At 39.8% G+C, this 71,030-nt stretch overlaps 4 protein-coding genes across 10 annotated transcripts; 2 read left to right on the top strand and 2 right to left on the bottom strand.

The window, feature by feature from the left end:
- Positions 1-25,008: 25,008 nt before the first annotated feature.
- Positions 25,009-49,279, bottom strand: ERMARD (ER membrane associated RNA degradation). Of its 3 annotated transcripts, none has more exons than XM_088053788.1 (18): positions 48,912-49,279; positions 40,331-40,499; positions 39,110-39,249; positions 38,511-38,612; positions 37,266-37,355; positions 36,741-36,838; positions 36,075-36,211; positions 34,671-34,785; positions 33,703-33,805; positions 33,223-33,252; positions 32,641-32,708; positions 31,893-32,064; positions 30,899-30,982; positions 29,996-30,075; positions 29,383-29,511; positions 27,680-27,889; positions 26,658-26,771; positions 25,009-26,072 (listed from the first exon to the last, which is right to left on the bottom strand). In XM_088053788.1, the coding sequence occupies exons 2-18, from the start codon at positions 40,497-40,499 to the stop codon at positions 25,913-25,915; spliced, it is 2,001 nt and encodes a 666-aa protein (XP_087909914.1). In that variant the 5' UTR covers positions 48,912-49,279; the 3' UTR covers positions 25,009-25,912. The 3 variants fall into 3 exon arrangements, with proteins under 3 accessions (XP_087909914.1, XP_087909912.1, XP_087909913.1); XM_088053786.1 differs by lacking the exon at positions 48,912-49,279 and adding an exon at positions 42,866-43,735; XM_088053787.1 differs by lacking the exon at positions 48,912-49,279 and adding an exon at positions 41,349-41,676.
- On the top strand, positions 41,683-47,351 carry DYNLT2 (dynein light chain Tctex-type 2). Its single transcript, XM_005518570.3, has 4 exons — positions 41,683-41,811; positions 44,279-44,428; positions 45,249-45,407; positions 46,758-47,351. Exons 1-4 carry the CDS (start codon positions 41,776-41,778, stop codon positions 46,866-46,868), a joined length of 456 nt encoding a protein of 151 aa, XP_005518627.2. The 5' UTR covers positions 41,683-41,775; the 3' UTR covers positions 46,869-47,351.
- PHF10 (PHD finger protein 10) lies at positions 48,307-67,004 on the top strand. Of its 5 annotated transcripts, none has more exons than XM_005518671.3 (12): positions 48,322-48,783; positions 51,354-51,460; positions 52,054-52,184; positions 52,993-53,076; positions 54,461-54,594; positions 54,707-54,856; positions 55,993-56,102; positions 57,506-57,659; positions 60,093-60,248; positions 64,987-65,095; positions 65,374-65,562; positions 66,773-67,004. In XM_005518671.3, exons 1-12 carry the CDS (start codon positions 48,322-48,324, stop codon positions 66,856-66,858), a joined length of 1,872 nt encoding a protein of 623 aa, XP_005518728.2. In that variant the 3' UTR covers positions 66,859-67,004. The 5 variants fall into 5 exon arrangements, with proteins under 5 accessions (XP_014118931.2, XP_005518728.2, XP_087909915.1 ...); XM_014263459.2 differs by having other exon boundaries at positions 48,665-48,783; positions 52,999-53,076; XM_014263456.2 differs by lacking the exon at positions 60,093-60,248 and having other exon boundaries at positions 48,307-48,783.
- Positions 67,005-67,794: 790 nt separating this feature from the next.
- C3H6orf120 (chromosome 3 C6orf120 homolog) lies at positions 67,795-70,591 on the bottom strand. The gene is made up of 2 exons (XM_014263460.2): positions 70,467-70,591; positions 67,795-68,766 (listed from the first exon to the last, which is right to left on the bottom strand). Exon 2 carries the CDS (start codon positions 68,720-68,722, stop codon positions 68,165-68,167), a length of 558 nt encoding a protein of 185 aa, XP_014118935.1. The 5' UTR covers positions 68,723-68,766; positions 70,467-70,591; the 3' UTR covers positions 67,795-68,164.
- Positions 70,592-71,030: the final 439 nt, after the last annotated feature.

Raw genomic sequence — 71,030 nt, 5'->3', positions numbered from 1 at the left:
ATGGGCTCAGCCTCTGCAACTTGCGCCTCTGGCCTCACCTGCAAGTTTAAAGACCGAGAATTTATCTTAATTTGCTTTAAGCCTGCAGTTTGAGCTGGAAAAGCATCATGCCAATGAGTGAGGCCCTCAAGGCACCCCCGATACGTGGGCAGTCCAGGCGGGGTGACATGGGGAGAGGGGCTCCTCAGCAGCAGCCCCTCACCAGGCTGCTGTGTCCCACACCCCATGTGGTTGCGGTGCCTGTGTGGGACAGGGCCCGTGGGGTGACACGTGTTTCTCCTAAAACACTGCAAAATGTGAAACAGCTGAGCGCCGCCTTTGTGGGGCGGCCACGCTGCCAGCAGCTGCCTGCACCCCACACAACTCCACGGCTGCCAGGGAAGGGGCAGCGTGCCACAGGCATTCCTGGGGGGACACAGTGTGCCTGCACAGGCTGGGGGACCTGCTCAGTGAGCATCATTCCTCTCACTGCTCTTGGTTGTCTCTGTGGGTCACACCTTTCACCTCTTTACCTCCTCCTCGGCCACACGCAGCCTCCTGTTTCCCCACTCCTGTTTCCACACACCCTGCAAGAAACGAGACCACAGCAGGTGTGTTTGAGGCAGACCCCACAACCCTGCTTCTGTCATTTGTGGATGGGATATATGGTAGCCCACAAGCCAGCAAAGAAATCATATGTATTGGCAAAGGGCAGGCTTCCTCCACCTCCTGCTTATTAGCTCCACAACTACCATTAAAACAGACACCTCATTAATGGCTTGTAATGAGCACCAATAAAACATGTGCTGGTAAATAATAAATATATGTGGTTATTTGAGATGGCAATTACAAGTGTAGCTGATGTTGTTGGATGACTCAGTTGTGAAATATTATGGTTGGGCAGGATTGCACCAGCTAGTCACAGCTTGGTAAGAAGGAGCTGGCAGATTGACCAGGCCTTCCTCCCCCTTGGAGGGTGCTGTCTGCTTTCCTTCCAGGCTCACAGGCAGCTCAGTGGGTGTGATAAAGACCACATTCACTGATGGATATCTGAGCAGAAAATATCTTGCTGTTTGTAACAGTGCCAACATATACCCATAGAAATAATTTCTGCAGAGTCAAGCTATATGGTCAGGATCTGGGAAAGCTCTTAGAAGCATGATGAATTGTAAGCATCACTTGCTCCACTGGAATGGATATAGAAATAAGTGGAGTGTAGGTGTTTGTGGAATAGTCTGAGAGTCCTCTTTGCAAAGCACAAATTATGGTTCTGAACCCTTACATAGGTATGTAAAAATGATGCTGCTTATTCAGAGAAGGAACCTAGGGAACTTGAGGAAGGGAGGATCTAAAAAACCAAAAAACATAATCACAAGGTACCTCAGCAGGGATGTGCATGGCAACTGGTGACAGGGAGGAGGCAGACAGCAGGATGGCTGCTCCCTGTGTCCGGGAACCAGCCTGCTGATGTTGTCTACTCCCTGTTCATTTTTTGCCCTTATGGTCTAGATCCTGGGGGTTTTTAAAAAATTCAGCCTAAACTCCCACAGTGGGAAGTGCAAAGGATTATTATTCTGACGGTGGCTACATGGGAACGGAAAAACCAAAAGACAAGTCTGTTTTTCTGGTAAGGGCACTCTCATGAGCCCTTTGCATAGCAGTCACCAGCTGAGTCTGCCCTGATGTCACAAGTTTCAGGTCTGCTGGCTTCACTGGGGACCAGAGCATCCTGTCAAGCCTGCACAGCTGGAGAGGTGCAGAGCTCACCCAGGGCAGGGCAGGCGCAGAGGTAGCTTTATACATGTGTTTTTCCCCAGGTTTTGGGTAGCAGCATGGGAAGACTTCTACAAACTCACCTCAGGAGCCATCAGGACAGGCAACAGGACAGGCACGTTCATGAATGAGTATCTTACGCAGACCCCACTGCCTCCAAGCATCCATGTGCTGCAAAGGCTGCCCATGGAGAATGGATGTGGAAGAGACACCCCATACACGGCCTTCGAGTTACCAAGATTTTGCCTCCACCTGATTAAATTGCACCTGTTCTGTCACCCATGAGCTTACTGGCTTAGAAAGGAGGGATGAATTTGTCCCAGATGGCAAAAATACTATTAAAAAGGATATTTCAGTAATTTGCCTGACAAACAAGCACTAAAAAACCATTAGAAGAGTCTAAACAACTGCAGTTTTGTGAGGCTGGCTCATCAAAGCAAAGTTTTTAAAAATTAATCATGGGCAAAGTAACCTGCCTTATTGCCTCACCAGAAGGGGCAAGAGACAAAGAACACCGGTTATTCCTGCAGCTATCCCCTCAGACTGACCCCCAAAGTTGGATGACACCCTGGAAGAGTGGGAGAACATGGGGCAGGGACATTTCAGGTTGGCATACATGGCACAGCAGTGATTTTACTCTGCAATCATAATAAGCATTAGGGGAGAGAGGAGAGGGAAGATCAACCAGCTTCCAATAGTGCAAACATACATCCCGGTCTGGCAGCAATGCATCACAGGCATCCTCTCTCAGGCTCTTTGGGTGGGCATGTTTACAGCACAGAGCACAGAGCACTAGCAGGGGCATGAGGAAAGCATCACAGCTGCAACAAAGAAAAGTTTGGTTAGACCTTCTGTTCCTGATTTTGGGAGCCACATGACACCTATCCACAGCAGGCAACCTCTTGCACACAGAGGGTGTAGCAGTGTGGTCCTCCCTGTGTCCTGTGCACACTAGCACCACCAAGCATGCAGCCCTGATCTGCTGGCTCTTCTTCTGTCTTGATACATGGTCTAATGCATGTCTCAAAAAACCTTTTCAAATGAGATGCCTCATGTACCCCCAACTTCTGATGCAGTAATGAACGAAGGGTGCAAAGTGGCATGTTCGCCCTTGATTTTTCAGGTTCTGTAGTATCTCATGGTTTACATTTTGGAGGCATCTTTGGCATGTTTCTCACCCCTTTCACCTACACAGCCTTTAATCTGTAATAAACTTCTATAGCCTCAAGTCAGTCTAGCCCAGGTAGGACCCCAGGGCAGATGGACACTCTCCTGTCTGGAGAGTGCTGGCAGGCTGCAGGTTCAGGCACACGATGCTATGTGTCATTTTGCACAACCAAAATGTAGCTGCTGAGAGTGAGCATGGATTCTTATGGTGGCTGGCTTGAATAATTCCAGGCTGATTCCTTGCAAGCATTTTTTTTACCTCCAAAGCACCGTATCTAGAAAGCAAGACCAAAGAAACCTGGGGCTTGAAAAATCCTGGGACACTATCATTTTCACTGCCAGTGCCGCAAACGCCTCCTTTGATACGTTCCAGACAGAAGCATTATTTGTGCTGTAATTTGGCATGGATTTTGCTCCTCTATTTGTATAGTGTGCCAGGTGCCTTGCTGTTCATGGACCCAACCCCACTGCTACTAAGGTGCCAGGAAAGCAAACAAGCAGTGGTGACATGCCAGTGGTACAAAACGCTCTCGTCTCTGAAGGCCAGCAGTGAGGGCAGGGGTGTAAGGCATGAGCTAATACCCGAACGGCAGCCAACAGGTTGAATGTGCCTTCTCATTTCCTCTGCTTCGGGAGGTTAAAGGTGGGCCTTTCATGTTCCTTAAGTGTAGCTTTGGTTTTGATGACTCAAACTAATCACACATGGTTGGACACCTATATTTATAGTAGATTGTGCCTCCTGGTAGCTCTCGCCCCACCATGGAGCTTTCTACCCTTTTAAGGAGGAGCTGGGAGTTATCATCTAGTTGAAATTAATACTGAATTGTATACTGATTTCAAACACTTCATCCTTTTTCCTCCATGTCTGGCTTGCCACGAGCCCATGATTGCTTGTTTCCTTATCTAGCGTGCCCCCACTCACTCACATACTGTCCCCAGCTTGTTTGGCAGCAAACTCGGCAGACACTGGACTTGTCCAAGTCCTCCTCCCAGCTCTCCCAGTAACCTTTGCAGGAAGAAGTTTCCCATTAAATGTGAGGTGTTAACTGTTCTCCTGCCTACATATTCCAATATGTTTCCTGCTCATATTTCAGGAGCAGTCTGCAATGTTGCAACCCCCACTGGGGCCGTTCTGTCAGTCCAAGCATTTAATTAGCTAATTACAACCTGCTGACATGAATACACAGAATATGGTGTTCGAAGAGCAATTTTTTTTTCAATTCATTTATTATTAACCCCCAGTAAACATCTGATATGCTCTTCCCCGAGGGGACAGAGTGGTAATTGGTCCCTTGAACACTGAGTTCCCTTTCTAATCTGCCTGAGCTGGAGCCGAGTGTCACCATCTGTCAGTGTTTGCATATACAGCCCACTGCGCGTTTCACGTGGTGAAAGGGGAGAAAGAGAAAAAGGAAGCAGGGAAATCTCAGGGAAGGATTTTGAATGTAGTCAGCTCCTCTGCCCGTCACTCATGGCTCGCACATCTGCACCCGTCCCGGCAGGCGGTGCGGTGGGCCCAGATGAAATGCCCTGCCCAGGGTGCTGCGCTAATTGGGCTGGCTGTTGTTAGCCCTGCTTTCTTCCCTGCTTCATCAGGCATCTGTATCATGTCTGAGGTAGTGGTGGAAATTACTCTCCCCTCCAGCATTCTGACCAAAGTGCCACAAAGCGACGATAGCTGGGTGATTTTCTTGGAGGGGACAAGGATGTCTTACAAATACAAATGCTATGGGCACCTGATCCTGGGTGAAGCACCATACCTGGAGACTCTCTGGTGAGCACAAATCTACCAGGTGAGGCTTGGCTGATCGACTCAGTGCTACCTAAAGGAAATAAATTGTTGTATTAAAACAGCTCCTAGAGGTCCCCTTGGTGCTGTTCTGTTTGGAGCTGTGGCAGTGTGAGTCAGGACGGAGACAATCCCCGCTCCAAAGAGCCAGGAAGGGCACGGGCAGAAGCAGGGGAGTGGAAAGTGGGAGCAAGGAGCAGGGGGTCACAGCAGGGCAGGGTATAGTGTGCCCAACCTGCACAGCTCAGCTTTCCCCTCCAGCTCAGATGCCTTATTCCCACCAAACAAAGCTTCCTCCCCAGCAGTATCAGAAAAGCTTAAACCAAACTCCTAAGTATTGATATAAAAAAAAACCAGCAATACAGGAAACTTCCAGAAAACTTCTTTATGGTATTTTAAAGCATCTAGACATCAATGGTATTCATGATGCTCCAGTGCCTGCTTTCTGTGAATGCAGCACTGATTGCCAAAATGTAGCAAATGCTAGGAACTATCTAGAAAACACAAGATTTTAGACTTTGTGCCCACAGAGACATTTCAGCTTAATATGATGAGGAGTCTCCCCAATGGTCTGCAATATTTTCACAGTGGTACCTGTGACGGTCCACAGTTAGACAGAAAAGGCAAAGTGGAAACATGGAAAGAAGCAGGTGAATCTGGGAAAACAAAGGGGTAAAGGAACTTCAGTTATAAGTAACAGAAACTAGCTTATAGTCTCATCAAGTGTTTTCAAGATATCAACAACAAAGATACACATCTGTCTTTGAATTTATGAAAAGGTAACTGGCCCACATCTGTCTTGGAGGAAAATGCAGCAGAATCTAGAGGTAACAGAAAAAATAAATAAAAAATAAATAAATGAGAAAAAGAAATAAAATTTATGTCAAGGGGGAATGGGGGAACACCAAGTACATTGAGCTAGTTGGTTTAAAGGCAGATGACTGTAGACAGTTTGTCTCTATGCCACTCTGCACAAATGGGAAAAGCTGGTGGTTGTCCAGAACTTGCCCTGTAAGAGTGAATCAAGCATGGGCAGGTAACATCACTGAACCTAAGAGCCACATGTTCAACCCTTGAAGGAGAAAAAAAGCTTATAGTCCTGGGTGGTTTAAACAGAGACTAACTTCTGGCTAGACTTCTTTGGCTCCAGAAACTGATGTTATCAGTGGTCTGGCTCTGACCCCGGCATGGCTTCTTGTATGTGCTCATAGCAATGAACCCATCACAAAGCCAGTTAACAGCAATGTATCAATTTCTAATTATTTTTCATATAAAGCATATGAAAAAATTCTGCTTTAAGAAACCTTGAGGAGGTGTTGTTCTTTATAAAGCCTTGTCTTGCAGTTCAGGTACAAACTATTGATATTTTGTTATCCTGGAAGATCATTTGCAGGTGCTAAGGGAAAAACCTCTGCTATGCACAGATGTGAATCAGAAATGTTGGGTTTACAGAGTTCACCTCAGCCTTTAGATCTGGGAACCAAGCATGAAATTCATCTTACTTCAGAGACATTTGGTTGTTGGATCTGGTCCCTCTCCTCCTGCAAAAGAAAGGTTCCATTCTGATACAATTTTTGTGTGTGTGGTCCAGTACACCAAAGGTGTCTTCTCCTGGGAAATGTTTTCTCTCCAGAACCCTGTGGATGGGTGGAATGAGCCTCAACAAGCAAGCTGGCAGCAGCATCTCCTGAGAGGAACCCTGTAAAACAACATTTTTGTGTGTCAGGGCATCCCCATGCACATATCTGCAGGTGCCCATTTTGCTCTCCAGCAGGGCCTGATAGGATACCATTCTGTGGGAAGGGAGAAAGCTGTGTGTTTCTGCCTTGATGGGGGTGGCACGGCTGGAACGGTGGGTGAGGGCAGAAAGCTGCTGATGGTAATGCTTCAGAAAACAGCTGCTTTTCGTAATTCACCTAAAGCTGCTCAGGGTGTGGAGGCATCTCCAGCACAGCTCCAAGGCCCTGCTGCTGCTCTTCCCTGTGTACAGCTCCCTTGGTACCTCCACCATCCTCAGAGCAAGGATCAGGCAGGCACCAGACACTCCCAGATCACAGTTTTAAGCCTTCCTTCCATGGATAGCAGATTTCCCTGCACAGCCCTGGCTGTTCAGGATGAGCAGAGGACAGGGCCCTTGTCATGGGCTTTGGTGCCTTTATGTTAAGCAGGTTTTGGGTAGGTGCCATGTGCAGATGGATATAGAGCATTTCAGCTGTTCCCTTGTTGTTTGCCACAACAAATGGACATAATAATTTCACTGAACCCTGCTGATAGTGCAGAAAATGTTTCTCTTGTCTTTTAGCTACCCTGGCTTTTTTTTTTGGGCTTTTTTTTTTCTTTTTTTTTTTTTTTTTTTTGTTCTTTAATGTGGCATTATTCAAACAGGTTGGCTACTGACAACTGAGATCATGATGGCAAAGCCAGTTAAAAAAAATATCATGAATTAATTATTTTCTCCCATGCCTGGCTGTATCACTTGTCAGGCCTTCAATGGGAGCACTGGCCCAGCTCCCTTACCACGTGCACACTAATGGCTTGCTCCTCTATTATCCCTTTTGATCAGACACAGGTGGACAACAAGGCCTCCTCCTTGTCTGTTGAAAAAGGTGCACACTGTTGTCAGGGTGATTATATCTAATTACATCCCAGTTAATTATCAGACCTGAATAATTATGGCAGAGGTACTCTCCTCCAGAGATAGGTGCATCTTCCAGATGTCACACTGCGGTCTCCCCAGGGCAATTTCCCAAGACCTTTTGTTGGGATGTGCTGGCTGCAGGAAGGGGTTGCGGGGGAGCTGCTGAGACCCATCAGGGACCAAACAGTCCAGTGGTCTTCACTTGCCCTCCCTAAACTCACAGCTAACTGGGCTGAGATGCTTTCTGTTACGCTGGTAACAGAGCCCCCATTCCCCTCCTGCTGCACCAGTGGGGTGAAGGAGGTAGAGAAAAATCCAGAGTGAAGCTGAGACTGGGATGAAGTGAGGGATGGAGAGGAAGAGGTTTCAAGATTTTGTTTTATTTCTCTTTATCTTACTCTGATTTGTTTGGTAATAAATTAATTTCCCCAGGTGGAGTCTGTTTTGCTCATGACAGTAATCAGTGAGTGATCTCTCCCCACCCTTATCTTGGCCCACAAGCCTTTTGTTATATTTTCTGTCCCCTGCCCAGCTTAGTAGGGAGGAGTGGCTTTGGTGGATACCTGGCACTGAGCCAGGATCAACTCACATCTCCTGACTGATGCTTGTGTGTGTGTCCTGATGGACTAGATCAGGTGACAGCAGTCATCTCAAACCCCATGTGTTCATATTGCCTGCAGCTCCTGTACAGTCTCCTCAGCCTGGATCTAGCTGTTCTCTGAAAGCTGTGAATATCTCTGACAACCTGAAAACAGCAAATATTTTTTTTTAAAATAATCTATTGCATTTGGTATAATATATGACTGCTTTCACTTCAAAGGCTACTCCGGAGTCTGCATTGTGGGCAAGAGCAAGAAAGAAACAGTGGCACAAAAAACACCCTAGACATTTATCTAAAGCCATGCCTTTCAAGCATGCACACGTTTATAGTAGTTTGTATTAAACCCACTTGAATACTTAATTTCATGCCATAATTCCCTCGCTAGACACAACAGAGACTTCTGTCATACGTGTTTTCCTAGATCCTTAACCTAAAATGTTGCATCCTCATTGTCACTCAGTGAAAAGAAAAATAAAAGCACAAAAATGAAATGAAATTAAATTAAATTAAATACTACTAGCTTCCAAGTTTATTTAGCATAATTCTGACATTCTCTTTATAGTATAAATGTCAAGCCTTACTTTGAGTCTCAGTATGATCTTGGGCTCAGAAAATGCATCTGCATTAACATTTGAATTTGAATCATTGATTTTGAATTGTTTCTCCCTGTGGTCCTCATGTATCACACTTTTCTTCACAGGGTGGAGTGATCATTTCCACCTAGTGCCTTCCCACTGGATGGAGATAAACCACAGTGCACAAGGCAGGAGTGCAGTGGATGGGCTGCTGCCACTGAATGTCTGTTCTGTGGGATCAGAGCAGATGCAGACCCATGTAAAAGTCCCAAGGGCACATAGCATGGGTGGTGGGTCCCCAGCACCTGCCATTCTCTCCACAAGCTCACTCCTACCATGACAAATCACTGGCTGAGACAGGTTTAGCAACTGATGTCTGGTGGCATTGAGGGCAATGATATGTGTGCTAAAAAATTATTGGTTTTAGTTAGCTCTGAATTTTCCCAATTTGCTTACTCCTCTCTTGTTTCTGAATTGTAACATAGGTCAAATAGGTTTTCTGTTTGCTAGCAGTATATCACAACCTACTTTTATGGTATTTATACAACATCAGCACTTTTTCAGCTTTTTAAATATGTAAACTGTCCAGTCTTTTCAGTCTTTTCTCAGATGGGAAATTTCACACGCCCTTTTCCATTCCTGTAACCTTTCTCTGAACTCTGTTTTGCTCTGGTGCAGGCTTCTTGTGAAACTTGGGAGTATTGGGTGTCCAGTCCTGCATATGTTATTCCAAATGTGAATGCATCATTGACTTACATAATTAATTGCTTGCATTTTACACATTATTCTCTATCCTGTTCCTTTTTGCAGTCTAACATCTTGCCTGACCAATAAATTAGAGCTGTGCTCTGCATCCAAATGATCACTGAGACGTCCACCGTGACACTCAGCTGCCTTTCCCAAGCCACTGCAGGTAATTGAGAGCCCTGTAAGGCATATGAGCAGGTCCATTTTTATCTCCCCTTCAATGTGCAACACTTTGTCTGAACAGAGCTGAACCTTGTATGACACCATGTCACCCATTCATCCAGTCAGATAAGGCGCCTCTGAAGTTGTTCAGACTTTTCAGAATTTGACTCATTCTGTATGCTTTGCAGATTTGGTGGATTCACAACCACCTGTTTTCCAGATCTTTCCTGAGTATCCAGGGCAACCCAGGAAGCCATATGGATCCTTAAATAACCTGAAAGGCAAATTTTTGCTATGATGAAACATATATTTAAGCCTACTTTCTTTTTTTCCTGCCTCAGAATTAAATAAAACTCTCACATGGGCAAACATTTTATGGGAATTTTTTTTTATCTCCTTTTTTTCTCTCCTCTCTCAGTATCCAGGGCTGTCCCACCCATATAGGTGCAAGCAGAAAAAACAAAAATTCCATTAAGAGTCAGTAAGAGGAAAAATCTTACTCCAAGACCACTGTAAAACACTGGGAATGGCTATGGTACACACTGGTATCCACTAACAGCTTTGTGCCTATTAAGAGTAAAGTTCCTCTATTATATTGTAATTAAAACACCACCATTTTTCTTTATTTCTGTGTCAACCTGTCTTTGTCTGAGGTTTCAGGAGCACTGCATGTCTGCCCCTATTTTTATTTCAGTTTTATTTTGAGGGTAGTGCAGTGCACGATATGGCATTGCCCAAGATTGGCAGACTCCACAGTGGCACGGAAGAGAGGGACAGGAAAGGTGCCAAGCAGGAATTAAGTCTGCATTCTGCCAGAACAATGCTGCACCATACAGACGTGTCCTGGAGCACACAGCACCCTAGTGATAATTTCACAGAATTAATTTCCCCAAAATGAAAAAAAAAAAAAAAAAAAAAAAGGCAACAGTATAGAAAGGATGAGGCAAATTACCAACACTAATCAGTCTCTCTCTCTCTTCCTTTTCCCCTTGTATGATAATTATGATAATTAACAAGCTAACAAGCTTCTAGTAAAAACAGTTCCAGAATTTCAATGTATAATTAATATTTACATCCATAACAAGTTGTCACTTATGGTGCATGTTGATTTTCTTTATACTCAGAAAAGAAAAATCCTCCAAGAACATGTACTAAAAAGGCATCCTAAATTCAGAAATCTTGCCCTTATTTGCTATTTATTTTTGCAGGGATATGCAAGTGTTTTAACATCTGGGTTTATACAAATTATGAGTGCACATATGTAAATAGATGCACTTTAATCTTTTATCTTCACAGAAGGCCATAAATCCACCACCATGCTCAAAATCACTTGTGTTTCAGGTGGGTCCTTGCACATAAACCTTGTATCATCTTTTAGTGACCTGTAAAACCAAGTTCAGGTGATCAGCCATTTGCAGAAGTGATGGGTCTTTATTATGCAAAACAGCTGCTTGTTCCTGCATGTTTTCCTCAAGAAAGCTGCATCTGTAGTTTTCCACCTGCTGGGAAATACAGAGCAGGAGGGAAATACTTCACTAAACTAGGCTCAGATTTCTCAGTGCTTATTCAGGGTGGTAGTCATGCTTGGATAACACAGTGATGATGAGCAAGAGTTGCCTAGAGAAGTAACAGCCACTTCTCTTTGAGTATAAAACATCACCCATGGGCAGCTGGGTAAACTGGCTCCAACAAACACCTTAAAACTGCATCTTCTGCATTACAGCTGAAAGATGTTATGAACTGAGAAGACTGATACTACCTCAAGGGTAGATTTTGATTGGAGTTCCTCTTAACTCACCCATATGTGAGTGATGGCTCTTGTTACACCTTATGGCAAATGGCTGTCCTCAGACTCTCCCAAGAAGATGGCATTCCAAAGGAGTAACAGAAGATGATGGGACAAATTATTTACTTGGCATCAAAAAATAGGTTAAAGGATTAAGAAAATATATAGAGATATACAGAGAAGAGAAGCATTTAAAGATACAGATAAGAAAAATTCTGGCAAGTTCACTGCTTCTGTTCATTATTATTTGATCCAACAATGTGTGGTTTTTGGCCATTTGTTTTTCAGGTTTTATCTCCCCCACAAGTTCAATAACCAAAGGAAGCATGGGTGGCAGGGTGAAGGGCTTGTTCCACCAGTCCAGGGGAAGGACGATGGTGCTGTAGGGTGAGAGCCAACTCATCCTCCAGCTCCCTCCGGTGGAGACCACAGCCCATGCTCCCGGGGTACCTGCTTCACAGGAGGGTTGGGAATAGGGAACAAGGGGAAGAAAAAGGGAAGGAATACACACCGGGGAAACTAGGATGGCTTTGGGTCTCTTTAACACACAAGTATTCCAGAAAAGGAGAGGGACTATAAATACCCACAGCCTAGAGAGAAACTCAGGAATAGCCAACTTCAGAAGGGAGTCAATTGGAACCAAAGGTAGATTAATCCATAAGTGAAGCTGGACCTGAATTCTGGCATTACTTCTTCACTAGATGAGATTAAATATGTGGTCTAGATATACAGTCAAGTCCACAGAACCTGAACTAATTAAAACTCTTCATTAAATCAGTCACATCCCAGCTGTGGAGCATAAGCATTCATCTACACCAAGTCATCATTCTGTACAATATTTCATGGCAAAAAAAAAAAAAAAAAAAGGAAGAGTCCTGACCTTGTGCTTCTTCCAAACTACTACACAGACAGATCCCTGTAAACTTTGATAGCAAAGTCATCTTGTCACTGTTTCCTAAGTGACTGGCAAACTTTGAATGAATTCCTTACAAATGTATTACACTCACCTTGCTTGGATACTTGCAGAAAAGTGATTAAATATGCACAAAAAGTCAGAAGAGAAATACACCTACTGTGCAAACCTAGAAAATGCCTTCTAAGCTCTGACTTCTGTAGTTGTTTCAAGCCTGGAGGTGGGTACTTTGCCATGATGAAATATAGAAGTATTGCACACAGGATGCTCAACAGCTGTTCAGCTGTACATTTGATTAATAAGGGCAAAATAATGACACAGGAGACTTAGATTTCTTCCACAAAGCATTTCACCTGGTACCATATGGCATTTAATTAAGAAACTAGGACACTACAAGAAACAAGTTCTTAGATTAAATTTATTAAAAATTAACTGATATTTTTCAAAGTGCAATTTGAAGTGGGAAATCTTTACTGTGGGCTTCAATCTCCACTAAGTGACTGTGACTTTTATATATATAACATATGTTTATATCTATTTTTATCAGTGGAGAAGAAAAAGATTTAGCATTGCAGGTGGCACAAGATAGCACTTCTATTTATCTATGTTCAATTCAAGAATTATGGTAGGAGTTAGGCAGTTCAGATGGCCCTCTTAAGCCATAAAATACTGTGATGGAATGAAATCTCTCTTTTACTGTAGAAACTCAAGTACTTCTCTGCTGTCATCAGTCAGTAACTGTGCACTGATCCAAAAGTGTGACTATCTAGAGATTGCTTAGGCAAGGAAACAGTCCAACAGCTATATGGAGGCAAATTAACAGCGGTAGTGCTACTGTCAGTAAGAAGGAGGATGCAAAATTACTTTAAGAGGGACTAAATAATAAACTTCAGATGAAAAAGAGGAAATAGGAGGGACACATTCTTGCAGGGCTTTCAGTTGAATCAGGGAATCCTCTAGGCAAAGAAAGAACAAATCTACCTAGCCATGATCCTGAATGAAGACTACAGATGGGAAAGAATCTGAGAAACTTAGAGAGTTTCACTCAATTCTTCTGAAGAATAAGAAATAAAATGAAGACATGTCTGTGTGTGTGTATGTGTATGTGTGTGTGTGTACGTGTATGTGTGTGTGTGTGTGTGTGTGTCTGTGTGTGTGTGTACGTGTGTGTATGCATGCTTATTATTTCTTCAGATCTTTTTCTCATGTTCTTCTAAGCAGTTTATAACACTATGTTAGAGTCTGGCACAAAGCCTGTCTGTGCTTTTGTATGCTTGTACTAAGTCTGCAGCCCCAGAGAACCCCTAAGGACGCAGCTTTGGAAGCGGCTGAATGTGCAGCAGAGGGAGTCCACAGCTCACAGCTCAAAGGCAAGACCCTTTCCTGAGGCCCCACATTGGGCTGTGAGAGATCCCATTCTGAAATTCTGAAAATTCTGGTTAAAGACAACTTTGGCTCACTTTGGACTAAAAGTGAACAAGTACAAAAACATTTCTCACAGGTGAGAAACATTGCTTCTTACTCAGTGGTGAAATAAAAATTTGACATGGACTTTATCACATTCTTGGAGGATGCCCCAACAAAGCTTCACTTAGTGAACATGCAAGCTTTATTATTAGCACAGGGAACTCAAATTTCTTGGGAAAAAAAAGACCACTGGCTGCTTTATTCAGGCTCTTTCTGATAGTCTGGGTTCAGACTATGGGGACAATGACTCACATCTTAAAATTAAAAGTCATCACTATGCTGAGCATCCAGATTTTCAAAGGGCCCCTGTTTGATTAAATGTGTTTTAAATTGGAGTAGAGAAGGAAACAAATCTTTTCACATAATAAATAAAATCCTCCACTTGTGATGCACTACGCAAGACTTGGAGTATCAAGAAACTGTTCTCATCTCAGAATATGGCTACAACAGGGACACAATCCAGAGCGGCTACTCTGCTCACTTCCAGCTTGGACATACTCATTTTCTACAGCGTGCTGCCTACATTTACCTGGTTCTGGAGGTGAGTTAAGTGGAGCAACAAACAGATGTTCTTTTGTGACAAAAAAAGGCATCTGTTTAAGAAGATTGTTTTAAATTCACCCCCTCTCACACACTCACTTATTTTGCCTCCCCATGAGGACAAGTGCTGAGCCTACAGAAATGCAGGTGCTATTTGAGGTGTGTTCACTGGGGACAAACATGTATCTTTTCATCACGGCAGATACACTGATGCCCTCTATTTTGCTCTTTTATTGAGGACATTTTATCAGAAATGCCCTCAGACAGGACTCCTTGCTATGTTATTTTACAGAACACTTGAGCAAGAGGCAGTGCAGGCTTGCTGTGACAGTCAGGGCAGGATGGCTTTGCAGACTGGAAGGAGGTGGGCGCCCTCCAGCATGCCATCCTTCAGCTCCCAGAGAGGCTACAGCAAGTAACTCAGAACTCCCAGCTTATGCCTGTGCAATCCACTGCCTCACAGCCTTGGTGGCTGGAAGCTGAAGGTGGCTGGAGCACTGAAAGATGCGGTAAGGTTTGCCCAGCCATGCCTAAAGGTGAGTTGGGAAGACATTCTTAAAAGTGAGGATGAGTGGATGGGCTTGATCTGCAGGTAATCTCAAATGCTTCTGAATCAATTGGACAGGTTTTTGTGCCTGTTCATGGATGGCAGCACCTGTGATGGGCATGGGATGTGAATGCATCATTGCTCAGCTCTCCCTCTAGAAAAGATAATACAGTCTTCTTTGTGGAGACTGTGGACAATTGTGAACAATTGTGGACAATTCCCAGCATGTAGAGAGAGCTAGGAAAAGCTAGTAGCTCTTGCCAATCTTGCTCTGCATGGGACTTTAGGGCAATAACTCCCTGGAAACTTCCTTTTGTTCCCAGGAGAAGAAGCCATCTACCACTCCCTTGACTCAGCCCAGGACCATCCTTTATTCTCCACCAGTGCTAACCCAAATAGAGCTTTTAAGTCAAAGTCCCTCATTGCTAACACATGTAAATCCAAAAAGATTCCTTAGCAATCACCTAAGTTTTTCATGTAAACATAGGATTTGTATACAGCAAAAGAGGGAGAGATGAAGAAAAGAAGAAGGGAAGGAAAGCAAGCAAATCCATGCCAAACACCAGGAGCCTTGACTATACTGATAATAAAACATAAGGATTTATTTTGCATTGTATTCATGAGAAAGTGAAGCTCTCTCTCCCTCACGTTTTTTTTTTTTGTTTGTTTGTTTGGTTGGTTGGTTTTTGTCTTCTAAATCTACTTTCTTTCAGCTGGTAGCCATTCCTTCTTGTCCTGTCACTACATGCTCTTGTAATGCTTGTACATTCTCTGTATTTTACCTTATGTTGAATATGACTCTGAATTTATGAATACCATGACTTGTCCATGTGTCTCATTGGGAATTTGGACCTTAGGCTACATGCTTGCTACCCTCAACCTTAGAGATTCCAAATGCGTAGGTACCATTAGAACTAATTTCCTCAAATCTGTTCCATTTTCGCACTCTGCACACATGGCTCTTAGTCACGCTTTTCATGCAAGAAAGCTCCATACAAAACAAGTGATCTCTCACATGAAAGAGAGAACAGAGAGGTGCTGGGGACATGGCCACAGTGCCCAGTCCCCTGGCCTCATTCCTCTGAGTGGGAGCATGGGCTCACTGCCTGCCTTTTTTCCTGGAGCAGGTTGTGCCTGTTCTCTGCACTTGCATGGAAAGAAAATGCCCACCGCCTTGTCTTCTTACAGGCCATTCACATAAGGGAAAATAAAGAGCTTTGCCTTAGTCAGAACATGTCAGCATTTGAGTCAATGGCAAACCTGATTTATTTTTTCTCCCAGTAGGTAAGAATGTGCTTCTATGCAGAATAACAGAAGACATCCTCCACCACCCCCTCCTCGCTGCCTATTTGTTTTCTCCCAGTTAAGTCTGTGAGGAAATCCTCTTGGTAAAGCCAGTTAATAAGATTAGATAAATGTCTTTGAAACCAGAATGCTGATATAAAAATCAGAACAACAGAGCACCAGCTGGCTTTTCTTTTGCTCATTCAAATGCAGCTGGAACACCACAGCCAGTAACGTGCAAACTGGGAGTGATAATCAATAAGCAGTGAAACAAGAGCAAGATGCCTCTGGAGGAATTTTCCCTTGGTGAGAAAGATGGATTAACTCTAATTCTCAAGGCACATGAACAAAAAACCATTTGCCTAAATTCAGACATAGTTTAAATACTGCTCCAGAGAACTGTGACAGCCTGAAATAGCAGTGAAACAAGATCCTCAGGACACAGCCAATGATGATATTTAATGTGGGCACTAGCCTTTTTTAATGCAAGGTAGCTGCTGCATTGTATAATAAGGAACATATAATAATGATGTATAATGATTAAAGACTGTTTAGTTAAGGACACGGGGTGAGAGAATGATATTGCTGACTATTATAGCTCTGTGCATACAGAGGCATGCAGTTCTGGGCAGCTTATCCAGCAGGGTGCTGTGTACACAGCAGGCTAAAGACAGAAACATTAACTAAATCACAAGTTCGGATCATTTATCTTATCGTCGCATGGGGGAAGAGTTTATCTTTCAAGCAGGCACACCTGCTCTCCTTGTAAAACTTTACTCATTCCATTACCAACCGTGTTCTTTCTTCTTGTTCAAACCTGCCGCTGCAGGAGTGGGATGGAGCCAAGGGTGGGTGTCCATGTCTCCTGGAGTGAGTTCTGGTCTCTGCACCTGCACATCCTGTCTCAGGTGGGAACACCTGCCCATCTCGGGACACTGGCCCATGGCAGCTGCACACTGGCTCCATTGCACATTCAAGACAAGGGTGCCGGGCTGAGATCAAAAACACTCTACAGGCATTTACAGAAACAACACCAGCTCCTAATTTTGTGCTTCTGCTTATGGAATTAAATTTGGGAGTCTGATGCAATTTGAAAGTGTCATTGGGTTGTGGTAGTCTAGTGAACTCGGTTCAAAAATCTCATCAACTGTGATTTCAGATGAAGCCTGTAATGTCTTCCAAGATAAAATGCACGTAAAATGTCAAACCTCTGGCCAAAGGGAGAACTCCGTGAGGGTGGCATCAAACCCATGTGGATGAATGATCACCTCAAAAAGTGTATCGAGTTAAGCAAAGATCACATAAATACTAGAAATTCGGATTAGGATCTGAAAAAGTCATGTTAGAATTGAGAGCGTGTGCCACCAAAGTGGGAATTATTTCAGTTAATCTGACCTCAGTCTTAGGCAAGACTGGTCCTATAGATGAGGAACTAAAACAAGAACAGGTGCAGGGAAATGTTACTGGGCATATCCATGAAATAACAAACCTATTTTATGAGTGTGCACTAAAAAAGCTGTGCTTGTTTAACATAAAAAAATTAAGTCTGAGAAAGGATATGGTTCCTTATTATAAATACATTGAAGTGATATGCAAACATAAGATAGAGAGCAGAGCCACCCAACTAAGGGACAATATTGGCACAAGAACAAATTAGTATGAATGGGCTGTGAAAAGAAACTTGGACACTAGAGGAGGGTTTCTAAGCAACATGGACAAGGTTCTGGTACAGCAGTACAGCAAACAGATGAGCAGGAGAGACACATTATTTCTGGTATTTGATAGAGCTGAAAATGATTGTGTGCAATCTGGTTGATTGAACCATCAGCAGGCAGCACCTAGGAGGTCCCTTCTAGTCCCATCCTTGACATTTCTAAATGGTTTTCACTAATTGAAGGGAAAATTTCACACACAAAGGTCAAACTCGGTATCTTTGGAAAATTTGTATAAAAACACCTGAATAAATAGAACTTATATTAGGCCAGTTTGTAAAAGTCAAAAGGAAATGAAAGCTTCCTCTTGATTGCTAACAGCTGCAATCCCTGCCATCCAGCCAGGCTGTTGGCAAGAGAGTCCCCACTGTCCCCGACCCACCGACATACGAGGCCGGTGCACTCACACTCACACCCTTTCTGCTCTGAGCCTGCAGAAGCCACACTACCTCCTTCACACATCCTGTCTTTCCCACGGACAGGACAGCACCTTGCTTGAATGTTAATGAAAACAAACTCTCAAAATATGCACAGCATAGGCTTGACACAGCTCATGTTAAATTAAACTCCATGAATCAAGTACACGCATTTGCATATGTGGTTGCTCTTTCCTGAGATCAGTGTCTTTCTTGCTTCAGTACATTCACCTGCTTAAGAGATACCAAGAAACTCTGTTGGGCACTATCTCATATTAGCTGGTATAGATAATGAGCAAAAAAAAAAAAAAAAAATCCAGTCCCACAGTAACATCCTTCCTCCTCCCCACCCTGCTTCATTATACACATGCAAATTACCTATGAAACTAAAGCCAAAAAAAAAAAGTTACAAATCAGTTTAAATGTTTCAGTATTTCTAGAATGAATAATAGACTGTAAATTAATAAACAACAGGGGTGTGTGATAAAGCTTTGAAACTCACAATGTGATTCCTCATGTCAAGTACATACTGATTAATTTGAATAGAAATTAACAGCAAACTGGAAGACAATTGTGTAGAAGCTCTGTATCCTGGATCCAGAGTGCAGGTGCTGGGACACATCTGCCCCCAAGGGTAGCACAGAGACCATTATTCTTAACCAGAAAACACCCTGTCCAACTTTTACAGCAGAAGACTCAGGAGGACAGAGAAATGCTATCAATTTGATGGCCATCAGCTCTGTAATCATCCCACAGCCATGTCCCCAGAGGTGTATTTAGTATCAGATGCATTTTCAACCAAATAAATATTCCAGACTTCAGTGCTAATACACCATTAAAATGACACCATCATGCTACATGGAATACTATAAATTAGACCTTGAATATTAGATGCCAGACAGAAACAGCCATTACTCTCTCCCCTGCCCCTTTCTCCATCACTGCCTACCCTCCCAGAGAAAAATATTTGTTAAGGAAGCAGCTTGTTACAGTGCCTGTGACTTTGAGGCAGACACACTTTCTCTGCTGATGCAGGTTCCTAAATATCATGCAATGAGCGCTGGGAGGGTCAGCTGTAGGACATTTTCAGTTCAGAGCATGGTGTTGAAGACGTGGCCTGGGTCTGCTTTATCTTCCCTCTGGTCTCTTTTTCTCCTCCCTCTTCCTTCACATCATCTCTCTCTACCCCTTCCCTTTGGCGCTATATAAACCAGAGGGCAGGGCATCCAGCTGCTTCCACAGCAGAACAATGTTTGGGCAGAGTCCATGTTGACACAAGTGCATTATATCCTGAAGGGTCAATTGCAGCTTTTTTCTTTTTTCTTTTTTTTTTTTTTTTCTCACTTCTTTTTTATCAGCTCTGTAGAATTAACCTTCTGCTTTTGCACAGATGCCATTAGTTCAAAATTTATGAGCTCATCTAATTGTCATCTCCTATCACTGTACTATCCTGTCAGTTTAAGGGCAGTATTATTTTCCCATTAAAACTACTAGAAATCCTCCCCTTCCTTAACATTTATTAAAAGGTGCACATAGGACTGCTTAGACAACCGGGACTCCATTCTTCTATCTTGGGCTTTTCTGAGTAAGGATTGTTAGGAGGGACCTTATTACTCTCTGCAGCTCCCTTTAAGGAGATTGTAGCCACACGGGACTTGGTCTTCTCTCCCAAGTAACAAGTGATTGGACAAGAAATTTGCTTCAAGATGCACCAGGGTAGGTTTAGGCTGGATATTAGGAAAAATTTGTTCACCAAAATGGTGGTCAGGCATTGTAACAGGCTGTCAAGGAAAGTGATAGAATCACCATCCCTGGAATTGTTAAAAAAAAAAAAAAGCAAGCTTGGATGTGGCACTTGAGGATATGGTTTAGTGTTCAACAAGATAGTGCTAGACTAGTGGTTGGACTCAATGATCATAGAGGTCCTTTCCAGCTTCAGCAAGTCTGTGATTCTCACACCTAAAGGTCAAACACAAACCCACAGTATAGAATCCCACGGTCCAAATACTGGCTAACTTGGTATCTCAACATCTGCCCTGTGTGCAGGGGAGAGCTGTCCAAGGGCTTGGCTGCTGTACACAATCCCTCTCCTCAGCTTCTATGCTTCTCGGCCCTAGAGTCCTTTAGGAACGGTAACCTTGACATGGGACAGCTGATGTGTACAGTCCATGCTTACAAAGTACAGTTTGAGGAGTACCTTGGTAAATGCACCATCCTGCAGGTCTGAAGTGGCAAACAGCTTCAGTAAACTGGAGGCAACAGCACAGCCAGAACGCTCTGACTGCTGTTTCTGGGAAACAAAATCATTCCTCACCATTTCAGAAAACGTCCCAATTCCATAAAATGCTCTTAAAGTGAAGTTCATTCAGTGGAGTTGCTTGCAGAGAGTGGTTTACCTGGCACAATTCCATCTATTACCCAAGGATGTAGCTTTACTAGGAAAGTTCCTCTCAGATTTGAGACTGACATTCTCAGAATAAGCAGCCTGTGATTTTTCTAGATATTCTAGGCATATTTTCTGCATGCTATAAGTTTGTTTTTTTCTGGTGGCAATATACAGTCTATGAAAAATGGACTATCTGATGGTGCTTGATTATTCTTTCTTTAATGGGATCTTTACTAAAATCAGCACAAAGAAACACATTCCCCACTTCTAAAAATTGTACAATAATAGCTCAGCGTGCAGATACATTTTAGATACAAAACAATCAAGCAAATCAAAGATTTTTGTTTTTTTAAAGAAACTTCCAACAAGTCTTTGTGTGCTCACTCTTCCAAAACACAATGCTGTGGTATCTCAGAATTTCTGAAGTGGCAGTGTAGGCACTGTACTCTTATGTTTGAGTGCTCGTTCAAAACAGCTGTATGTTCTATATAAAACATGTTTACATAGTAAATGTACTTCCTGTAGACACAAAGAAATGTTAATGAATAACCATTATTGCATTTCAAATTTTGCAGGGCTGTGGGAAGGATCAGTGCATGACAAAATAGTTAATGTTCACCCACTTTCTGGCACATGAAATCTGTTACTACAACTAATCCCTTACAGAGAAAAGAAAACATGGAAAACAAACTGGCACTGGCTGGTTCTACTATGTGCTTTTTTTTTCTTTTTTTTTTTTTTTTTTTTTTTGAGGAACTGTGAGATGCATATACATGGGAGAGGAACAGAGGAGGTATTCAGTGGAGAATGCCAGAAGGCATGGACTCCTTTTGGTAGGCAAGGCTGTTGGCTTTAATTGTATATATTGTCTTGGATTCTCACCTTCAGAAAAAACACCAGTTTGATCTCACACAGTATTCACTACCTATATTTACATCCGATTGCCTGAGGCCCAGGGAAGACAAACAAGAGGCATTTTCCTTTCAATTTCTATCTGAAAATCTATATGGCTTAAAAGGCTTCTTAAACAAGAGGTCTCCATTGATCCTTGAAAATTTTTAAAAAGCAAATACCAGGTTTACTAACTTATAGTGCTGCCCTGAAAAAGCCTCAAAAAGAAAACTCATTTCTACTCTAGGCACAGTTCTTCCAGAATACAAAGATAATAAAGAATCTAGTATTTGGTTTGTAGCTGTGAAGTCACACACATGATCCTCACTTCCCTGCAATAAGCCACTAAAGTAATGAGGTTTTGCTATACAGCAATTTTATCTGAACTTTGTGGCTCCTTCTTCCTGTCCCCTGAAAATACACAAGCCTGAAAGTGATGTACAGCTAGAAACCAACCCTCTTCAAGGGAAACTGGAACGTAGGGAGGATCCTTACCAGAGTAAAGGATCTGCCCCAAAGAAGATGGATCAGGAATAGTTTACACCAGCCAGGAATCTGCTCTGCATCTGAAGACCAGTTTATGAAAGAAAGCTGATACACCACACATGGACCAGATGCACTCATGTACTGTAAGGCAAAAACAAGCTCTGCTGGGGATGTTCCAGCATTTCTACACAAGATTTCTCAGTGTACAAAAATCACTTCAAGTGAATGAAAATATTTTCTAACTGCAAAGTCTCTGCATGGTTTGAAATTGCTACCGTGGACGAGGTTTTCGAAGGCCACCCAACAAGCAATGTTCAACTAACATAACTAACTAACTGCCCTTCTTCACAGGCAGCATATGAATAGCACATTTTGGTTTCAACAGACTGAAAAATCATTACCCCAGCAATAACGCTGGGACCTTAGTGAAATTTTCTCAATAAACGTATTTCTTGACAATTATGATTTTTGTTTAAAAGATAATATATGATTTTGAGAAAAAAACTTGTTTTGGTGCTCTCATAGGAATTAATAAATGACAATCTGAATTTTTTCTTTTAGGAATATCAATACTTCTGTTTTGTAAAAAAAAGTATTTTGTTAACTTATTAAATTTGAAGAACTCACTCTTTTAAACTACAAAAGGAGAGGAGCAGCTGATGGACTTCTGACAAATTCCGAAAGTCCTCAGCAAGCAGTGTGGAAAATATGAAGGACTTCTACTTAACTATTAAAATGTTTGCAAAAAAAATTTTTTTGCATGTGTTCAATTTCTCCAAAAGTGATCTGAAACAAATGAAAAAACAAGTTTTTACAGAAGACACAATTAGAGACACATATAAACAAAACTGATGAAATCGAAGAAAACTTGATTTTTTTTATACACACCCTAAGAAAAGAGATAAAGTGAATGTCAGCATGGAGTGCTATTTTGAATTACCAAACACTGCCACCATGTGTTCACTTCAAACTGCTTGAAATCTGCTAGATGGGATGTTTTAAAAGATAAAGTAAATCAAATTTGTTGCTCTATCTCTTACGTAAACTTTTCTGTATAATGTAGTAGTGATGACAACGCCAAAAAGGTTTTAATTACTTTTAGTTGCTGGTGCTATGTTTGAATAAGAACACATGGTTGTTTCTAACCCTTCCTATCACCATTGAGGAGAGCACAAACTAGCGGATGACTCAAAGAACATAAAGAACAAGCTTTGTTTTCACACACAGATGCCTAAGCATAAAAGATATTTCTTTGTACTTGTGCAAAGCACACCTCAGTGAACTTGTAGCTGATCCCGATGCTCCCTAGAAGGTACCAAAAATCACAAATGTTGAAATGGCTTGAACTTTTGTCAGGAGAGGTTTAGGCTGGGTATTAGAAAAATGTTCTACATTTTCATTAAATCCAGAAGGTTTTTCAGCACCAGAATGGGCTCCCCAGGGAAGTGATCACAGCACCAGCCTGACAAAGTTCAAGAATTATTTGGACAATGCTCTCAGGCACATGGTGCGACTCTTGAGGATAGTTCTGTTGCAGGAGCTGGACTTGACTATCCTTGTGGATCCCTTCCAACCTGGCATATTCTGTGATTCTGTGATAAATTGACTAATTAAACTTGGACTAACTGACTTAAGAATCATCACTCCTACATTAGCATTACCCAGGTAAACAAAATAATTCAACACTTTTCCTCATGGAGTGCTGCAAATCTGTGTCTATACAGAGTGAATACCTCAAGGGAAATACAGACCCTGGGGAGCAAGACCAACAATTAGTTCCAAATAATACTTGGATGAAATACCACACTGGGAAGAAAACATTTTTTGGTACAATTCTAGATATATCTAGATACATAGTTATTCCAAGCTTCTTTTGCTCTCAGGAATGCTTAATGCTCAGAGTTTAGACTCCTTCTCATATCTTAAAAGTGATTCTAAAGAGATGGCAAACATGAGTAACTGAAGTAGAAAAGTAAGTAACTGATAAAAGGACAAACCAAATGACCTCTACCACATCTCTTTCTGTTTGCTCTTCACTGTGCATTGCAGGATACACACTTATTCTACAGCTCTATTCCACAAGTCTTTTACCAGCAGGAAAAAATCTGTAAGCCCTGCCTGCAAATGACATGCAGGGCTGTCATAAGCCATAAGCCCTGCATGCATAAGCCCTTCTGGTAAATGACAGCATTAAGTCAGAATAAATAACTGGATTGTCCCAGCCTGTTACAGATTTGTTTAACAATAGATAGTAGCAGTGTTCCCATCAGAGAGCTTCAGAGGCAGGCAAACAAACTGAAAAAGCATCTTTGACAGAATTGCTAGAAATCCTTCATGCTTCTTACCATAAACTTAAAGCAGCAAATCACATCTGTGGCACTAATTAGGAAAGAAGAAACTGTCAATGTGCTCCATCTTAGGTAAAAGCAAATGAAGCGAAGAGAATGCAAGATCATTTTACCAAAGTTTAAATACAGCAACAAAAGGAGAACTTATGTTGTTGAAGATACACTTCTGCAGTTTATAAGGTGCTTTTTAGTATATGAATGCACTTTCAAAAGGAGAAAGTGTGCCAGCCATTTATGTACTTTTAAAATATGACTGTGTGGTAATTTCTTGATCTGTTTCCTACAATGAATACATAAAACTTAAATGTTTTTTGTCTTAGAATATTTATCACCATCAAAGCAAATGTCATTATAAATGTCACTGCCAAGACACACTTACCAGAAGTTAACATATCTGAGCAAAGTCAGTGGGTACAAAATAAGCTTCCAAAAACATAATTAGTATCTGCTGACTCAAGTTTTTAAAAAAGCTGAACTTTTAGACAGTGGCTTATTCACTACACTAGACTAATTATTCTCTGTTTCTAGATTTCATCTATTTTATCTAGTTCAAACTTCTTCAAATAATTTAGTTTCATGGCAACAAAAGAATCTTTAGGAAGCAACAAAGCTAAATTTCAAACACACACAATTTATTTCAAGAGTAGCACAAAGGAAGCAATATGATCCTAGTTTATATCCATCCCCTACACTGAATAAACCAAACTAGTAATTCTCTAGCTGTGATTTCCAGTCAAGAAACATTGCAAAGAAGCTTATTAAAATGAAACTTGAATCTTTAATCCTTTGCAGAGCCAAACATTCTCCAGACATTACCCTCTGGTTTTACTCTCCATAGGAGAAAGCAAATGGAGAGACACTGGTGGTCTTCTGTGAATCTGTTCTTCAACCTTGCATTCCTTTGAAGTTCTACTCTTTGGTGATGAAAAAGGGAAGAATTTATTTTGAAAAACTAAAATACTCAAATTAATATTGTGTGCAATAAGAGGATAACTTTCTAAACCACAGTGAATACGTGTCTGTGAGCATGTGCATGTGTGTGTTCATATTCATTCTGTATGAAATTAACTAAATATGTATTGGAATGAGCAGATGAAATTAAACTAAACAAACACATACTGTGCAGAAGTATCCATCCCGTTTCCTTTAAATCCTCATCTATAAACAACTGGTTACTGTGTCACCATCTCTGCCTCAGAGTTCAGAACAAGATCAGACTGTTTACAACAAATAACAACCACAGATGCCAACAAGCACTATTTTATGCTTAAAGTTCATAATTTCTTAAGCTGTTGATCAGTTTCTGCCATATCTGATGTATTCCATAGTAAAAAAATATTTTTCACATTAAAAGATTTCCAGAGCTTTTATTCACACTTTTTTCTTATTTTTCAGTATAGTAAGAAATAAAAAAAAAAATATAAAAAAATCAAACAAAACACAAGATTTATTTACAGTAGAACTTCTATCACCCTGACTTATTTCGGTAAATCTTTTCCAGTGGATTTGACAAACAACCCATTCTCTGGAAGCTTGATCATTTATCTCCAGTATCAGCAGATACCTTCTGATAAAAAGAGTAAATTTTGCATCTGAAATTTGATAATGACTTATGAAGGTTGTCTTTGAATTAGATTTAACAAATATGAGGTCTCTGTAACCGTTTGGATGTAACAATGTCCAGACAATCGTAAACCCATTTAGTTCATGTAGCTAAATGCATTAACATTAGCCTTCTGTCACTGATTTTCCTTATTTTTATCAAAGTCTTCTTTGTAAGTTCCACGGTTTCATCCCACTTGTTTTTCTCAGGACTTGTGTATGTCACCAAGTTCTCAGTGTACTGCAAGACTGACTTCAAAAATCTACAAGAAATAACATTAGAGAAAAACTCTTTTAAGGATTTAAAAAGATAAATAAAAATATATTAAAAAAAAGGAAAAAAAAAAAAAAGAGAAGAGAAGAATATTGCAATGCCTGACTTAAAGCTGCAAACATCTTCAAATTTTCAAATCTCCTTCAGGAGGACTGGATGACCAATACATTAAGGTTTGCTCTACATTTGGAGAACCACTCCTTCCCTCTCACAGTAAGATGGGCAGATCTTCAGAACTGCAATTAACACCACCATAGAAAGAACACAGTGACCAAATGTGTGACAGAGTTTCCCCCAAATGGCTTCCTTTGCTTTCTTGGTCAAATGTTTCACAACGTATGTGATATCCAACCAGCTGTTAATTAACACACAAGAAGTAAAGTCAGCAACATATTAAATGCAACTTTTATGTATTAATATTCCCTATCTACTCTTCCATGAAGTTATTTTAGCTCCTGAGTGAACATTGTCCAAGGTAAAATTATGACTATAATGATTAAAAATCTCTACAGTACAGATCAGAAAGGAATTCTGGGGAAATTCCTATTTTCATAAAGTAAATTTATATACTCACTTTAGATACTGCTGATAATCAAAAGGATTCTTCTTACAAACTGAATGAACACTGACTAGTTCCAGAGTAATCAACAGTAAGATGAGCCGCAACACTGGAGATAAAAATTTAATGCTAGAAAGAAAATAAAAATACTTAAATGAACAAACTAAAACCAAGTTAAAAAGAAATCATTAATATTAAAAACAATTATTAAGACTTCTGCACACATGCTAAATTGCAGGATATTGCAAAATCGGGGGAAAAAAAAGACTACGAAATGTTCTTCAGCAAAAAGCAGTGCAAATCCCAGGACAGTAAACAGAGACTTTAAACTGAAAATGAGGAGGGGAAAGAAGACAAATATCTGAGATTTCAAACAAAAACTTGCAAGGTCCCCATTAATCCATAGATAATAAACTACAGTTCAACTGAATCACAAATGTGTATCATCAGTCGTCAGTTTAAGCTATGTTTCTTAAATAATATGGTTAACATTTTTAGAACATAACCTTGCCAGTAACACAATACTTATAAAACTCTGGAAAGCCCTTATGATTAGGAAAAAAAATTAATGGAATATTTAAATCTCTTCTATCTGTTAAGAGACTGATTCAGGTGTAATGACAAAAAGCAGTAAATTAAAGTAGATAAAATCTTCAAATCAGTTAAACCTATTGCAGTCAGATAAAACTTCAATGGCATTTATATACCTAAACAGGAAAAGCCAGAAACTAAAAAAAAAACCAAAAAAAACAACAAACTAATGTTCAAGTAATAATTAATTTGAAATCTTGTAATTTACAGTGACATAATCTAGCAGTGCCCCTTAAATTATTCTCCAATTTGAGATTTTCTTGTTATTTCAATATTGCTACTTAATAGAAATCTGGTTGAACACTTGACTCTGAAATGGTTAACAAGAACACGTAAACACTCTTGACTTTAAACTTCCAAGTGAACCCACTGAAAGGCAGCAACAGCAGCGTGCAGCCATTCTCCCATAAACTTAACCACAGAGTAAAGCAAAACCAGCAGCCAACCTGTTTAGCATCCGTCGATAGTTGTGCCTCTGACGAGAACGCAGAGTCTTGTTAACCCACTGCGAATATCTCAGCCCAGCGCCGGCAATAACCTGTTGGGACACTTGATGGCACTGCGCGCTTATTTGGCGGAGTACCACCACTACTTCCAGGACAGGTCGTGGGGAATACAGCGTACAAACCCGTGTACCACAAAGTTCCACCAGCAGCCTCCAAAACAGGAAGGGATTTTTAACGTCAATCTTTTGTTAGCTGGATTTAACATAGGATACATTTCTTATTAAGTGCGGTTTAACTCATAATGTTTTAATTCAGAAAACCTGGAAACAAACTGCCCTTACCTCATGACTGAAAAAAAGCAAGGATATGTGTAGTAGGAATACTGATTGTGTTTTCTATCACTTTATTGAATATAAATGCAAAACTGATTATGATGAATATGTTTCCCATTTCAGATCAAAGAAACACAACCACAATAAACAAAACTGCCTGGCTGAAATGATACACTGAACACATCAAATCACAGCAGGCCTGTGGTTGAAGCCTCCCACCGTAGCTCGACTCACAATGAATTAACATGCACCATAATAAAACTCACTGAAACAAATGCTATTAATTAGTACTCCCATTAGTGTGTGGTCTTTCTTCTAAGCAGAACAAGAAGCAGACTTAACATTGCGTAAAATGCAGGTGGTGAAGCCATTTTTTTTAATCAACACCACACCAGACCATGCTTTGTTAAAGCACACAAATATCTTCCTGCTGTCACATCTGCTACACTAATGTGTCACACATCACTTTAAACACTCTGCTCTTATAAATAAATATATAAATATAAGTGTTTCTTAATCTCCCTCATGGCTCAATTTATCCCTGAGATAGCAAAACATTAATGATTTGAAGTGATAAAGGCAGAAAAGTTTAAGAACAAAGTTTAACACATCAATAATTAGGCTTCTTTCTTCCAAAGGATAAATTTTCAGATTAGTGGGTAGGAAGCAGAAGACCCACATGTTACATAACCAAAGCAACAGACTCCTCTTTGCTCTATACCGCCCATGTCTAATGGGTTTGATTTAGGAGCATTTTGTTCCAACATATTCATTCACGGGACTCTTAAGGCTGCTCTAAGAGTGGCAATTAAAAGTCAAATTATTTTGATAATTCCAAGTCAGATATAATTGGAACTAACATACCTCCAAGTCTGACACAAAGTGTAACAACATATTTTCTCTTTCTGAATCTTGATATTAAAGCATGAAGAACAGAATTGCATAGCAGTGATTGCCATTTTGAATGTAACACACAGCTGTGACATCAAGCACATCAAAATGAATTTATGACACAGTTTTAGCACAAACCAGACTAAAACCATCCTAATCTAGTAAGTACACAAATAGTTAAAATATTTTGCCTTCATGGTCCAGAAAAAAAAAAAAAAAAAGGTTATTTTTTCAGGCTAGTTTCCAAGTAAAATCTCTACTGTAATACCAAAACGTACAATGTCTCATCCTTATTTTGAAGATGACATTCAGCTGAAATTCTAAAATTTTCAGATTAAATCAGCAGCAACACTAGAAGAGTGCATACAACATTTCAAGCATTTCTCTGCAAACAGGGACAGGATAACTTAAGTTTAAGAGTTCTTATGTTGGGCTTGAAGTAGATGCTGACAGTGAGAACCAGAAGGGCATCAAACTCACCTCTCTGTTAGGACACTATTGATAGGATCATCTGAACTGCAGCAATTCTGCAGCATATAATGCTGCAACTGAGATACAATTTCAGATATCATCGAAATTAAAGAATCAGCTTCAGCATTTCCTTCCAACCTTGAAAACAAATGAGAAAAAAAATTAGATTTGAGAATATAAAATTGTTCAGTACTCATTATTTCTTAAAGGGCATAGATCTAGATGCAGATTTTTTTGGACAGCAGTGTATTCAGTGTCCACTCTTACACTCTAATATAATTTATTTTCCCTCTACCTTACAAGTATGATTTTATTTCTCCAACTAAAGCCACCTTTTCTCAGTGTCAGCAATCTTCAGAACGCCTCCTAATCCTCCATTCATAAAAAGCCTACAGTATACTGAATATATGATAGATGCATTTTCTTCTCTCAGCTCTAAACAAGTACAATATCCTCCAATGGTATTATTAATGACTTCCTCCTTTTCAAATAACAATAGAATGCTACATTCTTTTTCTAACTAATATCTCATATAAAGTTTCCCATCGATTACCAAGTCCTTCTCAGAATAAGGAATTATTTGCTGTTTTATATCTGCTGATCTTACACAGCACATACATACCCTTTAATCTTTTGCCCTTGTTCCTCAGGCACTGTTGGCAATTCAGGCCATAAGTGGATGCTCTTCATACATTCCAGCACCTTGAAAACGTATGAAAAATGTTTTGTAAAGTATAGACTTTGACATACTTTTCTTAGTAGCCTGTTTAGAATAAAACTGCAGCAGGCAGTAAGTTACGTGTTCACTAGTCATAATCGTGTAAGCCAACTTCATTAGTTAAGGTTTATGTTAAGGGTAAAAAGTCTGGATGTACACTTCCATGCTAAAACATTAGCTGAATGAACTAATTTAGTATTTTATGGGCTTTTTTAATATAAAAAATTAACTAACATGACTTTTGTAACACACTGTTTGAAAGCTGTTGAAAAGTAGAAGAACTAAATATGTATACCGTTATCTCAAATCAATAGAGAAACATCCTTAAGCAGTTCATTAAACTGATATGCAGAGGACTACCACAACATTGGAAAGCAGATTTTGCTACCAGAAACTTAATCAACTGGACTTCAGTAAAAAGCAAAGTAATAAAAAAAAAAACAGTAAAAAGCTTAATGATAGCCTAATCCAAGATTACTGGAGACAGGACCTAGCAGTGTTCCTGACATAAAAAGCATAAGGAGATTAAGAAAATGACAGAAAAGCAAACACTCAGGTAAGAATAAAGCTATTTAACTATTTATCACAAATATGGTATCAATTGCATTAGCAGGAATGTGCATAATTATATCTCATTTTAGCAACTGTGATTTCCTTTATGTTTTGAAAAATAGACCAAAAAATAATAAAAAATATGTAAGGTTTGAACTTTTTTTAGGACAATCAAAGCATGAAGAAAATAATTAGATGATTTTGAGGATTCACAATTTTAAGGATCACAATGCATTCACAGATGGAAGTACCTACCTGTTTCTTGAGTCGGGAAATTGGATGAAATCGAGATTGGTAGCAACTTGCACAGTTCATCAGTGGTTTTATGACCATGTGTTCCTGATGTACAAGATCATAGACAATACACAACAGTTTCTCTAAGCTGTCCTAATCATATACAGACCTAGACTTAAACTTCATTTTATGCATGCCACCTATAGCACTGATGTCAATAAACACTTCCAAATGTCTAAGGGCTGAAAGAAGTATTCAGCACAGTGAGTGATTAAAGCTTTATTTCACATATTTTAACTATGAAACCTGACAGCAGCTGACAGAAAAGCAACCAAATATTCTCTTCATGCAGAAGCACACAACAGATCTTGAGATACAAAAAAAGAGCTGCAACTAATAAATGGAAGATTTATCTCACAGGTTGCTGTGTGATATTGAAAGAAGTAATTCCAAATATAAACAGGAAACTGGGGAGAGCAAACACAGTAATTGCTTATGTTGAGAAATATAGTACTAGGCAAAAAATGTTTACAAATTCATAGTGTAAGTACAGATACAAATAACACTTCCATTAGCAAGGCACTATTATTTACAGTGTCTCAGGAAAAAAAATCTTGATAACTACATACCACATACTTCAGTGGGTGAGCTACAGATGTTCTACATACCTTTCAGATAATTCTGCAGATGAACAGGCTAGTTCATCAATGCAATTTGACAAAATTAAGTGGAATTGTTATAATTTACAAATCAACCTTGTGAATAAAGGCCTTATTAATCCCCCAAATTAAGGTACAGCAAGAAAGGGTAACAGTTTGTAAAACTTTCTATATTCATTTCACTGAAAAACTAGGTAAAACCATACTTTCACAATTTTTTACTTGGAGGAATATTTAGTTTGCACAAAAAGCAGTTTTCAAGAAAGATTCAGTCATAAAACTCTATCTAAAATCATATTTGGTATCCAAAATAACTGAAGAAAAAAACCTTCTGAGAACAAAATACTGCTCCCTACCTTCAGAGAAAACATATCCCCATCTGAGAATCTGCAGAGAATAGTAATAGCAAATCCAACTATCTGGTTAGCTACTTCTCTGGGAAATGTTTCTAGATTGATCTCTCCATGGCTTAAATGATCTCTTATGCGTGGACCTTCCTGGTGGTTCAAGAAATCCCAAAGGAAGTCCTGTGGAAACACACACCAACTATACAGAATTCTATTCTATGTGTATTCACACAGAATTGAATATAGTCAGTGTATAGAATATTTCTGAAAGACAAGTATGTGACCATGTCTATATTATTGGGGCATTCAGGTATTCAGAAAAACAAAACAGTGCAAACTATACTTGCAATATACATTCCATACTGTGACAGCTAACTATAGATTTCCTTCAGCTTTGTGTCCCAGGCCCTTCACAGCCCCACTACCTCTGGCAACAGGACCGTAACCTCAGAACTGCCCCACACTGTCACAAAACCCACTAAACTCAGCACCCCTAGTTTTCCTGTTCACAATCTGTTTGGGTAGTAAGATGCAGAATGTGCTCCGGTAGGTTTGAGCCACATTTTTGTTCTATCTGCCCAGATAGTACAAGATGTGTCCCAGAAGCACTCAGAAAGAAGCTTGAAATTACTCTGTGTGAGGCATGCTCATATGAAATAAGTAAGCATTAGGCATATCATAAAGATTATTACTAAGTGAAAAAAACAAACAAAAGACAACGATGACAAAACCCTAGAACACTTTCAAAACACTTTCCATGGCAGGCTCCTCAAGAACTACAGGTAGCTGGTTGACTTCTTCATTATCCAAATGCTTTCTTAGCATCTAGAAAAAAAAGCAATTTGAATAGAAACCTATTAAACTACTGAAGACCATATAATCAAAGAAGAAACACCAACTAAAGTAGCTTTCCTGATCTTATGTGATTACTTCTGCCATTCTAGAATCAAGATGCCTAATTATTACTGGCAAACAACTTGAAATAATCCAACCAACTCGTAAAACTGAGGATTTATGCTGCCAATATTTATTTGGAATAAGTGAATTTAAGAAAAATAGCACAATGTTTGTTTCTGTGGAGTGATGAATTTTGAGGTAAAAACATTCAGAAAAAAATAGTTGGTTCATTACAATTTGTTTTAATTTTCATATTTTCTGGAGCATTCCAAATTTAAAGTGTTTACTGTCCATCCATTTTTATTTGGAAAAAAAAGTTAGAAAAGTTAGAAATAATGCCATATCAAATAAAAGAAAGTGCATTTTAAACTCTAGTAATGGGAAACATGCATGGTTTAAATTATGACACTGGTATATATTTAAAAAAAAAAAATCACAGTACCTCATCAAAAGTGGTGTAGAGAGCAGAAGACTAGAACAAAACACAAACAATATTATTTGGTTTTCAAACAAAACCGATTAACTAGGCATGTATATAAAACTTTAGTTTATTCATTTGCATGAGATACCAGAGTTGCATGAATAGCAAAAAAGTCCCATTATGAATGAAAAAAAGGGACTGTGGGATTTTGTGCTGAGTTTTTTAAAACAAATATATCATATCCTGCTTTTCACCCTGAACTACAGCTTCTGAACACTAATCTTCCACTGCTTTTTCAGTGCTTTTTAGAGACAGACATTAAAAAAAAAATAAAGGCATTCATGAATCTCAACTGGATATTTGTAAATAACGTTCCAAAATGGATTGAAATTTTGGGGGTAAATCTGTAAATACAGTGGTTATAGACACTACACTTCTAGAATAACGATTTTGCAAATATTGTAAGCATTAAATCATGATTTACTTTAGACAAAGGTTTACCTCTGCTGTTAGCAACCGATTTGGACATTTATTAGTTCTAGTGAAGAGCAATCTAAGTCCAACTTCCAGCTGAGGAAGTAAGAGAATCACACTGTCAGCATACCTGAAAAAGTAACAGATCACAGAATCAGAGAATCACAGAATCACAAGGTTGGAAGAGATCTTCAATATCATCGAGTCCAACCCAGCCCTAACACCACAACTAGACCATGGCACCAAGCACCACATCCAGTCTTTTTATAAACACATCCAGGGATGGTGACGCCACCACCTCCCTGGGCAGACCATTCCAGTACTTTATCACCCTTTCTGTAAAAAACTTTTTCCAAATATCCAACCTATATTTCCCTTGGCACAGCTTGAGACTGTGTCCTCTCATTCTGCCTGGAGAAAGAGACCAACCCCACCTGACTACAACCACCTTTCAGGAAGCTGTAGAGAGATATCCAAAGGATATTTTTCTTCCTTATAAATTAAACCATTTCAGAGTTACAGTCTTGGGCCAAACAACCCTGACAAAATTCCTTTCTAATGCACTTTGTAAACAAACAATAAATAACTACCCATGCCAAAGAGAAACTGACCACTGAATTCAAGCTCAGAGACCACAGTAACTCACAAAAAGATGGAGCATGGGAGAGGAAAACAAAACAATACACTTTTTTTAAAAAATTCAAAATATATGTGATTTAACATATGAAGATTTATTTCCACATGCTTTGTAAACCTCCCCTTTTTTGCTACATCTCAAACAGCTCTTTTTGGGCTTCAAAATATAGTTTATAATCTTAGGTGGCACAAAACAAAGCCATAACTCAACAAGCTTTCCAAGAGAACACCATAACAAAGCATAACAATGCTGTGAAGTAATTTAGTACAAAGACTTGAAATACCTGCAAATGCGGATGTAAAAATACAGAATATATTCTTTTTAGACTCTATTAAAAAAAAAAATTAAAAAATCTTACCTGCTTTGCTTGAAAGCTCGTAAAGCAGCGATCCAAAATGGTAACATAATTTTTAATACAAAACTGGACAGTTTTACAAGTTCTTCAGCTATGGAAAGTATTTCATTATTAAGATCTGCAAGTTAAAAAATCAACATTGAAAAATTACATATAATCTACACTTTACTAATGAACTTTAAATATTTCACTGAAAATATGATATTATTTCAGCATTTGTAAAGGGAGATTTAAAGGTTATCCAATTTATTTTAATTATGTAAGTACAACAGTAGCTATATTTTAGATCAGAATTTAAATATGTAAGATTGCATTTCTGGTAATAATATAAAATTACTGAGTAAAACCCATTAAAAAAGTAATGTTTGCTTTTTGTTGAAAGACAACATAACAACTGGACCCAGCTTCTGTTGAGTTGTTCTCTACCTATTTCATATACTTTAAAAAAGTATCATAACAGAGTAATTTCTATTCAGCCAGAATCAGTACAGTAGTATGAACATGAGCACATTGTTCCTATTTCATCAATTTTCTGTGTTGAAAACACAGCATAATAAATCAACTCTTCATAGTTCAATGTTACCATGTAATGAAACCCACACTTAACAATTCACGTTATAGATGTTGTATCCAAGAGAAGGCTTAAAATGGTAAGTCTAACTTGATTGCAGTAGGTGTTTTTTCAAAGCAAATCAACAGCTATAGGATTTATACTACATAATTATTGGAATGTTATCAGCTTGATTTGGTTCCCAAAAGCCCTGCCTCAATTTCTTGGACAGATGTTCTGATTATGTAGCACAAATTGACCATGATCACCACTGACACCAAGATTTCCTATATGCTGTTGTTTCCTTAAAATAGTAGGAATAAACCAAACAAGGTCTGTGGACAAGGAGACTTTAATCTGAGACTTTAAATCCTTCCCTGAGAAAAGCATTATAAAGTGGAAATGTGTCACCATCTTTTACTCTGTTTCAACACTACCTTCCCTGTAAGACTCAAGGCACTCCTGCTGGGACCCTTGCAGCTGGAACCCATTGATTCTGAAAAAAGTTAGATTTCATAAAGGCAAACTAGATGACTGTTACATGAAATTAAGTCTCATAATGAAAAAAATGTAACATATAGTTGAAATCTTTTAGAAGCAGACATATTTCATGTTTCAATGTGTTATAATTATTTTAGAATGCAGTAGTTTTTTACTCAATAGTCAGTGAACTGTCTACATAGTAAGAAGTTGCCCTAAAGCATGACTGATTCATCTAATGATGATGTATACAGGTATCTTAGTTAAGATTTAATCTTGGAACTCTGGAAAATGCATTATTTTCAACAGCACTTTTGGAAAAGGAAATAATAGCTAATACAGGATAATAAAAAATTTGCTAGTGGTTAAATACTTGCCTGGAAATGCATCAAGCTCTTCTAAGCTCATGAAGATCACATAAGGTCGATGTACTAAAACACCTCTGGTTTGCAGAAGATAAGTTTGCAACAACTGACCCAATCCTGCAGTTAAAAAAAGCAGCATAGCACAGTATCTAGGGAGAATACCACAGTATATTAGAAAAGCTTATACAAAGACATGTTTTGCAAAGAACCAACATTTGTGATTTAGGAACAAAGAGGTTTATTTGCTTTTTTAAAAAACACCCAGAACATACACTCCCTATCTAAGTAGAGGTACGTAATAATTAATTGCATTCACAAACATGAAGAATAAAGGAGTAGAATTAGAAAAAAAGCATCACTGTATTCTACACTAGCTGCTGCTGCTCCTCTTTCTACTCTATTCATCTGTCTTTTGTTACAAGTTACTACTCACTGCTCTGACTTAAAAAAAGTTAACTTTCTTGTTTTCCCTAATAGCACAAAACCTGCTGGACCTAACACTGGCCATGTTTGTAATGGCTGAAGTATTCTATGGACATCCATTTCCAAAAAAAGCAGAAGCAGAAAAGGAAATTTAGTTTTTTTTTCCCATAAGAGAAGTAAATTTTACTAACCACTTTCCAAGAACTCACAAGTCTGACTGGTAAGAAAAAGAGTGCTTTTTTCCTGGTAACTTACTTGGCAGGAATTTCTTGTGGTGATGCAAACCCATGCCACAAAACATTACGAAGGTTCAGACCATGTGGAGATCCAATGAATACCCTCAGTACATTCATCTAATTAATAAACAAAGCAGTTACTGCATGAAGAAATCTATTTATTTTTCCCTTTCTTACCCTTACTTTTATTACCTTTCTCTGGCAGAAAAGTTCAGAAATTATTTAGAAGCTACAATGCCTACTGTCAAGATGACAGGCCACCACTTGTTACAGTAACAGAAACTCATTATTTGCAATTCCCAGTATTCTCTGAATGAGAATATTTCAGCTAATTTGTACAGGATATAGAATATAATATGGGAAGAATCAAATTAGTTATTAGACATCCCAAACAGTTATGACAGGCAAACAAATTAAATCAAGTTTAGCTCTTACTTCTCGTAGTATAAATCCAGGGTAATTTAATGCAAATTAACACAAGGTACATTTGGTAGAAAGAAAACCAGCTCAGTAGTTATTCCTTACTTCAAAACTAAGCACTTACTACAGCTTGTCCAAACACATCTGCAAGCTGCTCAGATGCAAGCAAGTCCCTTAGAAGGAAAGGACAATCGTTACCCTTAAGGAAATACACCTATTAAGACAAAAGAGCAGAACAGATAATAAACAATTTAGTATACTTCTTTGTATTTCAAACATATACCTTGACTACTTTACCCAAGAGCCATTTTCATTATTGTAAAAACACTAATCAAACAAAACCCACCAAATCCTTAAAAAGGCTTTAAATTCTGTAATTGCATGACAAATTAAAATTTAGACAACATATCAGCAAAGAGTGGATATTTTACTTTATGTGACCATAGTTAGACTTTTCACAGGGTCTCTACATATACTGCTTTTCTCTTCCAAAAAATCCCACAAAAACCAATAAGGCACAACAAGAACATGTAACTAAGGGAATAAGCTCTACCAAGGACAGTGTATTTTGTTCTTAAAATAGAACAAAAGGGTTCTGTCATTGTGAAAGGGAGGAGACTTGTGGTTCATCTTCTGATTTAGACTGTTCTTGAAACTAGATTTTATCTTTGCTGGACAATCTTAGCATCTCAAGATTCACCTGCTATCACACCTTCCATTCTTTGTACTGTCCCTGACATTTTTTTTCCACTCTTTGGTGATTTACTGCAAAACTTACTACACCCCACACTTGGGAAAATTGGTTTGCAAGTTAGCCCATTGCTCCTTCTCTGTCATTTCCTTCTCCAGAGCTTCTCATAGATACTGAACAACCAGCCGTTTTAACTTACCTGGCTGTAAAACAACCCAGCAACAGAAGTTGCTTAAGTAGCTGCTTCTCCTTTCTCCCTAGAAAACAAGTTACCCAGCAGCCCATTTTCCCAGCTGCATGCCATCCCTCACAATTCATACACCATCAGATCTTCTGTGGAAGCTATGCTGGCCCACTTCAGTTAAATAAATCAAACTAATAAAGACCTACTATATGTACACTGATTAATCAAACTCTTCTCTTTCCTAATTAAATCAGCTAGTAACAGCACTCACACAAGCAACTCTACAAGCACTGGTGAAAGAGCCCAACATATGTCTCCACTAGCACAACTGGATCCAGGAAAGAACCTCTGTCCAACTCAAAATGGATGTGGGCTATTAGTGTATTACTAGAGTACAGGGTAATATCACTTTTTTCAATGCACAATTAAATCCAAGAGCTCATTCCCATTTTATAAAGCCAAACCTGTGGTAGACTCCTCATGCTGGCACTTACATCACCCAAGGCTCTCTCCAAGCATGATGTTAGTTTCATTAAGCCAAGAGCAACTTCTGTAGCTTGTATATCTTGTAAAACATCAAACACTTCAAGAAATACCTGCATGATGGGGGAGAGGAAGAATGTTGTGTTCAATATTCAAAACGAAAGATCACATTGCCAAAAGCACAAAGAAACCTAAATATTCCTCCGTGATAGCTGCTATGCAAATGTAGAAAGAAAACCATGCCAAAGAAATGAAAGTGTAGATGCCTGGATAGAAATTTCCTTAGAGTACCTCTTGATATCTAGTGCCTTACATCTTTAAAATTATCTATAATAACTTTACAAGGTAAAACTTCATAGTAGGTACAGATTATTAGAAAAACAAAATCCTACAAACTAATATTACATCAGGACCAAAGCTTCTCCTGTTGTCTAATACAAAATCTAATTACAAAGTCAGAAAAATTACAAGCAACCGTCTATCAGAGGAAGACAATTAATTACAAATTCTAAGCATTTTGGTTCATGGATATCTCTTCTGTGTTCTCACACCAAACTTCCACAAAGGGTTCAGGTGCCAAAATACGAACTGTTAACAGAAATTTCCGTACCTCTGTACAGTTTGTCCAGTGGAACCATGACGCATACTGAATTACAAATTGTTCCTTGGTCAGAGATTTGAAATACAAATTAACAGATTCACATACAGGTCCTAATGATCGTATGCTGTTGATATAATCCATGCTTTGATCTTAAATTGAAAAACAGAAGGTGATTAGGCTACTAATCTTCCTGAAGGTCTAATATTTTAAAACTCACTAGGGGTAAAACCTACTACAGTTTGTTTACATATTTAGCACAGACAATTTCATCCTGACTATTTTAGCACAAGCAATACAATACAATTTACTGTCCAAAACACCACACAGAAAAGGTATTGAAAAGTAAAACTGCAATAAAAAAACAGGTAAGATCAAGCACCTTCTCCAAACAGAACGAAAAACAAATCAAAAATTCTACCCCTTGACTTGTAACTTGACACAAGAAAATATGGAAGTAAATAGGATCATTATGTTCTGCTTTTGTTGAAATGTGAAGAACACACTAGAATTTCTGTAGAAATTCCATATATCAAGCTGGAAGCCAGTGGAAGCTCAGCAGGAGTCAAATGGCACCATTTAATGCCTTTAAAGGAGGCAGATGGATGTGGTACCTTACAGAGTGGTATCACTGCTTCTTTTTTGTGGGACACTTTTAACAGGAAAATAAATTCTTCTGGTTTTCTGAAAGATATTTTTACCACCTCTGGAAATTAATAACAGAGCCTGCATAATGCAATTTGGTAAACTAAAATTCAATGAATTCACCAGGTCATAAATACTGTTTTGGTTAAAAAACAGCTACAAACTATTATACTTAGAAGGGAAACAAGACTGTTCTTCAGCTGGGAAACACAAAGAGAAGCAACAGCAGCAATATTGATGGCAAAAGGAATATAATAACACAGAACAAGGCAGTTGTAGGGTTGGAGAGAAGCAGAACTGAACCCCTTACGTTACAGGCACGTTAAGCTGGGAACCAAGATGAAGGCAAAGTAGGAGCTACTTAGGTGGCACAAATTACACAAATCTTAGGAGCCAGCAAAAGCCAAATACCAAATGCAGATGAAAAATTTAAAGTTCTTTGTAGATATGAACTCTAATCTGTAATCCACAGCAGAGCTAATGCAGTACTGTAACAAGCTGTCGCAACTCAGCTAGGACTGCTATCAACTGTACTGAAATTCTGCATCACTCTTAAATGCAATACTACTGCAGCAGGTAAACACCAACCTGATTCAAGGTAACACACATGCTCTGTAACAGCTTGCCAACATACTTTCCCATCTCCAGACAAAATATTATTAATATCATAGGCGTCTTTCTTCTCAAATCCAAGTTTGCAAATTGCATAATGCACAGGTTGAGAAAGGCAAGTAGTGACCGAGTCTGGCAAGGCCATCTAGAACAAACACACAGACACACTCACAGAAAGAATCCTTGTATCACAAATGCACACAAGAACAAAAACAAATTAGTAAAACATACTGTCCTGGGGTGACACATACCCAAAAGCACAGCTACACAGACAGTAATACAGCGTCTGTAAACAAGCTGTTTGGGTTTGCAATGCAAGTTTCACCCCTGCACGTGAAGAACTCTCAAGCAGAACCACCTTTGTAAAACTGAAAGAAAGCTTTGCTCTGTTTTCACAGGGTCAGGAGGGTGAATTTCAGAATGATTATATCTACTGAAACCATGACAAGATAGACTGAAGCAAAATATCCCGGTTTATATATGTTCTGCCTAACCTTTGAGCTTGCAGAGAAACTGATGCTACTTCAAGTAAACCAAGAGCATCAGTCCTTATAATCAGCAAGATCCTTGGAGGGAGGCAGAGGAGGAACAGGTGAATTCTGTAGCAATATAAGCATTCATGCGATTTCCACATTAGTCTAAGAAGAAAAATTGACCAATTCAGAAGAACACATCTAAATTTTAAAAATTGCACAGATAAAACTGCCCGTGTTAATAAGGATGAAAATGCTTCTGATTCAGTTAAAAAAAAAAAACAGGCAGACAAGACTTCGATAAGGAAGTACCACAACTAATAATAATGAAAAATACGTCATTAAAGTTAAATTAAAAACATTTTTTCCTCTCTAATTAGGTGGCAGAATTGACCCTCACATATGTAATTTCTGAATTCACAGCTTCAAGAAAAGAGAAAATATTTATATAGGTATCAGCACTGAGCAAGGGTAACAGTTCCCATCGGGAACCGCTATTAGCTGCCATCTGGAATACCTACCTGCTATTTAAAGAAAAAGTAATTTAAAAATCTACAATGTTCCTAAGACCTATTCAGTCCATCTTAATTTGTGTCTCTTCCCGTTCGCCGTTTCACTGTCAGGAACAGAAGGCCAGAGCAAAACCGGCACGACTGCCGCCACCCGTTATTACTATTACTTATGTAAAGCGGGCCAGGCACGGGGCAGGGCGGTGACCTTTGCAGGGAAAGCAGGTCACCGAGCCCCGGGCTGGCACTGGCAGAAGCAGGGCAGCGCTGTCCCCTCCTCTGCCCAGGCCGCGGCACCGGCCGTTCCCCGGGCCCGGCGCGGAGCCCTCCGCCCCGCCATGGCCGCCGCCGCCTCCGTTACCGCCGCCCGCGCGCCGCCTCACGGCCGGCTCGCGAGCAGGGCCCGGGCCGCCGCACTCCGCCCAGCGGGACCGCGGCCATGGAGGGAGGGAAAAAGCGCCAGGATAAAGACACAGTGAGCGGCCGCCAGGGCGAGGAGCGGCTCCGGGGGTTGGGGCACCCCCGGGAGCGGGCAGCGGCCCCGGCCCCGGCGCGGGAGGGGTGTGATGCCCGACTGAGGCGGGGTGCCGGACCGGGCCTGCAGCGCTCCAGTTGGGAGGGAAGGATGGGGCGTGGAGAACGTGGGTTAAAAGGTGCCTGTGATCTTAAGAAACTTGGGATCCTTCTTGTTTAGTGCCTGGTATGGGATAGCTCGGATCTTTCTGCTCGGCCAGATGCCTCGTTCGCTCGTACCCTGGCGGCTGGCGTGCTGGCTCAGGCACTGGGAGGCTGAGCTGCTGTGGTGGTAAAGAAAAGGGCGCTCCTCCCTTTGGTGGGGCAGTCCCTCCAACTCGGGGTGCTGCTCTAAACTAGAAGCTGTGCTGTCTTCTGAAGGAATAAACAAAAATTCTTTCCTGTTTGTGTTAACAACTAAAAGCCATTGGTTGTTAAAAATGGACTTACTAACAAACAGAATTTCATTTAAATAGCAAAAGCCTTTTTTTTCCCCTCTTAGCATACTTCCTTCCATATGTCCAAAGTTAAGCCAATGTACTCGAGCTGAGTAACCTAAGTACAAGCGTTTTTTGGTCAAGTGCTCAAATGCAGTCAGTTCTTGAACTTTTGAGAATTTTTTTTCACAATATTTCAAACAAACAGTATTTCTTCAAATATTTTAGAGAAATGTAATTGCAACATTGTGCTAAAACTTGGGGCTTTACTGTGTATTTTATACAGTGATACACAGAAGTAGGTTTATTTACTAGCCACATCTATAGAGAAATCAAGGTTTTTGGTTGCCTCATTAGTAAATACAATGACTTCTTGCAAGTGATCATGAAAACTCCCATCACTCATCATAGCAGGTAAACTTTTAAGTATCAGCATTGTTAGAAGTTGTGTGCTATAGACATGAATTTTCTTCCATCATTAATGAAAGAGGTTAAAGGTAGTGTGGCTCCAGCTGAACCATGTCAGCAAAGAATCACTGTTTGGAGTGTGCCCTTTTTCACAAGTTCATTGCTACTCACGTGGATGAGGATGCTCATTTGAAGACCTCAGCTGCAAGACTTGAGGTGGTTTTTCTTCTGTTAGGTGACATGTGATGAGCATGTAGTCTTTTGAGATCTGAATTTGCAGTTAGTAGATAATGAGTGTTCACAAGCTAAGTGCAATTGTGTTTGGTCCTTGTGTTTTTAGAGTAAGTGCTATTCAGATTCAACAAACACTAGCAGGCAATTTGCACTAAGGCTGCCAGCATCATTCTTTTTAGGAACTAGAGGACACTTTTAAGTAATGTCCATAGTTGTTGGCAGAACTAATGTGCAAGTGATTTCATAGAAAATAAACTGAATTTCTTCCCTGATTCTTAAAACTCCTCAGATGGAAAGATTTGTGAGCCCCTCAGTAGCCCATCTTCTAAAATAATTCTCATTAGACTTTTATATTATCTATAGTGACTTTTTTTCTGTACTTCTTAGCATAAGCCTGCATTGTGATGTTATTTCACTTCTGAGTTCTTTTCTGTTCTTCTGGAAAGGAACTGATGATTTTCTCTCATGTTAAGTTCCAGAAGTAGTCAGGAAGTGCAGCCAAGACTGAAGAGTCACTGAAGCTTGGAAGTGGTTTATTAGGAAGTAGCTGGTATTGAAGACCATTGCCTGTGGCATTTGTTTTGAACCCATTGGTTCCTTTTGCTTTTCTGTCTCTGTTACTATTTCACAGTTCTATTTTAAGCCACTGTGGTGACCTTTTTTTCACAACATCAGACTTGCTTCTTGCATTCATAGAGGGACAAGTTTTGCTATGCGTCTTGAAGAGATAGAGTACACAGCTGGATGGGGAGAAAACACAATCTTCAGAGATCTGGTTTTAAGTTCCAAGCAAAATTACAAAGCTTTGCACACTGGAGCTTACTTTTTCCTTATTTTTTTTTTTTAATGAGCAAATTAAATCATCAATACACAAGCTACTATTTAAGTAATAAGGAATAAGGACAAGTAAAATGAAGTAATAAATGAACTAACTCTGTATTTTGGGTTGGCTGTTTGAATGAAAAGCTTGTGGCTAACATTCTTCGATAGGTATGTTAATATCTGTGTATTTTTACTTGGAAAAGGGAGTGGATTCAGGATACTAATATGATCTACATGATTAATGAGTTTAAATGCAAAATTCAGTTGGATTTTGCTGGAAAATAATTTAAAATTGAGTGGAAGTCAACCACTTCTCCATTTTCAGGCAAACCAGTAGTGTTAAAACAGCCAGAAGATGATAACCAGCTTCTAGCTTTCTGTGGTTTTTGTTAACATATTCCAAGACTAATTGTTGGGTTTTTTTCTCTTAATTGTACACCATAAAGTGTTATTTAGAGTCCTTAAATTCTAAAATATTGACATGTGATGTGTTTTTATTATTATTATTATTATTATTATTTTGTACAGTCAAAAGGAAAAAAGACATATCAGGATGCTTCAGGCACGGCTCCAACAGAAGAAAAGGCAAAGCCAAAAGGCCGTAACACATACAGACTGGAGCCACGTACTAAAGTTCAGGACAGTTTAATAAGAGACAAAGCTCAAGCAATACTAACGGTATAGTATTTAAATTAATTGTCTCATTGCAAAAGCAGCTTGTCTTGCAGAAGTATTTGTGAAACATTGAATATTGCACAAACTTAAACATGCATAAATCTCTGCAGTCTTTTGAGTTTTGGCACATGAGTGTAATGTGAAAGGACTCTGTTTTGCAAAGTGCAGAAAGGCCCCTACAAGGTCACTGCTGTGCATGTGCTGTTTAGGTGAAGCTGAAGCATCATAAACTTTTGCATTTTTTTAAATCAAATTGAGCTACAACACAGTTCAAAGTACCATAATCTGCAAAATATCCAGTTAGCAAAAGGTCATGACATCCAATTTGTGGATTTCTATTAATTCTGCTAATATCACAGGACTTGCATAAAATTACTTGGTATTCTTAACAGTCAGACTGCTATGTACACAAATTAAGCAAAAATGAAAGAGAACAATCTGTTCTGATAATCCAAAGCCGTTAGTGGTATTTTGAACAGTTATAACCAGATCTTTTTAATTCAGCTGTCTGGAAGACATATCTTCGATATTTGGAACAGATATTTATAGCACTGTTTTCCAGTGAACTGAGCCCAAATAATGGAGAATAACAATCACTCCTGATTGTTAAATGGAGATTGGCTGGGCATGTGTGTCACCTTCAAAAAAACAGATAAAACATCTCAGAGCAGTGCATCCTTTGCTGTTTGAGACCATCGTCTGTACTGATTTTTCAACTCACTAGTTCTTCTCATGTTCTTGTAATGAAAATGACTGTAAAGGGTATTTTTTGCAAAAGACTAGTAGGATGAAAACTAAGATCTTTCAAAATTGTTTTTGATAGAATAAACTACAAGAAGCCACATACGACGGAGCTTCTAGTCCCTTCTTGTGTGCTTCAATCTCAGAAGATATATTAAAGGCTGTGAAGGAATTGGACTATGACCGTTATAAGTATGTGGTATCAGTGCTAATTGTGGAAAAGGCAAACCAGGCAATGATTGTAAGCAAACTTATTATTTGTTACACCTTTTGAAAATGAAAAAACAACTTTTAGAACTGTGTGTTATCTCCTAGGTGTTCTTTCACATTCAGTAGCTTAAATTGTTTGAGGTGGTCCTGAAGCTTTTAAGTTCTTTATGGGTAGTAGTATCCCAGGTGACAATTCAAGGTGCTGCTGTGATTCTGCCTAACTCTGAAGGTTGTTGTCTTCATGTGTTCAGTAAGTGGTAAACAGCCCCTACTGCACTGCCCTGTCACCCACTTGTTTCTGCTGCGTGCTGTGCCATGAGTTCAGCGAATTTTGGTTTTCTCTGTCCAGTGTACTTGGATCTCCATTTGGGTTCTCACATTCAGTGCAAAACACTGTGCAGTTGTAGTGTGGGGTGACACGGAACAGAAGGGTGGCAAGGAAAGGGACGGTAACTGATGTTGCCACCAGACATGCTCCTGGGACTTCAAATTAACAACATCATCTGAACTTGGAATACCTAAAATAAAAGATTCTGGATTTTGCTGCGTTGGTGTATAAATTTAGTACTCCAAGCTCCCATTGGCATTCAGAATGCTTTTATCTGTCTAGTAAAGTGTCAAAGAGCAAAAGAGTACTTCTGCCTTGGAGTGTTTATCATCAGTTCTTAAAACATGATTGAAACCAACCTGTTTAGTGAGTTACATGAAACAACATTTGAGGGGTTCAGCTTCAGTACCAAATGCAGTTTATGAGTTGCCTGCATCTCTCTGCTTTTCTGGTGCTGTCTCACGGTATGGTGCCTCTTAAGGGGTGCTTTGACTGAGGAACTGCAGGTACAAGCAGATTAGTGAAGTGGTCCAAGTTAACTTTTTTCTCCCAAGGAATATGTTTATTCCAGCCATCAATTCACAGAGTTTGGCTTTGAAAACAATTTTATCAAAAAGGCTGAGAGCCCAATAAATGGTTACAAGTAAGCTGAAGTAAGCTGGAGTAAGGTGGAGATGGAGGAGTGGGGGATGTGACTTCTTGGTTGTCTATGTTCCCAAAACTAATGTCTAATCACACAGACATTCTATTGCTTTTGAAGGGGTGCTCTACAGTTTGTTAAATTGTAACAAGTGAACACCAGAGAGATTTGGGGGCTTGGTGTTGAGAGTTTTGAATCTCTCTGGGTGGGAGCTGTACTGTGAAGCAAGAACATATGTTTAACATCGAATAGGAATTGTTAATTTTATTCAACTTTTGCATTGTTGTTAATAGTAGTAACTCTCCTAATATGATTAGATTAGCATTTAGATAATGCTGTATGATCTTTAAAAAGAAATAGTAAAACTGCTGTATATAGGTTCACTTGTACCTTTTTGTCTTTTATCTCGATAGGTTGCCAGCAGATGCCTCTGGGATGATCAAAGAGACACTTGGGTTTCAGCTAAATGTGAAACCGATACATTTATTGCACTGGCTTTGGTAATGGCTTGTTATTACGACTAAAACTCTGAAAGTCACAGCTGCACTCCTGCATCACAATATGTGGTATACTTGAAAATTTTCAAAGCACTATTATTTTAGTATTTGTTTTTGTCCAATTGCTGTTGGCACATTCAAACTGACGTACAGTTGAGATAATTTTGCTCAGTTTTGCTCTGTTTTAAAAAAAAAAAACCCGTAAACCTGCTTTGGAAATGTTTACAGTTGAGTACATATGGGCTTCATCTGTTGTAATGCTCTGCTGTGGAAGTGGGAGCAGCTGGTGTAAGGCCAAACATTGCAAAATTTTGAATGTTGCTCCTCTCTTGGGTGCCTAGGACTGTTAACCAATGCTTACATGTAGTTGCAGGTATCAATTTTCTTAAAAGCATGCTTTTTGTAAGAAAAAGCAGTGTTCATTTTTCATTTTCATAGTTGGTATCTATGATAAAATGCTAGTGTGCCTCAAAACTTGGCTGGGAGGGAAGCTGTGTTTTGCAGTCCTAGGAGCTTGTGCAAATTTCCAGCCGTTTGCCTGAATGAAGTTCAGTTATTAGGTTCCCCGGGTGTTAACCTTTGGTTAAATATCGCCTAGGGTCTCCTTGGTGGACAAATACTGAATTGAGCGAGTTAGGTCACTTTGGTCTAGGGGCTTCTGGTGGCAGTGGCAGGAGGACGACGGGGTCAGTCGCCAGGCTACTGAGAACTGGTCCGTAACTGGCAAGAGCAGCGGCGATCGTATTTTTTAAAATGAGACTCCGGCAGATCTATGAAGTGTGTAAACATCAGCTTTTGGATCTGCCGTGCGCAGAAATCCAGCGCTGGTGCCTTTGCCATGCCCGTTTTATTGTTGGGAGCTGAGAACAAACGCGAACGGGGCGGCGGTGCTTTCCAACACCCCGAGACCAGCTTGCGTTCGAGCGCCTTTGGAGCCGGGCAAACCTCGAGCGGCGGTGAGCAGCCCGGGCCGCGGGTGGGCGCACACGGGGGAGCCCCCGGCCGTGGGCGGCGCCGGGGCTGGGGCGCGGCCGTGCGCTTTGTTCGCCGGCGCGGGGCCGTGCGCGCCCACGGGGCCCGGCTGCGTGCGGGCGGGTGCGCGCGCCGAACCAGTCCCCGGGACTGGGGTCGTTCCCGTGGTGGGTAGGGAGGGTTGCGCCTCGGCTCCGCTGGCCCGTACTCGTACCGGCGGGACCGGGGGGCGGGGCAGCCCGGCGCGCACCCGGCTCGGCGCGACCGCGCATCGGCGGGGAGCGCCCGCACGCGCCCTCCCTCCGTCGCAGGGGCGAGCGCGCTCGTGGCGGCTCCTCCGAGTGCGCCCCCCGCCCCCCGAACCCCCCTCCTGCGGGGGCTGATGGTTCACAAACGTAGCTCGTCCCCGGCTGACGTTCCCGGAGACGGGAGCTTGCCGGCGGAGCGCAGCAGCCCGGCCCTGCTGGGTGCCAGCTCCTGCGCTCGGCGCTGACCACCCCGCCGGGGGATGCTGCCCCTCCGCCCCGCGCTGCTGCCCAAGCGCTACCGCGGCGGCTCGGCTCCGCGCTCGCGGCCGGGCCGCGCGGCCGCCCGAGCGGCGGCGGCAGGAGGAGGAGGAGAAGGGCGCGGCGGCGGAGGCGGCGGTGGCGGGTCCCCCGCGCTGGTCCCGCGGGGCGGTGCCGGGTCGGTGCGGGTGCCGGTCCGGCGGCGCGGGCCGGGGTCGCCGCGGGCTGCCGGGAGGGGGGCGGAGCAGGAGCCGCCGCGCCCGTGCGCGCGCTGGCCGGTAGGGGCCGCTGCCGCCCCCCGCAGGGCGCGGGGGGGCGGGGCTGGCGGGCGCGGCGCGAGGCCCGGTCGCGCGGCGGCGGCGGCGTCGCTCCTGTTGGCCCAGCCGGCGGCGGCCATGGCGGCCGTGCTGTCCCCGCGCCTCTGCGACAGCGACCCGGCCACGCCCGGCGCGCAGTCCCTCAAGGTGAGAGCGGGTAGCGGCGGCCGCGGAGCTGCGGCGCAACAGCCGCCTCGGCGGGAGGCCTCGCGCGGCCCCCGCGCCTGGGGGCCCTGACCCGCACCTCCCACCCGACCCGCCCGCCCCAGGCTCACCTCACGCCCTCCCGGGGGGCCCGGGCGGCGGCGGGCGGCCTCCCGCGCCCTGGGCCGAACTTTGAACGCAGGTCTGGGGCTGGTTGCCAGGGGCCGTCCTCCTTCCCCAAAGTCCCTCGGCGTCTTCCCGGGGGCGGCGCGGCAGCTGAGTCCTCACCGCGGCAGCGCCGCAGCCGGGAAAGTTTGGGTCTGGCCGCTGGTAGTTCCGCGTTGGCCCCGCCGGCTGCTCCCGCGCATCCCGGGCACCGCGGGCGCTTGTGGCGCCAAAGACTCCCGGCGCAGATCGGCAGTATCTCTTTGGAACGCGTCTCGGGTAGTTCAGGCTTCTCGATCGCTTCATAAAGGAGCGTTACGTCGATCTTACAGTGATAGAGGTACCAGAAGTTTGTAACGTCACCGTGTTTCGTAAGGACTAACAAGTTTTTTACGGAAACATGCGTTTTTAGGGAGAAAGGGGCTTTTTTGGGCAGTGTTTGACTTTTCATGTAAACAGAGCCACGGAGCTATCAATTATTATTTTTTTCTTTTTTTTTGAACAGTAAAGGTGGTTGAGCAGCATTGTATCTACAGAATGCAAATGTTTTCATTTCATAAACTAAGTCGTCTGCAACAAACTGAACTTCTGTGATTGAACTTCGTGAAATTTTAAGCAAAGAAGGAAGCAAATATGGAAATGGAGAGCACTGATCTCTTTATGTTCTGGATACTCATACTTTATAACAGTACCAGGTTTAATAAATGAATACTAAGTGAGAGGAGAAACAGATAGCAGGCACTTCCACAAAACTGTCAGGTTGAGATGTGTCTTTTAAAGACGTTTTGAAGTTTCTTGAAAGTTTTGGTATACCGGAGGGTTGCTTTGGCCCTGTTCAGGTTTTTTTCTAGCAGTTAAAAGAATTTGGAGTGCATTAGTATTCTTGTGGGAAGTAGAAATTAACTACTCATGAAACAGCTGTGTCACAAAATACTCTCATGCAGTGTTTTGATTGGGGGCTGCTGCTTTGTTAGTCCGAGTTCATACAGGGTATTCTCAGCAGTACTAAGAAGTGGCATTACTGGTAATGTGAGTGGAGATACTACACGCTGCTTTAAGGAAGGCTGCATTAAGAAAACTCAGTTTCATTAAATTTTGCTCTCCTGTTTTTATTACTGTGTGAAAGATGTTCTTCTTGCTTCTTAAGTAGGAAGAAAAATATTTTAAAAAAATTGCAGAAAAGAAGAAATAAGCCAAAAATCCAGGAGACAAATGCTTTTTGCCTATGGCCTGTCTTGATTATAACCTTGTGAAGTGTTGCATAATAAAAGTAAAGTGTTTGCTGGAATATTTTTAAATCGATATTTCAAGTCATATGTTAAGTAAAACATCCTAGAATGAAAGACATTAGCAAAGGTAGACCTAATAATCATTGTTGTCATTATTAAATAAGGAAGTATAGTTGGGCTTGATCCATTTATTTCTGACAAGTTAATTCCTTTTGCTTTAACTTTTCACAGAAGTTAGGAAATTGATTCTTTCACTCTGCTCCACTTTAGAGATTCAATTACTTAAATAACTGTTTTGTTCTTGATTCCACTACTGGTTACGGTAGGCAGTTCACTTAAAGATTTCTGCTGTGTCTCAATTATGATCACACAGGGTTGGTCACTAAATGCTTTGAGATTGATGATGCACATAGGAGTTATATAGCATTATGGGACAACAAAGCAGTGAAAAACGCAACATCAACTGAGTAATTGTCTTCTAGATTTTACAGAACTGTTTGTTTTGCTTTGGTCTTTTTTTCCTCTCCTTCACTCTTTATTCCCTTTCGTTATTGGTCACATGGAATCTGAATAGTGACACCTGCCTGAATGTTCCCTTGTAACAGCTTTGTTCTCTTCTGTATCTGTTGCAATACCAAGTTGGGTTTTTTCTTCTGTATATTTTTTCATCTCAAGACACAAGTCTTGGCTACTTGCTTGTACAGATATTTTTTGTAAACTATACCATTCCTTTTATTTTAACTGTATACCTATAAACTCCTGTGTTGCTTTTGGTAATATTTTCCCTGATTTTGTAAGCATCAACTCTCAGCAAAGAATTGGGGTTTTTGTTTTGTGCTTGCTTTTGGTTTGGAGTGCTAGTCTGATTAAGTGCCAGAGGTAGTTTACATCAGGAATTACGCACTTAACGGTCAGAGCTACAGCCCTGCCTATTCAGAACTCTGCCTATGCTGCATGTGGAAAGCCACCACGGTCTCTTTCTGGGCTAACACCTGTCATGCAAATAGTTTGTAACAAAGAATAATTTGTTGTGTAGACTGTCCTGTGAGTTGTTAAGACTGTCTTAGAATGGCTTAGCAGTTCAAGTGTATTTAAATTGTGGATTGCCTTGCAATGTTTTTTATGTTTTACGTTATCTTTGGAGTAGTCTAATTTTTTTAATATTTATTTTCATTTCAGGATGACACAGAAGAAAATTCCAATGATGGCAGCCAGCCGTCCAAAAGACGGCGTATGGGCTCAGGGGACAGTTCTCGGAGCTGTGAAACTTCCAGTCAAGACCTTGGGTAATACTGTGTTTTACAATTCCCACTTTCTATTGCAAGTCTGACTTCATTGTTCAGCATGCTTAAGTATTAGTGCTTTTTTCATTATTTGTGTATTCTTCATCCATCTTTCCAAATTGAGGTGATGTCCTAGAAATACGTAGGTGTCTATTGCTTCCAGCATATTTTAAGGCATTTTATTTTAGAGTGCCACAAAAAGTGCTGCCCCTGATGTACAATCAGAAGCACAGTTTACATGTTTTCAAAACATTGCGTACTTGAATGAATGGTGACTGTAGTAATCATGCTGAATGAATTTTGTCTCTGTAGTACTTGCTTTTCCTGGTGTCCTCTCCATGATGATGGTTATCAGTTTCTTCAGATTCTGTCCCTTAGCATGTTGGCAAGTGGTGATTTAGAGAAATATATGTGAGGTTGGGTGTAACAAAGTGACTTTTGAAACAGGTTAACAGGATGCAGTGTTCTAAAGTATACGTCCAACTTTGTAGCTACTGTTCCAGTGACATATAAGTAGGAATTACTGAATTTCTGGAGATGTAAGTAGTATTCTTAAGGATTGTTGTGATTTGTTCTAATGTTGTTCTTATATTTAGGTATAGTTATTTTCCTGCTGAAAATTTGATAGAATACAAATGGCCACCTGATGAAACAGGAGAATATTATATGCTTCAGGAGCAAGTCAGTGAATATTTGGGTGTGACTTCCTTTAAAAGAAAATATCCAGGTATTTATTTTTAAAGTTTTTCTTCTAAAAGCTTGTGTCCTTAAACAGTTTGGGTGTAGTCTGTGCTTCTTTGGTTATAGGATGGGCTGACTGTTAATAAAAAGACCCAGGAAAAGCAGACCTGGACTATACTTGTACTTTTTATTTTCATTACTGGAAATGAAATGTATCCGCTGGTTTTCAAAATAATATAAGACTTTGTGGTATTGCCATGAAAATTTGCAAACAAGTCTGATTTGACAGTTAGATCAGACAGAGCAGGTACTGTTTGAAAACTGATGTTAATTTTATTTTTAGTGATTTGTTGATGATTTCTTACTATATAACTGGATCTCTCTATTCTGTTTCCTGAATTGTGGCAACATTCCTACACTGTGGAAAAATACTAAAAGGTTCAAGTATTTATTATCAAGTATTTGAGCCTCCATTATTCAGAATTGTCAAATCTGGCTCTTTTGTTGGGGAATTTATTTTTTGAAGTTTTGGTAAAAGAGAAAAGACTGTACTTTCAGTGCTTGGTAAAATTTTCTGCATCTGAACTTACATGTCAGATTTCTTTAGTTTTCCTGTAAATCATAACTATAGGCAGGGTCTTGACCTACTGTAGGTCAAGAAAATCTACCATGTCCCTACATTGTTTGTTAAATTTAAAAGTAATTTATCAAGTTATCATGTTTCTTGGAATTAGCAGTATAATACAGGCTCTAACTGCATGGAAACAAAACGGTTGAAATACTTTGACAGTGTTTATGGGAGAGTTTCAGTTACTGCACACATTTTTATTTCTCTTTTTTGGTTTTTTTTTGAGATTTAGAAAGGCGTGATTTATCTCACAAGGAGAAACTCTACCTCAGAGAACTAAATGTTATCACAGAGACTCAGTGCACACTAGGTAAGAAAACAAATTGTTAGACTCCTTATTACAGTACAAGAAGTATGACACAGAAAATGGGGGTTCAGTTTGGTAGAGAATGATTGTATGCCTCTCAACTGAAAACATAAATTCTGAAATGAAAACTGATTTATTATTATTTTAGTAAATTGGCCATGATGTATCAGTATTCCAGATTTATTATTAACAAATATATTTTGGATCTGTTCTAATTACTTAGAGGGGATTTTGCTGTTTTCTAAGTTAACTTGTAGAACCTTTTTCTCTTAGAGAAGAGACCACCATAATTGTGTAGTCTCATATATATACATATATGTACATATATACATCGTGGTATATATTGTGTATATATGTACAGGGTGTCTTTATATACATTAGTTAAATGGTTCAGCTTCTATGTTAGAAATTAGAAGAGTGTATATTATGGCACTTGAATATACTTGAAATGGATTGATGTGATTTCTGAGGGTTTTATTGAAAGTTTTTTTTCTTACTCTTCTGATACATGTGATTTGGATATGCTAGAGTTTAAATGATGCTGACATGATTTTTTTTTGTTGTTGTTTGTATCATGAGTCTTTGAAAATGTAATGTCATTTTATATGTTAACAATTTTTAGTATACCACCTTTATTTCTCACCCGTGAGCTGTTTTTGTTTAACTTAACTATACATAAGAGAACCGTATCTAATTTTTATATATAGAGGTAAAATGTTATATTCTGCCTTGTATCTCCAATAGAGATGTGTGCTGACTTAACTACCCCTGTTTTTAAAATTATAGTTATAATCAGTGGTAGTGACCAAGTCATTCCATGCTATTGTCTGTGTTTGGAGATTAGTTGTGTTGGAACTGTCAGGGAAGATCTGCACTGTAGCTGCAAACTGAGGCATTCTGCCTTTTGAACTTGAAATGCTTTGATTGGGAGTCAGGAGTCTGTGCAGTTTGCTGCTCTGAATTGCTCTCCTAAAGACTCTTCCCTGATTTGTATAGAGACTTTATGTAAACCTTGTAATTTCAGTAAAGGTTCTGAAGGGTAATGAAACTTCACCAGCACTGGAAACTGAAACTAACAGTATGTAAGGTCCCATCTAGAACAAAGGTTCTGCCTCACTAGTGAGTTTTTAAGTAGGTGATTGAGTCAATTTGAAGGGGTCTGTAGCTGTAAGTAATGACATGAGCCTTGGGTATAAGCAAACTCCTAGTCAGCCTTGAAAGCTAAATGGCTTTCAAGTTCACTGCTACTTGAGAAGGAAAAGCATTGTGCACAGAAGGTGGTTGTTGTCTTTAGCTACTCAAAAACTTAAGAGTTGGTCATTGTGTGATATAAATAACCTACAGTTACTTTTGTAGATAGCATCATTGTTGCTTTTATTTATTTTAGGTCTAACAGCTTTGCGTAGTGATGAAGTAATTGATCTTATGATTAAAGAATACCCTGCCAAACATGCTGAGTATTCTGTTATACTGCAAGAGAAAGAACGGCAGCGAATAACAGATCATTACAAGGAGTACTCTGTAAGTAATTACCACTTAAAGTGAACCATATCTGCAATGGGAATGTGAGAAAAGGTTCTTCTCAAACTGATAGTGAAATGTATGTGAATTGATGTGATTGCTTTTATTCCAGCAAATGCAGCAGCAGAACACACAGAAAGTAGAAGCCAGCAAAGTTCCAGAATATATTAAAAAGGCTGCCAAGAAAGCTGCAGAATTCAACAGCAATTTAAACCGAGAGCGGATGGAAGAAAGAAGAGCCTATTTTGATTTACAGACACATGTAGGCAGATTTAAATTTCTTACCAATTGTGAGGAGGGAGCTCCTTGCTTGTTTTAGTGAAGTTGGTTTTGGTACCATTTTAACTATTTTCAGGGGAGTTGATTCTTTTTTCACTCATATAGAGACGTACGGTTTTGCTCTTAAATGGGTAATACTGTTAAAAGTAATAATCTCAAATATATTGAACCTGCAGGCTTTTTTAACTTGAAAATAATTGTCTCGGGAAGCTCTAAACATCTCAGTATTGTAATCATGTTCTTTTACTGATAGTCTTAGCATAAAACTAAGAGCGTTGTTTATTCATATAAATGGCTAATTCTTCTTTTGATCACCTCCAAAATTTTGCCTGACAATACCTGAAGTTGAAAAGAAAACTATTTAATACCTAAAAGTCTGCTGCCTGTCAATATTATGCCCTTATTTTTTGTTAGGTGTTATATTATTTTTCTGTTGCATATGTTATATGCCTCTATGTTTGATTAAAAAAAAAAAAATCTGTCATTTTGAAGCAGTGCTGTTCTGCTTCTATAAAGGCAGTAAAGCAAAAGTTTTCTATGCAAATTGTTACATGGCGAACAATTACGGAATGTTTTCATTTTCCTGGTATTGACCATGTTAAGAGACAAGATAATGGATAATTACTTCTATTTCCTTCTAAGAGAAGGAAGGCTTATTATGTGAGCTTCTCCTTTCCATATATTTATATTATTAATGGATTTTTTTAAATAGTACAGTCTGGGTTCAGAATTAGATGGACATGTTCTTTCTGCTCTAAAGCAGTGTGGACCAATAGTGATAATTCATGCTAAAGATGCCAGTTACAAATGTTAATGTTTACTGTTTCAATTGCTAGATTTCAATTTCAAAAATTTTTTCATAGTATACTGTTTAAAGAGGTTTTACCTAATCTTTGTTCAGTTCACTAGATACTTAGGAATTTGATTTAATCCATAATACTGTTCTGTGAGTGGGATCTCTTAGCATTTTAGTGAACTGAATTTCTCATGGGAGAATTCAGATAGCTGTTCCAGTTCAGTAAAACTGGCAAGTTAAAAAATACTTGGAGGAGTATTTGGTGAGGAAGGCTCAACTGTTTGTGAAACAAAAATGTAATTGTTTTGTATTAAACAATGCAGATTATCCAGGTGCCTCAAGGAAAATACAAGGTCTTGCCTACAGAGAGAACAAAGGTTAGTCCTTATCCAGTGGCTCTCATACCCGGCCAGTTCCAGGAGTACTACAAAAGGTATTTTAAAAGCATTCCAACTGCCAGTTCTGTTCCACTGATCTCTTTTGTCTGTATTTAGCAAGTGGAAAACATTTCAGTGTCTTTGCTGTAAGGTTTCAAATTAATTTTAGTTTGAGACACTTGATAATCTTCAAAGATGCATATTGTGACAGCTTGAGTCAACAAAACAGTGTTGACTGCAAGACTGCTGGCTCTACAGTGCTTGAGATTTGGCCTGCTCAGATATTTACCATAGCAAAAAGGGACATGGATTTCACTCCTGCCACCCTTCTGTTTATTTATCATCTGCCTCTGCACGTGTGCTAAAATTAATATTTTTGTATCAAAGTGTTGTAATGCTGGCTTGTGATCACGTGTCTTCTGTTCTATTTTGAATTTTTAGAAACTCTTTAAAAAAATTTGGTCCTGTGGGTTAAATTTGATGTTGGATTTGTAAGTGAGAAAGACATTGCAAGCTGGACCTTTACATTTAATGAAAAGCATGTTACTTGACTGTTGACATAAATTTAAGATTTTACTAGCAGCATGCTACCACTGAACAAATCCATACAGATTTGAAGATTTTGCTGAAGTCTTACTGTTGTACAATACAGGTGGTATTCATGCAATATATGCTTTTTTTTTTTGTAGAGCAGCTCTTTGTCTGCATGTGCCTTTCTCCTTCCAGTGTGTGTTCATATTTGCATGTTACAGGACGTTCCTGAAGGACTTAACTTTTATTAAATCAATTTAATTATAATGACTTCATATTATGTTTATTTTGCACTTGTAAGCTGCTGGTGAAACTGCTTTTCCATCTCAGTGAAGGACACGACCTTTCATAATATGCATCAAAATAGTATCCTGTTCCTTACAATGCTTGCCCCCAGCAGTAGGAGGGCTTTCACTTTTTTCTTAGTCTTTAGGGTTAAAAAGGGTAGAATATGCATGATGAGCTGTATCTGGCTATAAGTGGTGTGATTATACCTTTACATTCTTTCAAAATTACATTTTCATGTGCATTTTTTTGTCCTCAATAATCAGCTACACAGCTGTATTCTTTGCTTTGGATATGTTTATGTGCCCTGAGTTAGAATTTTACACGTTATGGAGCTCTGTACCTTCATAAACAAAGTGCATGGTTTGTTTGGCATAGTAAGCATGGATTGGTTAAAACTTTGCAAATGCCATCTGTGTTCCATGAATATCTGCTCTACAAAGAAGACAAGTTCTATATATAATATCACATTTGGGAGGAAAAATTAGTATGGTTCCTTTGTTTTCAGAACTTCCTATTTTTATGTGCCTTCTTGAAAAAAAGGAGACTCTTATTAAAGTCCCTGTGTACTGTGTGACTTAATATTTACGCATAAAGTGCACATGAATGAATGAATGAATTAATTTTATTTATTTAACATCAGATACTCTCCAGATGAACTTCGTTATCTGCCGTTAAACACAGCTCTTTATGAACCTCCTTTGGATCCAGAGCTGCTTACACTGGACAGTGATGGAGATTCAGATGATGCAGAGGAAGGACGAGGTGATGAAAAACGGAAAACCAAAGGCAATTCGGTGAGACAAATTGAAAGTATTCTTGATCAAAAAAGTCCTTTCCCTTCACTTTTGTTAGTTTAATTAGTTTCTTAGAATCTTTTAACATTTGCAAAATGAAGGAAAGACCCTTTTTAGTACTTCTGTTTATTTCATAACACTGTTCTCCATTGCTTTCTGTTTTGGTCCATTTTCAGGGTAAATTGAAAAAATATTTGACATTTCAGGCCTTTTCTTCCTGTTTATAATTTTTTTTTGTTTGTTTTGTTTTGTTTAAAGAAATTTTGAAGAAACTTCCCAATGCAGCTCTTCATTATGCCCTTTTTCCTGAGGGAAAGTTGCTGGCATTACTGAGGAGAATGAATACTGTAGTTCAGGTCACAGTATACTTTTTTTTGTGATGTGGAAGCAGCAAGTATAGAAACAGTTTCTTCATTACAATTATATTTATTTAATTTAATTTTTAAATTAAATTCCAATTTAAAAAGAAGGTTAAAAGCACTGTGGTTTTTTGCTTTACAACACATCTTTTAAAAGATATTTATGTTCTCTCCACTTATGCAAATGCAAAATTAAGCATTAGCTGAAACTTAAGGGAAACTTTCATGTACGTACCTTGACAGTTCTTTAAATGCTCAAGAGCCAGCTGAGATTCAAAAGCTGAGTACAACTGAACCATTGGTGTATTGGTGCAGTTTGTATGTTGGTGACAATCTCTTTCCAGAAGTTTAACTTAATTTTAACAGTAGTAGAATATCACAGTGCATTTAGCAATTTCTGGCATGATTGGTGAACGTGTTTGGCAGTGGGTACGTACAGTTCTAAATTTTGTCATGTAAATATCTTCTTTGAAATTTGTAAGATAATTATAATTGCAGAAAGGAAGAGGTCAGCTTGTAGTTTAACAAAAGGAGAAGTAAATGTTTAACGCACTGTTTCTGCTTGCATTTTTTTGAGAAGAAGAAATCATAAACATAGCATGCTAAATGTCAACTCAAATTTTTGGTTTAATCACACTCCAGCTTTTTTACAGTTGGTCAGTTGGTCTTTAACCATTTTTTCCCAGTTTTCTTTTCCATTGACTTCCATTCTCATTAATGGTAAAGAAAAGTGACTTGACCAAGCAGACTATCCTTTTGATTTTTCACAGAGGCTCAGAAATCTTTTTTTTTTTTGTGGCAGAATGCAGAAGGAAAAATGTCCCTGAGTTTGAAAAGTGTAGAGAAGTGTGGAAGATTGATAATCAGATTTCTGTGAAGTGGTTTTGGCTATGGGAGCAGGGATTCATGGCTATTTAGTCATTGAGGGGGGCATATAGTTAAAAAAAACCCACAGAGGTGGGACATTGTCAGATTTGGGCAACCTACCATTTTCTCAGATCTCCTTGTGGAATCCCACAATACGCTAAAACTTTTCCTTTTTCCTACCTCCCCCTCCTCCATTGTCAGAGTTGGTAGCAGTTTTCTTTTATGTAGTGTTTCAGTGGTTCTGACCTAAATAATCCTTCCCTTAAAATAATGGTGAAACATACCATTTCTTCTTGCCACATAGTTCAATCTGCTTTTGTGTTACACTCCTCCATTTGCTGTGTCTGTTTTGTCTGTTTGATTTTAGGACCGGGGGAACAGGCTGATTACTATTGTGTTTTTACAGAGTGTGTTTTACTGTAGGGCACCATTGTTATTTGGCCTCTTGGGTTTTATTGTGATAAATGTGAGTAATCACACTGCTTCCTTCTGGAGCTTTTTGGAAGCCCTTATTAACACTTCTCTGAGAAAAGTCTTGTGCTGCTGCTCTTAATTATGCCTACATTGATCTCTCACCCTCTTTGAACCTCTTCCCCTCTTTCTTGCCTCCTTATTCCTCAAAAAAAAAAAGGCAAAAAAGCTTTATGTACAAAATAAATCTGTTGTTTGGTTCTGTATTAAATATGGAAGTGTGTTTTGCCGTTGATGGCATTCTTCTGCTGCAGTCCAAATTAAATACTTATATTGCTCCTGGTGAAAACAGTAGATAAGGGTGGCAGAAAAAAACCTTCACATGTTTTAATTCAAGGCAATCCTTGTATGCTTTACATGCATGCATGACAAGGGCACTTTTAACTTTTTGCTGCCCCTTTATGTTGTAAAGGGCATCTTGCATTTAGTTGATTTCTTGCTGACTTCTAATGAAAACGCTTCAGAGAATTACGCTGTTGTGCTTCCCACACTGGTACCAAGACCAACTGCAAAAAACATGACTGCTGTTGCTGATGCCAGTCTCTTAAACCAGAAAAAGACAGATTATGAATGTTGTGAACAAAGGTGTTCTAGATTGTGATAGACCATATGCTTATGCAGAAGGAATGACATATCCTTCTCTTACCTTACTTGACTCTAAGGAGCGTAGGAAAGACTTGTCTGTCTATCCAAAAAAATAAATAAAAAAAATATAGCTATGGTATTTTTATTATAGGATAATTCGTCTGGCAATGTATCTGAAGGTGATTGCGCCACAGACAACCAGGAGGATTCTTTTCAGGGAAGACAAAAAACAAGAGACAAAAGTGCTACTCCAAGAAAAGATGGTTCCAAACGTTCTGTATTACCTAAATCAGTTCCTGGGTACAAGGTAGAAGAAAAAAGCCCCTGACTGAATTTTATTCACCAGCTTCTTCCTGAAGTACTTGGTTTTTTCAATAATGTGGAACTTCTGCTTGCTGTACTTCACTAGCTGTTCTCCTGTTATGTGCTCCATCTGTTTGCTTCCTTATTTCCTTTTTGCTTATATTTTGTGTGAGGCTTTTCTTTACCTTAGTTGTGCAGTGGCCTCCTGTTGAGTTAATTTCTTAGATTCATAGGCAGTAAAGCTAGAAAAATCCATTGTGGATTTTTCATTGGAACTCAACATCTTTCTGTCTGCTTTAACATAGCAGTCAGAAGTATGTGCCAGTTTGAAGCTAGTATTCACTATCTGTTACTTTTTTTTTTCTCTTCTGTATGGCAGCATACCAAGAGGCCAGTCCTGTAAAGTGCAGCTGTGTGGCTGAACATATTGTTATGGCATTCATTTTAAATACAGCCTTTCATCCTGTGATGTTATGATGTATAGGATGGAAGGCAAAAAGCTTACTACAGCTGTATAGGCAACGCTGTGTAACCCCATAACAGTATTTGGAAAATAGCTTTTTATGTAGTTCATACTATGGTAACATTTGTGGGCAATTTGCTTTTATCTAAACTAGAAACTTGGTGAGTATGTTAAGACATTTCAGCTATCAAGCAGTGATTGCCGAACCTAAGACCCTAATCTTCAGTATTCCCATATAATAATTTCAAGAATTATGATAAAAATACTTTTCAGAAGAAATGGGAATTGGCACACATTGTTTATGTGTTACTATTCTGCATACTGAGAGAGGATCTGAATAAATTGTAACACATTTAAAGCAGGTAATTGTCTAGTCCTGTTCCACTGAGAGGAGTGAGAGTTTTCCATTGACTTAAATGGGAGCAAGAATAGACCCATAAAGAGGGAAAACACTAAGTTAAGATAGCATTGAGTGTTTACCAGTCAGAAATGCCAATTGACAGTTATGGGATGAGGAACACTTCTGTCAGTGACAAGTTTGTACATACTGAAAATCTGTCTCGGCAAAAGTGAGCTGTTGATGGCTTGCATTTTATGTGTATAAATATTTATTGTCTGTGTTTACCAAGTTAATAGTAAATAGACTATAACTTACAATAAGAAGCTAATTTCCAGCAAAAATTGGACAGCTTGGATAAATTTCCTCTACATACAGTATCTGTACAAGTTTGAAACAGACAGCAAGCTCTGGTTGCATTTTCTGTTTTCAGGAACTTATTAAGAAATGCGTGAACTGTATAGATTTAGACTATGGTTACCACATATATATATTTTTTTATATGTAACTTTGCAAGAAGTTGTAGACATAGAATGCATTTCAGTATTCCCATGAACATGAAATCCAAAGATGAAGGCTGAAATTTTGCTTTAGCTTTGTTTAACTTGACATTAGAAATGGTGTGCCACTGGTTTACAGAAGCTTCACTTAGCTGCGAGATGCTCAAATGTTTGATTATTTCAATCTACTTAATGGACTTATGAATGCATAGGGAGAGAACTTGTGCAGCAGACCTTTCAGCAAAGTTTTGAACTTAAAATTGTAGAAGAGCAGTAGTAGTATACAGCACTGCATTTTGAAAATGGATTCCCATAGCAATTACTTACTGGTTTAAAATCACTGATTCTGTCAGGAACAAGCTCTTACTATAAATTTACAGTGCCACATCTTTGCAGTGTCAGCATACCCTGCCTGCATCAACCATCTGAATGCTGTTAAGTCAGGGGTGGTGATGGTATTTTAGGAGGGTGAGAGGATTGGCTTTCTTGTTTGTGGGAACATTTGAAATCTTGCAATAAGCCAAATTACATGAGCTGTTTTAACTGGTAAGACAGAATGATTCTTTTTTGTGAGTCTATAAAAACACCAGATAACAATATACCTACCATATGTGCCTACATGTTGAGGCACTTAGAGCCGAAGGCTTAACTGATACAAAATGTTTTCCCTGTGAAATCTTTATAATTCTTTTGTTCTATATTGTTCTCTGATATTGGACTATTTTTGTAGGACACTAATCTTTTGGTTACATGTAGTTAAAATGGAAGGATAATTGCTATGGCATCAGCATATATATATATATATATAGTTATAGCCACGTTATAAGTATTACAGGATTCCATACATTTCCACTGAGTTATTTTCAAGTAAAAGAAATACTGTATTTTATATGGAGTCTTTTTTATTGTCAGTTCTTTAACAAAGGACAGTTAGCGTGTGTTTTACATTTTGTCATGTTACAAGTAGTGAGTCTGTTGCTGCACGACTGACTGCTACAATTGCACACACAGGGTACTGTTAAAAGTACAGGAGAATTTTTTTGCACATGAAACTGAAATATGTTGAGTATCTTTATTTTGCAACACTTCTGTTTTGGGTCACTGTATATGAAAATGTAACGCTTCGCATTCAGAATAGGATGTTATAAAAACATGGTGTAGTTGGAAAGCTTACTTTGAGAGCTGCGGCACAGCACCATGGAAGTGAAAACCTACACAGCACAGTCATCATTTTGATCCTGCATTTATTTTCTCTCCTATCTTACCCCAATGAGATGGGGATGTAGAAAGCAAAATTTACTCCTAGTGAGATGGGGTATTGTGACTTCCCATTTGGAATTGACAGACTTTTTTATAGCATTTCTAAAAGCCACTTACGGTGATAGAACGGAACTGGATTAAAATGTGAATAGTCTGGATTTGTTTGTTTGTTTGTTTTTATTTGTTTTTGTTTTTGTAAAAATACTTCCATACTGTTGGAACTTCATTCTTAAAAGGCTGTGATTTTCGCCCCCCTTAATATGCACGGTTTCTGATGAATACAGGTTAGTGAACTAAGAGTAGATGGAAGCATTGTTAATAAATGCATTTATAGCAATGTCTAGCTTGAGTTATGTGTATCAGAATGTGAACTGCACACGCCTTTAACACTTGGATGTGTCCAAAAAGCAGCTCACTTTGGCTGGAGTATTGGCGAGTGTGATATTGTATATTAAAGGCAGTAAAATACAAATCTAACAAGCCAGAAGTTTGATGAGGAAAGTGTGCTTGCTATGTTAGAGAGGCTCAGTTTCTTAGATTACAGTACAATTAAAAAAAAATAGCCTAAACAATGGAAGGGTAAATGCTGCCACACTGACAAGGTTTAAGCATGTGCCACTTTTGTTGGGAGGAGCAGGGTATAAAGGTATACATGTAGGACACGTAGTATAGTTAACAGTAAAAGAGTTTATGCGTGGTTTTGCTTCCATTATATTTATTATTTTGTAGAGATGTTTGTGTGTTAGACTTCTTTTACTGTTTTATTATATTTATGTATGAAACAGGTTGACTTTGCTTTTTTAAAATAAATAAGCAAAAAAAAAAGTGTCTATGAATGCCTCTGTCATCTTTTGAAGGAAGTTACCTATAAACACATGGTGTGGTGGTTTTTTTGCTTTCTTGAATAAAACTCCTTAGACTGAACAATTTGAAGCAGGCTGTAGCCATGTTTTTACATAAAAAGCACATTGAAAACTTTAGAAAACTTACAGCAATGCATCCTGATACTTCAAAAATGAGTCAAGATACTAATTATCTTGCTAGATGCTATCAAAAACTGGCTGGGGAAATGAACACACTTAAAGATAAGTTGTATTGCAAAAGATCTTTGTAATTGTATTTATTAATTTATTTGTGTTTTCATTTTTTAGATTTGTTTTAAAATTAAACCTAATTCTTCTCCTTGCATGTGGTTGGTAGTTGACAGGGATTCTTACTTACTGACAAGCTATTCAGAAGCCTTCAGCTCCCTCTGCTAGCTGGGTCTTTGCAGCAACTTTGTTTTTTAAAACTGGTGCTAGTCAGTTTAAATCAGTGAGTACTACATTAATTGTAGGCTACATTTCTCACTGATTTCATTATGAGGCAATCAAAGCTCAACAATGTAACTGCTGCCATATTTCTGAAATTCAGAATGCTTTCCTTCTTCCTCAGGCCTCATCAGGATGAAACTGTTGGTGTATATATGGAGTTGGCATACACAATGCATAGGCAGATGTTCCACGTTGTAACAGCCCGCTCTTTATCTTACCCTTGAAATGCATCTCATGGACCCAGACACACTCCAGATGATCACTTAGAAAAATTCTAAATGTAAATGTCTAGTCAAATGCAAGGGTTTTGTTTCTTACATGGTTATGACTGAATACAAGCAATGGTAAAAGAAAGACAGCCCTGTACAGCATAGCTCTAACCAGGAAATTTGAAACTGAAGATAGAGAAAATCAAGTTTATTGCTTTTGTAATTAATTTTATATATGTAGGAAGAAATGTAATGCAAGTAACAAAATTATATATAATTTCCTTCATAAACAAGAAATCTACACAGAAGTTCATAAAGTAGTATTCTATATTGGAAGAATCTTCCTGAAATTTTTCATCCTATGTCACATTAATTCACCATGAGGAGAATGTTAACTGATGAATTAATACGAAGAGGCAAGTACGTGCTTTTGATCCAGTTGGATTTACATGCAACTCATTATGACAAATGCAGAATTTTATGTAGTTAAATCTGATTTTTTCCATTGCTGCTGCTTGTCAGTGATTGTCACGTGTTTCAGGGTTCACACGTCCTGACAGACAGTTTATTAATTTTAATAGTTAAGGAGATAGATGACATTTCCTGTTGAATCTGTGAATTCTTCTGGAATGAATTTATAGCCCTCTTCTACCCTTCCAGCCAAAGGTCATTCCAAATGCTATATGTGGAATTTGTCTGAAGGGTAAGGAGTCCAACAAGAAAGGAAAACCTGAAGCTCTTATACATTGCTCCCAGTGTGACAACAGTGGTGAGTATCTACATGCACTGAGTGGATTCCTAAGGGAATTTGACAGATCTGTTTGTGGACATATTTAGTGTACTCCATGTGTAGCAAGAGTTCAGTTGCCCTTTCTGTCCTTTGTTACAACCCCATGTCTCTTTTGTGTTCTCTGTGCTCGCACACTCGGTGCACTGTGGGATCTCACCAGGAGGTGAGCTAAGCTTCATGTTTGGTGAAAGCAAACAGTCTAACTAATTCTAAATTTCATTTCAGGCATAAAAGTAATAATACTGGTTTTCATCTAGGCCACCCTTCTTGCCTTGATATGACCCCGGAGCTTGTTGCTATGATTAAGACTTACCCTTGGCAGTGTATGGAGTGTAAAACATGCATTATATGTGGGCAGCCTCACCATGAAGAAGAAATGATGTTCTGTGATGTATGTGACCGTGGTTATCACACTTTCTGTGTGGGGCTTGATGCTATCCCTTCAGGTAACAGAGTTCCCTTGCTCCCTTCCCACTTCCTCTGAGTCCTGGACTCACTCTCAGAATTAATACACACATTGCTTTTGAAAGAATAGTTTAAAACAAGAGTGAAGGGGAAGAAACACTGTAGGAAAGCATTCACACTACAGGACTTTTTTACTAAGCTTTATTTCTGTATATTTGGTTGTGCACAGTTAAACCTGGCAATTCCTGTGTAGGAAATGTAATTGGCTTTTACAGCGTAATCCAAACAGGCTCAGAACTTTTTTTTTTCTATATCCACAGAATACTGGGAATAATTACCTCTTTTCATTGAAGAAACCTGTAAAAGAAACTGTATTGCTGCATATTGCTAGAGTATAGCTTTCACATTAATTGTGCTGTTTTAGCTTCTAAATGAAATAGTTGTCTCAATTTAATATTTGTAAATATCTCTTTAAACCCTTTCATTCCTTTTTTTATTCTTAAACATCAAAACTGCAACAGAAGAACCTCCATGGTAGGCACACAAGCCAGTAGCTTTAAATTACTTAAATCGCTTCTATCATGTGGTCAACTCAGGACAGTAGAAAGAAAATAACGCTGGTACTGTTGCTTTACATGTAATTTTAAGTCCATAGTAAGATCATGAATACATATTCAGCGGCAGTGACTCCAGTGACACCGTACTGCCCCATTTTGGGAAGCCATGGAGTTAGCTGTCACTTTTATACAGGTTCTGTGACTGATTTCACTTTGACGCTGACCTAAGAATATAATCAAAATAGATTACATGTCTACAAAGCTACAAAATTACCAAAGCCTTTGATTCCAGCTATTGTAACATAAACAGTTAAATGCTTCGCCAACTGCCATTCATTTCTGTTCTGGGTAACTTCACAACTCAAACTGTAGTCATTCACCTGAAAATATGAACGGCAAACTTGAGCATTGTTTGTAAAGCTCTTACCTAATTACCACCTCCTTGGCAGTGCTGGCACTTCCTGAGGTCCGTGAAGATTGGTGTAGCCGGTGGTTACACATAATGAGTCTGCAAGGGAGTGTGAATTGTATATGCTGCTTTGTAGAAAAGATGCTCAATTTTAAAAGCATTGGTTGTTCACATTAAAGGAAGTACTGCAAATCAATAAGCACCTAAGAATGGTGAAGGGCTGCCTAAATAGATGAGAGAGTAACAAACCTAGTTTCCCAATAATTGATAACTTTCTTTTCTTAGGTCGCTGGATTTGTGATTGTTGTCAGAAAGACCCTCCTGTACCCAGAAGAGGAGGAAGAAGGGGGAAAAGCAGCAAGGAGGGCTAAAAAAGCCCTAGAAACTTGCTGTCCAAAACTTAACTGCACAAATTAAAGTGATACTCTGGTGCTATTTAATCAACCACTCTATAAGAGGAGCAATACCACTTTTTTTTTTTTTCCTTTTTACTAAATAAACTTTGTCTATATATTGATTTTTTTGTGATACAAGTCACTAATGTCCTGTCAGGTGTTGAGAGAGGCAAACCAAATTCCCACTCAGAAAAGTCTTTCGGTAATGAAATTTAAATTATACATGCATTTGTATAAAATTATAGTAACATACTTGTTTATTTCAGTGCATTCATCAGTAAGCTCTGTAAAAAGAAAATTACAGAGCAATTTATATGTATTTTATTTGCATAGCAACTGGTTATTCTGACAGACTCAGCCAAAGCAAAAAGTATTCCTGTTAGGAAGAGTGGGCATGAGATGACCTTTTAACAATGTACTGCAAATCCCTTTCAGCAGAAATTTTCCTTGCAAGCTAATGACTTATTCATAAATATGTGCTTGGAAAAAAAACCAAAAAACAATCACAAAAAGCTATCAAGGGAAGTGTAAGAAAGCACCTCTCAAGTTTGAGATACCTATGTGCTGTGTTGTTTGTAATGGGAGATGAAAATGTCATATTGATGAGCAGCAACAACTGAAGGCTCCCTCTCCCTGCAGTAATAGCAAAGAAGCAACATGCACTTGATTCAGGTCATGGATTTGTAGTGGTGATGAGTGACTGGACCAACCTCCATTTGACAGATGGCTGATGTGATGTAGAGCACACACAGTCAAAATACAGAACATCTGTTCCCTTAGGTGATTATTTTCTCCTTCCTTCACCCTAAGCTACCTCAACTTCATGAATACACTCAAACACGCTGCTGATCAGTTTTACTGGAGATGCTTGCTCAGAAAAGAAGCGGGTTTTATTTTTAAATATGCTCTAAATTGAGAGGGGGACTGAAGTGCAGTAGTTTATTCATTTTTCTTTATAAAAAACAATAGAAAATACTGAATTGGAATTGATTTTCCTAAGCACCTATTTTAAGTGAATTTAACAAGATCCAAACTATACATTCATTTTTAAGCCCTGATTTCTGAAGAGCACTGCAAATACTGTGCTGGCTGTTCATTTTACATATTGGGGAAGATTTACAATAAAAAATTAAGTATGGCTTTTTCTCCCCACTTCCTTTCTGGTTTAGGAAATGTAACCTGAATATTTCTTCAGGAAACATAGTGAGTATTAAATATAACAGCAAGTCATTCATACCACTTTCACAGGATGAAGTGTGACTTAAGTCCAGTGTGTATCAATTTAAAAAAGGATTTCAAGTATTAATTTCAAGATCCCAATAAGTATCGTCCAGAAAACAGACTCCTCATCCTGTGATTCATCTTCTGTAGACTGGGAATATTTCTGGTTTGCCTCCATCTCCTCAGGGTTATAAGAAGCCTCGCCAAATGGATACTGTACAACTGTTCGATCATAGTACACCTTCATTTCAAACTCGCTCTCCAGGTGAGAGGGATGGCCGTAAATCCCTATTCCCACAGGGCGGCGGAAATGTGCAGGCACATGGACGATGTCCTGGCCACAAGTTACAGACTGTAACTCGTACTCATCAAAGCTGGGGTGAAGTGTCACATCAGACACGTACAAGTCTGCGTCACCTTTTAAACTCCGCATCTGAAGAACAATCTTTCCCTCATGATTTAGTCTCAAATAGCTGTAGTTTCCTGCTCCAATCTGACCTTGGACAACGTGAAGAAGAATCCACTCCTCTGGTACGTCCTCTTCCTCAAAGGCATTTACCACAAACAGTACTTGAGCTGTCACAAATACTGTCAAGATTCTTCTCCAGTGTGTTGCCATGGTCTTCAGTTGTATTTGGATTCTTCCTGTGTCCTGTGTGCTACCTTATGAATACAAAACACAATTGAGATTTTAGTATATTCCCTTCTTGGAAGTAATCTATTATTTTGTTTTAATTTGGTACTTCTTATAAATCCGCTCTAGTCCATACAAAGTTAACTTGTTAACTTGTTAACTTGTATTTTTTAATAGTCACAGAAAAAAGTGTTAAGATTCAGAATTTTTGTCAGAATAAAATTGCTTAAGTTTCCAAAAGTTAAACAGAAATGAATCAAGCCAGTGTTCTTTCAACAGAACTGACACTTCAAGTTTCATTCTATCTGCATGCATGCCAAACTTGATAGATACCCAGAAGGGGTGAAACCCAATAATGATTTTAGCTTCCCTTCAAAAAAACCCAAAAAGCAGCTGAGGAAAGGAAGGCTTTTGCATGCTTGAAGATGCTTAGCTTTCTATGAGGTACTTAGGGCATCCTATTTGTTCTCCTAACCTCATCCTCTCATCTCAGCTTCAAAAGACAGTAAAGGTGCAAATCTGTGGATGTGGACTTGAAGCAGTAGGCATTCCAACTTGCACTGGTATGGAGTTAGAAATAAAGTTATCTAATGAAGTAATACATTAATTTATAATCCTGATGTATGGCTTGTTTCTAGGATCAAATTTAGGCACGTTTTCCCTGAAAAAAAAAAAAAGCATTTACTTTCAAGGTTTTGTTACATTACACGCTGTAACAAAAAACGCTCAGCTCTTTACAGCACTTACATACAAAAGATAAGGCTGAAGGTAGTGGGACAAGGGGAAGCTGGAAAGGACTGCTGCAAGATCAACGCTCTTACAGCCTATTCCCTCCTTGCTGCCCTCTCCCAGTCGGGCAGCCTGAACTTGCCTGCCACACTCCAGCCCTCTGAACAGCTGCACTAAGTCTCTGTGTGCAAAGCAGCAACTTCCAAACCTTGCAAAGTATAGAGCTGACTGAATTTAACATGCAAATCACAGGAGCCACAAGCCTGAACACTTTCAGGTTTAAGAGGAAGATTGTCATCCCCTCAACCCTTCCATAAGGACACTACAATTATCTGAAACCAGGAAGCTGCCTGTAACTTGTTTTGTACCCTAGCTAGCATCAAAACAAACTGCATTGCTTCCACTGGGATGTCACTTAAACGTTAGAAGTTCTACAACTGAACGGATCCAGGGGAGAAAAAAAGAGAAAAAATGCCCAACTGTTTCTGTAGTTCGATGTTTTCTGCCCCATAGGCCTCTCTACTGCAAGGCCACAATTCTGCAAAGACAGCGTAATAGAACGAGGTGCAGCATTCGCTGAACCTGCTAGACTGACAGAACTCCCTCAACAGCCACAGGAAAAAACAGTCTTTTGTCTCGCCCGTATCAGAAAGCTGACTCTCTGTCACTTGCACATCGAAGTAGTGATGAAAAACGCGGTCGGAGCCACAGAAAGAGCTCCACATCTGACCAGAAAATAATTAAAGTTATCTAGGAAAGAACTAAAACGTCCTGGCGCCGGCGCTGCGCTCGCGAGGAGAAGCGCTTCCAAGAGACCTTGGACAGAGCCACGAACGAGCAGCTCTGCCCGCCCCGGCTCGCCCCCGCCTCTCCGCGGGCGGGACCCCCGCGGGGGGCGGCGGCAGCTCGGGGGGACGCGGGAGGCTCCGCGCCGCTCCCTCCGGACGGCCCCGACGGGCCCGGCGTCACCCCGCCGGCCGGGGGCTGGGGCACGGCTCACCTCCGACCTGCCGCGGGGCTCCGGCTCCGGCGAGGCCGCAGCCACGGCGAGGAAGAGCAGCGGGGACTCCGCGGACGTGCGGCAGCGCAGCGCGGCCGGGGCGCCGCGGGAAAGCCCCTCCCCGGGGCGGGCCGCGGGGCGGCCGAGAGGAGGTCGGCGCCGAGGAGCCGGCCCGCAGGGCTGGACGCCGCTCCCCCTGCTCGGTGCGGCCGGCCGAGCCCGGGCCGCGGCGGCGCGGGGGGGAAGTCGCTGGGGGCGGGTGGAGGCGCCGCGCCGCCCCCGAACGCTGCCGGTAGCGCCGGGCCCGGCCCGCCCCGGGCACGGCCGCGCCCCCGGTATCGCGAGAGCGCGCGGCGGGCGGGCTGAGGGAGGGCCCGGGGAGGGCGGGGAGGCACCGAGGCCGGAACGCGGAATGGTAAAGTGCGTGAAGCATATTTCAACACAGAAGCCTGAAATTAGAGAAACAGTCCTTCAGCTGCTCTGAGATTAGATGTAAGATGTTTGCTGGAGGATAGGTGTCCCTCCGTGGGTTAGTGGCATTTTATTTGACTGTCAACATAAACC

This window comes from Pseudopodoces humilis, chromosome 3 (assembly GCF_049639895.1).
Source record: "Pseudopodoces humilis isolate 2021_Gansu_Grassland_sample_001 chromosome 3, ASM4963989v1, whole genome shotgun sequence".
NCBI lineage: Eukaryota > Metazoa > Chordata > Aves > Passeriformes > Paridae > Pseudopodoces > Pseudopodoces humilis.
This window is presented reverse-complemented; position numbering and strand designations above follow the sequence as displayed.

Excerpts from the sequence above, each read along its gene's own strand:
- PHF10 (XM_005518671.3), top strand. The coding sequence starts at position 48,322 with ATGCTGCCCCTCCGCCCCGCGCTGCTGCCCAAGCGCTACCGCGGCGGC. Across the intron at positions 51,461-52,053 it reads ACTTCCAGTCAAGACCTTGG|GTATAGTTATTTTCCTGCTG; the intron begins GTAATACTGTGT and ends TCTTATATTTAG. Across the intron at positions 56,103-57,505 it reads TTCCAGGAGTACTACAAAAG|ATACTCTCCAGATGAACTTC; the intron begins GTATTTTAAAAG and ends ATTTAACATCAG.
- C3H6orf120 (XM_014263460.2), bottom strand. The coding sequence starts at position 68,722 with ATGGCAACACACTGGAGAAGAATCTTGACAGTATTTGTGACAGCTCAA.
- DYNLT2 (XM_005518570.3), top strand. The coding sequence starts at position 41,776 with ATGGAGGGAGGGAAAAAGCGCCAGGATAAAGACACA. Across the intron at positions 44,429-45,248 it reads AAGCTCAAGCAATACTAACG|AATAAACTACAAGAAGCCAC; the intron begins GTATAGTATTTA and ends TGTTTTTGATAG. Across the intron at positions 45,408-46,757 it reads AGGCAAACCAGGCAATGATT|GTTGCCAGCAGATGCCTCTG; the intron begins GTAAGCAAACTT and ends TTATCTCGATAG.
- ERMARD (XM_088053786.1), bottom strand. Across the intron at positions 30,076-30,898 it reads TTTCCCGACTCAAGAAACAG|GTGCTGGAATGTATGAAGAG; the intron begins GTAGGTACTTCC and ends TACGTTTTCAAG. Across the intron at positions 26,772-27,679 it reads TATCGACGGATGCTAAACAG|CATTAAATTTTTATCTCCAG; the intron begins GTTGGCTGCTGG and ends TTTTCTTTCTAG.